The sequence below is a fragment of the Eublepharis macularius genome, chromosome 6, assembly GCF_028583425.1.
Source record: "Eublepharis macularius isolate TG4126 chromosome 6, MPM_Emac_v1.0, whole genome shotgun sequence".
NCBI lineage: Eukaryota > Metazoa > Chordata > Lepidosauria > Squamata > Eublepharidae > Eublepharis > Eublepharis macularius.
This window is the reverse complement of record NC_072795.1, coordinates 127,785,440-127,846,387: the sequence shown is the minus strand read 5'-3', so window position 1 is coordinate 127,846,387 and position 60,948 is coordinate 127,785,440. Positions and strand designations below refer to the sequence as shown.

Here is a 60,948-nt window from a genome sequence, read left to right as displayed (position 1 = left end):
CGTGGTCTGGGGGAGCCCAGTGACGCCTGGTGTGGGCTTTCGGGGACCACAGTTCTCTTTGTCAGATGCAGCTGGCAGGGAGAGCTGTGGTCATCGAAGGCTTATACTACATAGGAATTGGATACTTTCACTGCTACAAACTAATACGGCAAACTGACTGCACACCAAAAGGAGATGTTTACATTTCCAAGCAAAGGAATGTTTTGACTGCCTCCACGCTAATTGCATTCTGTCTCCTTGTGATATATGTCCCCTTCTTTCTCCCCTCTCTCCCCTCTTCTTCTGTATTTGACCAGTTCGGATCATGCATCTGACGAAGAGAACTTGATTCTCGAAAGCTTATGCTACAATAAAATAAAATTGGTTAGTCTTAAAGGTGCTACTGGACTCTTTGATTTTGCTACTACAGACTAACACGGCTAACTCCTCTGGATCTATTTTTTAACATTATCCATTCCTTCATCCAAACCAAACAGTTGGCCGCAAAACATAATCTCAAATCTGGTAGACTCAAACTTCCTCTTTCCTTTGTATCCTGTAGAACCTTAAGTTTAACCCTTGTTTTTTTGCCTTGCCATATAAATCTCGATATATCCTTCTGCCATTGCTTAAATGGTGCCTCAGTTACTGGAATTGTCTGAAATAGGAATAACATTCTAGGTAAGACATTCATTTTAATTGTAGCTATTCTTCCCAACAACGATAATTGAATCTGAGTTTTGGATAATTGCTACAGCATCTCTGGCAACGTGAGGATATCACTTCTGGTTATGTCAGAAGTTACACCAGCGCATTGGCATGCTGACATACCCCCCCCATTTCCCCCCTATTTCCCACCTCCACCCACTGAGCAGTGGCAAGAAGTGCCCTCTGGGGGCAGGAGTTCTCCCACTCCCAGCCGACATATGGCAACTTTCAGAGCAGCAGCTCATGGAGTCAAATGAGAAACCTGTAGGGTTGCCACCCTGGCTTAGGAAATTCCTAAAGTTTTGGGGGTGGTGCCTGAGGAGGATAGAGTTTAGGGTGGGACTTGGCCATAGCTCAATGATAGAGCATCTTCACATACAGAAGATCCTAGGTTCAATCCCTGCCCTCTCCAGTTGATAGATCAAGACGGGTATCTGAAGAAGTGAGCTGTGACTCATGAAAGCTCACATCCTACCAAAACTTTGTAAGTCTTATAGGTGCTACTGGACTCTTGCTCTTTTCTACATCTCTAGTTGAAAGGATCAAGTGGTAAGTGATGTGAGCCTTAGCGCCTGGAGAGCTGCTGCCAGTCAGAGTAGACAATACTGACCTTGATGAACCAAGGGCCTTCTTCAGTGGAGGGCAGATTCATTTGCCCATATCATGTGATATCATATCTTGTCATACCCTTTGATCCTGAATATTGGTGATGGTGTAATAGGATGAAAAAGCTCTCCAAACCCTCTTCAGGTTTTTCTCAATGGAAAGGACAAAAATACACTCAGAAAGCCTACTGGAGGATGCCCAGCCAGCAGCAGTCCTATTCCTCTCTCAACCCCCAGCCAGCCTCTGGCCTTTAGGGTCTTTACAAGTGACAAACAGTTTCTCCTAGTAGAGTTGTAGACATCTGGGGTTGAAGTGAGGATGCTGGATTGTGGGAGTCTTGAAGTTCAGTAACTCGCAGAGATGTGTTTATGACAGCATTTTGTTTGCATGGGCAAAGAGTGAAGACATTATGCACTGTCTAGATAGCCTGGCTGGTAGTACTTGTCAGTACCAACCATGTTGGGGCATGTTATTGTCCTATCCTGGAGGGGAAATTTAGGTTGCTAGATAAAGGATAAAGTCCAGGATGTCCAAGACAGCATCCTGTTCCATCTACAGGCAAAGTAGACACCCAGAGATGAAAAATTTTAGCGTGTGGATAAAACTGTGGTGCTAGGAGGAAAGGAATGGATGTGTTATACACTGGGAAGCATTTGGGGAAAAGCCGACTCTACCAAAGAAACTTTCCCTGAATCAAATTTGAACCAGATTACTGAGACTTAAATATGAAAAAGGTCAAAAAGCAGCTTTTAAAGTAATGTCTGGGTAAAAGGCAACAGGAACTGGAGAGGATCTAGTTCAGGATGACTCGCATCCCTAAAGGGCGGTGTGTTAGGTGATGTGGGTAGTGGAGATAGGAATGTGCGAGATAAACTTTGCCAAGTAACTATCTGTCTGTGACAAAGGATTGACAGAAAAATTTCCCACCTGCAAGTCGCCATCCTGCTGCTCAGCAGAGAATGGTATCTAGATGATGGGTCTATGTGCGGGCGCAGTGTTGCTTATCAATCTTAACGGTCATATAATTCTGGGCCGCCCTTGATAAGGGGATATCAGCGTGGATGACAAAGGTCCCCCAGGACCAAAACACAGGGGTCTCCAAATTCAAAGCTATGGCTCCTTCCGTCATCTAAGGCTAGACAAATATCCTAATCTAACAGCACCTGGAGCCTGGGTAGCCCATCGGCATCACGGTAAGGGTACCTTTGACTGGAACAGACCCCAGAATAGGAGAAAGTGTTGATGTCTAGCCATGCTTTCCCGGATCTGGCCCAGCCTTCTCTAGCACTACTTCTGTATCCGCCCATTCCTATCTGTATGGGTGTGTCATGTCCCTGTCTCCACAAACAACACACATATGCATGCATGCGGGGACACACACACACACACACACACACCTGTATGCTGCTTTGTTTTTATTGCAAATAACCAGGGATTTTTTTCTGGGAAAAGAGGTGGTGGAACTCAGTGGGTTGCCACCACAGGGGGCAACTCTTGGTAGGTGGTGGTGCCCCTGGTACCACATGTGTGCGCACAAAATGCATGCATGCTCCCAGGACCAATGACATCACTTTGGGTCAGCTGGAACAAGGGGGGAGTTTTTAAAAGTTTAAATCGCCCTCGGCGAAAATGGTCACATGGCTGGTGGCCCCGCCCCCTGATCTCCAGACAGAGGGGAGTTTAGATTGCCCTCTGTGCCGCTGGAGGGCAATCTATACTCCCCTCTGTCTGGAGATCAGGGGGCGGGGCCACCAGCCATGTGACCATTTTCAAGAGGTGCCGGAACTCTGTTCCACCGCGTTCCAGCTGAAAAAAAGCCCTGCAAATAACTTACCTGAAGGAATGCGTGGTGACTCACAAAACCCCCTATCAAAATATTGTTAGTCTTTAAGGTGCCACTGGACTTTTGTTTTTAGTACAGGAATGCAGACATAGCATTTGAAAAAGGAGACCTCATAGGAATTCATAGGAATTATCCACATAGGCTCATTTGCTTGTAACAAAGCAGCATGAATGCGCTGACTCGTATTGATAACATATAACAACATATTAACTGTAACCGCTCTCCCACACTGTTAATGTGTTACAGAGAAGGAAGTGGTTCTGCTCCATTTAATTATAATACAGTGGCATAAAGGCTTTGAATCACAAACCACCATAAACGTGGTGTGTAAAGTGTCTCTGAAGCCTATTTTCTTGTTGCTGTAACCAAAGTGTGACTCACACCTGCCGTAGGTCTATTTTCCGTGATATAGACAGATACCATCCCGGAATAAGAACAAAGAAAGAGCTTTCTCTCGTAAAGCAGCATATTCCAGCTGCAAATATGGAAACAAAGCATAAGCATATGCACGCCACACTCTCACAATGCTGAGGAATGAAGGTATATCACTGTCTTCAATAAATGAATATGTTTATAAGTAACGCCATTAGACCAAATGGGTTTAGTGATAAATAATCTGGAATGGTTTTTGATCTGCAGAGGTTTATAATAGAGATCGTTACAGAGACATTCCCCATTACAGCTGATGTGAATAACAGAGGAAAAATGAGAGGCACCACCCCAGAGCTGATGTAATGAAGTAAAATGTAGAATTCATTAATGCTAATATTGATCTTATCGAAGATAATACATCATTTGTGTTAAAAATAACATCAGAAAAGAAGCATGCTGTTTCAACTGTTTATATTCCCCCAGCCCTACCAAGACAAGACAATTAGATTTGGATATTAACTTTAACAATATTGATACCAGTCCAAAAAAAGGCCATTTGCATAATGAGCTGAAATGCAAAATTGATCTTATTTGGAATTGATCCTTCTCTCTATAAAACTCTGCCCCACATATATAAGATTATCTCCATAATAAATTCTCATTAATTTCCCCAAGAACATGCCACCTGGAGCGAATGAGCATATCAGGGGCAGTTTTATGTACAAGTTTTAAAGTCAATATTATTGTAACAACGGCTAATTAAATCATATATATTTTAGCATGGGGATTGGGAGGGAGGGAAGGAAAAATTGCACAAGCTGCTTTTTTTCTAGCTGCAGGAAGAATAAGTGCCTAAAACACGCCCTTGTATTTATGGTAGGACTTCAGCAGTTCTCTAAGAGATGTGAGGCCATTTTTTAAAAACTTACAAAATTCAGTATCTGAAATTTCATGAACAAAATTTAAGGGGAAACATTAGGAAAGGTTGGTCTTCTCCCATAAGTGTGGAATTGACTAGATCAGCCCTGCGGCTTCAGTAGGTTTTATTTATTTATTAGAACATTTTAATCTCACCTTTCTCGCTGCGGAGAGTGACCCAAGATGACTTACCAAGCCAGGGACGTTTATTATTTTATTGATTTGATTTGATTTGGTTTATACCCCACCCTCCCCACAGATGGGCTCAGGGCGGCTAACAACATTAAAAAAAAATATTAAAACAAAAACATAAATCAATAATTTTTAAAAAGTCATTAAAATAGTCCAGGAGCAGGCTATTTAAACAAATATTGGGAGTCTGTATACGGGCATAGCAGATGGCCGAGGGCAGCCCCAGAAGAAGTGGTGGGCTTAGATGGAAGGAGGAGGACACCTGCTGGCACTCGGCTGAAGGCCCGGTGGAACATCTCCGTTTTACAGGCCCTGCGAAACTGTAACAGGTCCTGCAGGGCCCAGATCTCCAGTGGGAGAGCGTTCCACCAGACCGGGGTCCAGGGCAGAAAAAGCCCTGGCCCTGGTTGAGGCCAGACGGATGTCGCTCGGACCGGGGACCACCAGGAGTTGCTTGTCTGCAGAGCGCAACACCCTGCAGGGGACGTAATGGATGTGGCCATATGGAGTTTAAAATGTGCTGTGATGCACCAGTTGGTATTGGGAGAGGCAGGCGTTCAAGCGAGCAGGCTCCAGGCCATAGAAGTCTTTAGTGGTCAATACCGGAGACTTCATTTGGACTCGTAAGCAAATGAGCACCCAATGATGCTGTTTCAGGAAGCACCTACTACTGGATTCTCCCCACCAGACAGGCCACCACCTTCTGTACCTATGGAAGTTTTTGCATTTTTCTTTTCAGGGAAGCCCCCAAAGCACAGACCGAGTCACAGAAGCACAGTGCAGCCTGTCTAGAGGAGCAGAACCGAATTAAGAGCACGTTTCTGCACTACGTGGAAAGAAATGTGGCCTTGGCTGCTCCTGCTGTTATCCCAACAATAGCAGAGGATCCACGAAAACCACTGAGCTGGTCCCTGAGACTGCCAGCTTCAGTCCAATATGGGCTTGCCAACTTTCAGGTGATTGCCCAGAATTGCAAATGATCTCCAGAACGTACAGTTCCCCTGGAGAAAATGGCTGTTTAGAGGGTGGACTTTACGGCATTATACACTGCGGAGGTCCTTCCACTCCCCAAACCCTGCGCTCCCCAGTCTTAGGGTTGCCAGCCTCCAGGTAGTGGCTGGAGATCTCCTGGAATTACAGCTGGTCTCTAGGCCACAGAGATCAGTTCCCCTGGAGAAAATGGCTACTTTGGGGGGTGGACTCTATGGAATCATGCCATGCCAAGGTCCTTTCTCTCCCCAAACCCCACTTTCTCCAGGTTTCACCCCCCAGATCAGGAATTTCCCAACTTGGAGCTAGCAACCCTACCCAGCTTCCACCGCCAAAATCTCCAGGAATTTCCCAAGCATGAGTTGGCAACCCAAACTAGAACAGATAAAGCAACCCTTTCCGTGATTTTTGCCCTGACCAACATGACAGAGGTCATATATTTAAAACTTTTTCAAAATGGGTAGCCGTGTTAAGTCTGTTTTTAGCAGTATAAAAGAGTAAATGTCCAGTGGCCCCTATGAGGCTAACCAAGTGGGCTTTCCAGACTCTAGGGTTGCCAGCCTCCAGGTAGTGGCTGGAGATCTCCCGGAATTACAACTGGTCTCCAGGCCACAGAGATCAGTTCACCTGGAGAAAATGGCTACTTGGGGGGGGGGGTGGACTCTATGGAATTACGCCATGCCGAGTCCCTTTCGCTCCCCAAACTCCACTTTCTCCAGGTTTCACCTCCCAGATGTCCAGGAATTTCCCAACTTGGAGCTGGCAACCCTACCTGACTCAGCTCACTATAAGCCTAACAAAATTAGTGAGCTGTGACTCACGAAAACTCATACTCTACCACAAATTTTGTTAGTCCCATAGCTGCTATACACCTCCTGCTCCTTAGATTTTGTGCGCGTGTATTAAATATACGATTTAATATGTACTGTCACAGGGAGGCGGTTCGTGGCGCATGCGCGTCCCGCCTCCCCTGCCCGAAAGAGGCCGGCCAAAGCTCTGGTAAAAGAAACCAAAAGCTTCGCCGGGCCGCCGAGCCGGCCTCCCGCCCTCCACCGCCAGGGGGCGCGCTCCTCCTCCACGGCCCGCTTGCCAGCCGCGGCCGCTCTGCCGGATGTGTCCCTCACGCCTCTTCCGGTCGCGGGCAGAGACGCCTGTGGCCCCGGGCTGTCCGGAGGCGATGGCGGAGGCCTCCTCGTCTTGCTCCGCGGCGGTGGGTGACAGCGGAGGCGCTTCCTCCTCGCCGTCCCCCGGGACCCCGGAGGGCGCGGAGCGCGCCTGGAGCGAGGCCCAGTTCCGGCCCTACAGCTTCGAGACGCGGCCCATCCCCCGGCTGCGCCATGGAGACCCGCGCGCCGAGGAGCTCATCGAGAACGAGGTGGGAGGCCGGGCCGGGACTCTGGCTGAGGCGCAGCCGCGGGAGGAGGAGGAGGCCGGCGGGGGGCCCGGGCGGAGGGAGCGGCCCGGGCGGGGTCTGCGGCGAAACAGTTTGGGACCCCCGCCTCAAATCAATGCCTTTGTGGCTGCTCCTACTGGGTCGTTCCTGCGTCCTATAATCTATCCTGTCACATTACTTACGTTTTCTGTTCCGCATTATTTCGGTTCTGGGTTCGGATTTCTCCTGTTTTCAGATTTCTGTAGTCCATACTCTACTTCTTTTTTAAAATTGAATTTCCAAGCTGTTCGTCCTACTCTTAGATCCAGAGGAGTCAGCCGTGTTAGTCTGTAGTAGCAAAATCGAAAAGAGTCCAGTAGCACCTTTAAGACTACCCAATTTTACTGTAGCATAAGCTTTCGAGAATCACAGTTCACACACATCAGACGAAGAGAACTGAGATTCTCGAAAGCTTATGCCACAGTAAAGTTGGGTAGTCTTAAAGGTGCTACTGGACTCTTTACTATATTGCATCTGACGAAGAGAACTGTGATTCTCGAAAGCTTATGCCACAGTAAAGTTGGGTAGTCTTAAAGGTGCTACTAGACTCTTCGATTTCGTCCTACTCTTGTAATCTGCCTTGAGTCGCAGTGAGAAAGGCAGTCACTAGATAATGTAGATAAAAATAAAATTATAGCTGATCTCCAGATGATAGAGATCGGTTCCCCTGGAGACAATGGCTGATTTAGAGAATGGACCCTATGGCATTGCATCCCTGCTGAAAGCCCATCAAATATCCAGGAATTTCCCAACCTGGAGCTGTCCACCCTAATCTTTCCCTTCCTCAGAATGGTGTATGGGTTTCTCCCTCCTCTCCATTTAGGCTGTGAAGCAACATCTGCCCAGAGGTTACTTAGTGAGATTCATGTGTGTGTGTGGATATAATGTGGGGTCTTCCTGGCCCCGCACTCTAACCACTGCACCACACAGCTGCTTTCATGTGCCCTCTCCTTCAAAGTCCTGAAATTATGGACTGGCCTGACAGTGTTTGCAGCCTAGATGTGGTAGAAGAATATTGTCCCTCTTGGATAAATGTTGAGGAGCACAGTTTGGAGTGTTACTCAGTGTGGAAAAACTCCCCACAAATTTTATTCGTTTATATATTTATTTACTTATGTCATTTATAGTCCACCTTTCTCACCGAGACTCAAGGTGGATTACTTAGTGTGAGATTAGAACAGTCAGTATCAAGGACATTTCCATAAACAATCCCATAGGGTAAATAAAAAGTTTACAAATACGTAACATTAGCAAGAATCCAATACAGAGCTGAAGAAATGCTGAAACAGAACACAAGCAATTCTAGGGCTGACATTAGACAACGTAGGACTACCCAGTAGAGTCATACTTGAAGCACAGGTAGCATGTAGGAGCACATACTTAAAGCAACAGATAGGACATAAGGCAACATAGTGGTGAAGTCAATGGTCCCTCACCCTTTTGTGAAGCATATAAGACCCCTTCCCTATAATACAGCCCTTCTATTTGAGTAAAAAGTCTTTTTGAATAATTCAGTTTTGCATAGTTTGCGGAAAGTCCGGAGAGTGGGGGCTCTCCTGACTTCCTCAGGCAGGCTTTTCCACCGGGTAGGAACCACTATAGAGAATGCCCATATACGAGCGGCTGTTGATTTTACCCATGTTCAGGGTGACATCTGCAGGAGACCCTGTTCAGATGAGCGAAACTGCCGTGAAGGGACATAAGGAGGGAGGCGGTCCCGTAGGTACGCTGGACCAAGGCAGTGAAGAGCTTTATATGTGATAACCAATATCCTTGAACTGGGCACAATAGCCAATGGAGTGACTGCAGGATAGGAGTGATGTTCATGCTCCTGGTCACTCCTGATAACAGCCCAGCCGCAACATTTTGCACCAATTGGGAGTCTCCTAGTTAACTTAGATGGGAGACCTATGTATAGTGCATTACAAGAGTCAAGTTTCGATGTTACCATAGCATGGATCCAGATGCTGGCACTTAGAAAGAATCTAGCCTTAGTCCACTCCCATCTACTGTTGTTGTTTTTTTCCCTTCAGGGATGTTTATATAGAGAATTGTTCTCGCTGTCATCCTGTACTGGCATCGCCCAGCCTACCACCACAGAACTCTGCCCCACCTCATTCATCTGCTTGTATAGACGAGATCTTAGGGGAAGGTTAAAATCCTGGAGCACCATGGTGAACGCTGCCATTCTCAACAGCACAATCCTAAGCATTATTCTCGTAAACCCCATTAAAGCTCAATGGGATTTACTCCCTAATAAGTAGGATTGCGACCTTAATCTCAGAACCGCCATTGGCTCTTTCCCAGGACTTCTTCCAGTTTTTTCCCACAAAATGGTTGATTTGTTCCTTCCTTATAACGCTCCCGCGAGGCTACAAAATACAGTAACCCACCTGCCTGCCCACACTTAACATCTGTGAACTGATCATTTGCAGTTTCTCTTTTTGAAGGTGATAGTTACTCATTAACTAGGAGGTTGCTATTTAAAAGCATAAACAGCTGGTTAATGTTTTTTCTCTTTTTTATCATTATGAAGTTACCGCACACTTACAGTTAAAGAAGTCGTGTGCTTGTTGCCCGGCAAACCGTGCGTGAGATTGAAGGCTAGCTTTTGTGGGTAGAAATAGACCTACACCAAGGGAGACAAGAGTAGTTGACAGGCAGGAAAGCAAACCAGAGGGTGAACAGCAGTATCCCAAAGAATTAATTGCAAGGCTTAGCGGTGGGATCTCAAACATCCTGAGGAGAAGAAAATATTTTAAGTGGGATATAGTAGCCTGGGAGGAAGGAACATTCTGAGAGAAAGGCATTCTGAGGGGACAGATAGCCAAAGAGACAGAGTGTTCAGTTAAATGCTATGAGGAATATAGAGCTGTTATAAAGGAAAGACACAGAAGAACTAGTAGGATTTATAAGAGAGAACATGATCTGCTGAATTTTAGTAAAATTGTAGCAGGAAATACAAGTAAAAGAGAGAAAAATGGCAGAGTTTATGGGGATGAAAACGTATCTGAAGGCTGTTTTTATTCCTCAGCTGCTTTGCATGTAATTCTTTAAAGATGTTTTGTTGACAAACCCCATAACACGACAAGGTGTTATTTTGGTTGGCCTTGATAAAAAGTATCGTGTTACTCTTGTTTTTGGATTTTACTATGGACCAGTGTGGTTATTTAAAGAAGAACGTAGAGGCAGAAGTCTGATTAATCCTCATGTTTTATGAGCATCTTCGAGGATCGCATGTCAGAATGAACACAGCTTGGCTATTAAGAGGCACAGCATTTTATTTTTGCTTTTCTAGCATCCCATGTTCTTCAGCTCTTCCTGACTTTGGTGCTTGGAGGATAGAATCATAGAATCATAGAGTTGGAAGGGGCCATACAGACCATCTAGTCCAACCCCCTGCCCAGTGCAGGATCAGCCTTAAAGCATCTCTGACAAGTATCCATCCAGCCTCTTCTTGAAAACTGCCAGTGAAGGGGAGCTCACCACCTCTCTAGGCAGCTGATTCCACTTTTGAACTACTCTGACCGTGAAAAAGTTTTTCCTAATATCCAGCCGGTACCTTTGTGCATGTAATTTAAGCCCGTTGCTTCGGATCCTACCCTCTGCTGCCAACTGGAACAGCTCTTTGCCCTCCTCCAAATGACAGCCTTTCAAATATTTAAGGAGAGCAATCATGTCCCCCCTCAACCCCCTCTTCTCCAAACTAAACATTCCCAAGGCCCTCAGCCTTTCCTCGTAGGGCTCAGTCTCCAGACCCCTGATCATCCTCGTCGCTCTCCTCTGCACCCTCTCGATTTTGGCCACATCCTTTTTGAAGTGAGGCCTCCAGAATGAGGATGAGGACTCCGAAGAATTCTGAGTAGTTTCTGTACCGTGGATGTCTATCGAATTATTTTTTCTTGATCATCCACTTGTTTTCCTTCAATTATTTTGAACGTAAGAATTAACAAATCGGGGTATTTGTACTTGTGACTCCCGTTTTGTGTTTTTCTGCAGGAGCCAGTGGTGCTTACCGATACCAATCTGGTGTATCCTGCCCTGAAATGGGATCTGGACTACCTCCAGGAGAACATTGGCGGTGGAGACTTCTCCGTATACAGAGCCAGTACTCACAAGTTCTTGTATTATGACGAGAAAAAGATGGCCAATTTTAAGAATTTCAAGCCCAGGTCCAGCAGGGAAGAGATGAAATTCAGCGAGTTTGTTGAGCAACTCCAGGAAATCCAACTGCGAGGGAGTGGAGAACGGTATTACTTGGGCAGGGTGGGTGAGGGTGGAATATGTGAGGACATTTCTGCACAGATTTGTAGAACGCAAATACGGGCCTGAAAGTTCTGTTACGGATCTCTGGCTTTCTAGCTCAAGTGGAAATTGCTTTAAGAGCGAAGTTGTTTCCAAGGATGTAGCTGATTGCACAAGAGGTGATGTTTATGGAAAGCATTTGTACTCTGCCTCATTCGATGCAGCTTCCAACAAAATACGTTAACAATAATACAAAAAGAAACAACAAGAAAACACCACTAAAAGGCAGCAGCTTTGCAGCTGGCCTCCAGAACAGTGTAATAAAGCGACAGAACTGCACCACCCACCATTTGAAAGAAGTAGTTTATGCGTTCTCTGTGAATGGGCTGTGAGAACAGAGTGTCTTTCACATTTCATTAGGGAGATTGCCCCTGGATTTTGACGCAATCATGAGAGCAGTTTTGCTCCTTACCACATGTGGGGCGGACACATGAAACAGAGTCTGTTCTGTGGCACGTAGGCAACTAACTCCCAGGCTGATTTGGGAAAGTAGGCCGTGGAAATGCTCAGTCCTCTTCGCATAGGTGTAAGGGTCACAGGTGTTTGTGTGTGTCAGCGTATTGCCTGCCTTAACGTCAAGTGCCAGTTGTGCGTTTGGCTTTTTGGCGAAGACGCATTTTCCCATTTAAACTGACAGTATTGCGTTGAGAATAATGGTTTTCTTAACTCTGCAACACAGATCTGCGAACACATTTTATGCTGCTCTAGCACATACAGAAACGCATGCAGAGACAGTTGTGGCAAATGTGATCGTTCTGCACAAGGATGTTTTATGTATCCCTTTTTTCCGCTTGCTCCCTGGGCGATACAGGCTGTATCTGCAGCAGACCCTCAATGACACAGTCGGAAGGAAAATTGTGGTGGATTTCCTGGGATTCAATTGGAATTGGATTAACAGGCAGCAGGCAAAGCGAGGCTGGGGTCAGCTGACCTCCAACTTGCTTCTGATTGGCATGGAAGGTAAAAAAAAAAGTCCTTTGCTTAAATATGAGCAAAAAACGTTGGCCAACTTACTGTGTTTTTATTTTGATGTCCTTTTAGAACTAGCAGTAGAGATGAGGTCTTGAGCATTCTTGTTTCGTGAGGAATGTCAGTCAGTATTTGTGGGAGGAAGGTCTCTTAATCTCCTCTCCATACACACACACACACCATGAACTGGAAAGGAACTGAAAAATTTTCCGCTCAGAAGTAGGGTCCACGAGGAAGCGCATGATGCTGGCAGGACACTAGCACACAAGGACTACTCTAATAGCCAGGATGACAAGCCCACTGTCCAAGAGTGGCAAAAGCCCCCTGCCGTTGCTAGTGTGACTACAGGACAGACCCACGTCCCTTGAGGGCCTCTTGCTAGCAGCACAAAAGACGAGTACTGTCCCAAACCAAATCAGATGAGAGATTTTTTAAAAAAGCATTTTTAAAATTTTGTGCATGGTAATTAATTCAAAAGAAGGAGCCACTTACCTTACCAAATATAATTCAAAATAGACCAATATATACAACAAAGCTTCTTTTTTACCCATAAATAATCCTTTTGACATAACATAATAGTGGAATCCAATATGCTTCCCAACCTTTACTTTCTTGCTTATTAACCAAAGCAGTAAGCCTGACTGACTATACTATCTCCCAAATTTTCCGTAACCAATCCAATTTACTTGGAAGATACTTTGCCTTCCAAAAACTGGCCCGAACCAGCCTTGCAGCTAGCTGTTAACAAGTATTTAATCATTTCTGAAAAGATGAATCTAGCGCCTTTAACTTAATTCAGTTTAAAAAGACTTAAAGGGGCATGAGTAGTATGCCAGAGACCTTTACAATATTATCAGCCGCCATATTCCAGTATTTCTGTGCACATTCACACGACTACTATAAGTGGAGAAACAAAAACCCCAGCTGTATCCTTAGAACGAAACCAGCGTGCACCTGAGAAGATGAGTGGTTATTTCACATATGTTTGGCCAGTGAATTCATTTGTTTAAAAGGGCAGCAATCGCACAGTTTTTCATTGCCCTTCTGTGGGTTTTTACCTCCCCAGCTCCAAGGACCCTGATATTGGAGAAAATTAATAACTGAGCACCTTATTCAGGTTTCCTCTGGGCAGAACTTGGCTTCCTTTAGTGCAGGACTTTGTCAGGAAGAGCTTCCCTTTTGTACAGGGGAGATCTCATCCTTTATAGAGATACGTGCAAGTACCATGATGACTTATAGCACATCTGCGCTGCAGCCTTAATAACGGCTTGAATTGTTTTAAAAAATTTGCAGAATATTTGGGGGCTGTTGCCTTGTGAGAGTGCTGGAAATTCCAGTGGTTCGCTGACACTCTTTTGGTACTTTAATTGGCCGTCCCTTCTGACTTGTTTGGAACCAGCTTGCTTCTTATCAGGGTGGATTTGATGTAAGACTTGATTTAAATCATGGTTTTCTACATAAAGACTCCTCACACTTAGCTTCTTGCGCAGATCTATTCTACTCCCAACAATCTTCTATTCATTAAATTTTTTTGAAACTTAGCACTTAAGAGGGAAGGGTTTGGTTCTGTATACAAAGATTTGCAAAGGAACAATGGGATTGAGGTCTTTTTCTCAACTCTGTATGTTTCTTTTATAACCTTTTTGCTGTGAAGAAGAGACGTGATCTCTGCAGACACAAATTCACAGTTTTGAGAACTGTAAAACCAAGCATCTGTGATAACATCTTCTAGATAGAAAAAAATGCCCAGTAATCTTACAGAAACCTCTGGACATTGTGAATGGATTCATGGAATTCGTTTACCCAAAAATTTAAACATTGCATGAAAATACAGCCTCATGCTACATAATTGAAAACGAATTCTTATTTCATGATCATAACCTTTGGACTATAATGTATCTTAAATAGAAAACTATCTTTAGATAGCTTTGTCCTCAAAAAACATTTTATTTGAAAAATCCAATTTAAATTTAAAAAATCCAATTAATTTTTTTTTAAAAAATCATTGATTTTTATCCACCCTGCTTCTTATATAGGTTTGCCTTGCTTATTAATGCAGAGGATGGCCTCTTCAACACATAGGATGATTGTTGTGTCGTGACTATCTTGTCTTTTCTGCCTGTACAGGGAATGTGACTCCAGCTCACTACGATGAACAGCAGAACTTCTTTGCTCAGATCAAGGGTTACAAGCGGTGCATTCTCTTTCCACCTGACCAGTTTGAGTGCCTGTATCCTTATCCCGTGCATCACCCATGTGACAGGCAGAGCCAGGTGAGAAACCTTTGTGCCAGATGGCCTCCATTGCATAAAACCGTCGGAAGAGAAAATCTTTCTGCTGGTCAAATGGAAGGATCCTCTCATGCCTTATTGTTCTCTTACGATAGACTGTAATATGCTCAGAAGAGGGTCATAAACTAAGCAGGGCCTGATATGCCCTTATCCTGTGTTCTGTTATCCATTTATCTTAGAGGAATCCTGTCTCTAAATGAGGTTGTATATTGACTCTCAGCCGTCATATGTAATCCATTTTTAGAGTTGTTTTTTGTCCTGATCAGTGGTAGTTTGCCTATGAGATGAAATAGGCTTTCTCCCAAGGTACAGCAATATCCACCAGGTCTCTGGGAGTTTCCCCCTTTCACTTACAGAAGCAAGCTTGTAGCTCTCATGATTGGATATAGAAACTTAAAAATATGGTGTGTCTGCTAATGTGGGTGTTAGAGGGCCGGGAAAGGATTCTCAGCTGCTTGTCCCAGCTCGGATACATCTCCCCTTTTTGTCTGCTGCCTGTTTTTGATACCTTAATTGAAGCCCTTTCCATTATTGCGCCAATTTGCAGTTGAGGCAAACCCAATTGAGCACTGTCTTGAATAATAATAACTGCACTTATATACCGCTCTTCTAAACAGATTAGTTCCCCACCCAGAGTGGTGAACAAGTTAGTGTTATTATTGTCCCCACTATACAGCTGGGGAGCTGAAACTGAGAGGAGTGGCTTATCCAAGGCCACCTGCTGAGCTCATGGCAGTAGTGGGATTCGAACCAGTAGAGTGCTGATTTGCAGCTGAACCACATAACCACTGTGCTACAGGAGCTTTTTATCACCATCACCACTACTACTAATCAATTGAACTTGTATCTCAGCACACCAAGTAGGATTATTTGATCTAACCACCAAATCAAGTAATATTTGCATATTTTATTCTATGCGTAGTCAGTCTACAAAATTTGGTTTTCCTGGTTGACTGATTTGCGTCTTGCAGGCAGCAGACCCTACTGGTCAGAGCTGGGGCAGGTGTTTCAATTTCTTCATAGAATCTGGGGGTGAGAAGGAGAATATTAGGGAGAATCCCAAGGACTTTTGGTCTCTCCAGTGATGTGATCTTCTGTCTGCTCTACTAGGTTGACTTCGATCACCCCGACTATGAGAAGTTCCCTAATTTCCAGAACGTAGTGGGCTGCGAGACGGTGGTGGGCCCAGGCGATGTGCTGTACATCCCCATGTACTGGTAATCATTGTAATCTGAGAAGGGGTGCGGGTAGCTTAGGAAAGCCTGATAGTTGCAGCAGAATCCTAGGCCAGGTTCAGAAATTAAGCTCTGGGACTGCTGTGGAATAACTCTTGACCTGTGCTGGACATCTTGGAAATCTGGCTGCTATGATATTGCGGCCGTTTGGGGCTTTGAGTTTATGGCATGTCCTTTTGTAGCTCGTGGATATTCAACCGGACTATTTGCCACAGGATCTCATGAACAACTTGCCCTGACCGTTGCAGAGTTCGTACCCTTTCGTACTTTTTTCAAGCTACTCCAGAAGTATGGGCAGCCAGCCATCATTTATTTATTTATTTTATTTATTTACGTCATTTATAGTCTGCCTTTCTCACTGAGACTCAAGGCGGATTACACAGTAAGAAGTTAATACAATCAGAATCAAGTACGTTTCAATACAATGCCATAAGGTAAACAGATACAAGTTTAAAGACATAGCATTAGTAAGGATCCGAGACAGAGTAGAAAATACTGAAGCAAAACACAATCAATTCTAGGACTAACGTTAGACAACATGGAGCGCTGGTTGTACAAAGGAGTACATATTTAAAGCAGCAGATAATATATAAGGCAAAAATTGTGATGAAGTCTATGATCCCCTACTTGTCAGTGAAGCACCTGAGACCCCCTCCCTACAATGCAGCCCTCCCATTTGAGTAAAAAGCCTTTTTGGATAGTTCGGTTTTGCATCGTTTACGGAAAGCCAGGAGAGAGCCAGGAAAGCCATGGAGCACTGGGTGGTCTCTACCAGCTTCCTCCCTCTGCCTCACCTGATTCCTATCCTTGCTGCGGCTGCTGCATTCCACATATCTTTCCTGCACGTAGATCCCACAATCCCTGTGGTCCTTTGTGGTCCCTCTTCCTGCTTTTGCCAGTGAAAGGAACAATGTACACTTGTGTGTGTTAGTGTAAAAAAAAAAAAGGAAGCGATTCCAAGGGAATATTTCTGTCTGCCTGGAGGGAAGCAAATGGATAGGCCATCTGAGCCATTTCATCTTTTCCAAGGGCCCCGTGTCTTAAATTTCGGTTTCCCTTTGATGTCTAAGTAAAAAAACGGGTTTCTCGTCACCTTTGCACTGGCCTGCTGTCGAGCTGGCCCTGAATCCTTTGAATGGGAGATAGCGGAGCTGAAATCTTACAGGAGGTGGAAGCATGCTAGGAAATAAAAAGGAATGCTGTTTCATCTTAGTTCCCTTTTGAACCAAGCTGGTGGAAGGAAGAAGGCTCTCTTTGTGTCCTATAGTGGAGGAAAAGTGTGTGTGGTTGGAACGTGACTCGCTGGACAACTTAAAGTTGATGAAAGAAACAAAACACAAGAGAGCAATACTCATCAGAGCCTCTCTGCCCAGCAGAGAGCGTGTATCAGCCACAAACCTGGGGCATTACATGAATAGTTAAATCCCAGCAGATTGGTGCGTTGCTGATCATAACACCTAAATTGTTAACATTGAAATTACCATGGGAGTAGAATTGTTAATTTAAAAAAAATAGAAATGTAAACGGTTGTTTCTCTTTTTTATGTCTGTGAAGGTGGCATCACATAGAATCTTTGCTGAATGGGGGAACAACCATCACTGTGAATTTTTGGTACAAGGTAAGTATATCCCTTGCTTCTGCCAAAGTAAAGTTTCATGCATGAATTAAATGGGAACGGAGTGCTGGCTTCTTACACGGTGCTATCTGGCCTCAACACCACTGCATCAAAAAATACTTTATGTAATACTTCTGAAAGCTGTTGCAGGCACTTTAGCTCTGCCAAACCTCGTTTGGATTCTTACTTCACTTTTTAAAAATTACTTCATTTATATCAGAGAAAATAAGACTCAAATGTACATCACCTGTGAATTTCATATTCTAACATTCAATGAATAATATCCCATTCTTTACAAATCTATTGGTTGGATTGCTTTTTCCTTCTTATAATGTCGTTTTTGTTAATAATTCCAGGTTTGTCTGTACAATTCCGTCACTGATGGTGACGTTATAGACTTCCATTTTGCAACAGTATACATTCACTTTTGTTCTTCTGTGCAGTCTCACATTGGAAGTACTGTGCATTTGTCAGGTCAGCTGCTTGGGAAAGGTTCCCTCATGTCTTTAAAGCTTCTTCTCTCTCAGAAGCAACTGCGTCTGACAAAGAGAGCTGTGGTTCTCAAAAGCTGACGATGCATCTGACAAAGAGAGCTGTGGTTCTCGAAAGCTGACAATGCATCTGACAAAGAGAGCTGTGGTTCTCGAAAGCTGACAATGCATCTGACAAAGAGAGCTGTGGTTCTCGAATGCTTATACTACAATAAAGTTGGTTAGTCTTAAAGGTGCTACAGGACCTTTTACTATTTTGCAACTACAGATTACACTCCCTTAGGTATGCTGGTCCCAGTCCGTTTAGGGCTTTATAGGTTGAAACCAACACCTTGAATCGGATCTGGAATTCTACTGGGAGCCAGTGAAGCTGCTGCAAGATAGGCGTGGTGTGTGTCCTACATGAAGCTCCAGTTAGGACACACGCAGCAGCATTCTGGACCTGTTGAAGTCTCCGGATCAAGCCCAAGGGCAGCCCTGCGTAGAGCGAGTTACAGTAGTCTAACCTGGAGGTGACAGTTGCATGGATCACTGTCGTTAGACCCTGGGCCAAGAGGTAGGGCGCCAATTGCTGGGCCTGCTGAAGGTCGAAACAGGCCACCTGAGCCACAGTCATGATCTGGCCCTCCATAGACAAGGAGGAATCCAGAATCACGCCCAAACTCCTAACTGATGGTACGGGCACAAGTGGTGCCCCCCCTAAAAGGTTGGGAGAAGGATCCCTGCCTCCGACAGTCCATGGCCCAAGTACAGGACCGCCATCTTCGTGGGATTCAACTTCAGCCTGCTCTGTTCTACCCACCCAGACATGGCCTCCAGGGCTCTCAACAGGGTGTCAGGGGCAGAATCAGGTCGGCCTCCCATCAACAGATACAGCTGGGTGTCATCTGCAGTTGTAGATGACATGCCTTTCTGCTGCCCATGAGCAGATTCTACCAGGTGACTCTTGCCTTTTTGTTTAGTTAACTTACAGACCAATCCTAAGCAGGTCTCCTCAGTACTAACTCCCATTTTATTCCCTTGGGCTTACTCCCAGGAAAGAGTTTTCAGATTTCAGCCTTCTTTCCCTTTAGTTTAGAAGCTTCCTAAATATCGAGAACACCTTTTTTGAGAGTCGAGGCAGATGTGCTTCTGAGACTTCTCATGCCTGTGTTTTGGTTTCCAGGGTGCTCCAACCCCCAAAAGGATTGAGTATCCCCTCAAGGCTCACCAGAAAGTGGCGATAATGAGGAACATCGAGAAAATGTTGGGCGAGGCCCTTGGAAGCCCGCAAGAGGTGCGGAACAATCTCGGGGAGAGCAGAGAGCTGCGTGTGGAACTCGTTTTCGGGTTCCTTGGGGATGTGGGAAAGCTGATTGCTTTGGGCTGAGGAATAGCTTGGAAATTACGCCATCACAAATTACACACAATATCACTTTTAACTTCGCATAATAAGACTCTAAGGGCATCTTCAGCATTCTGCCCCAGCCAAGTGAGACCCTTTTGGCAGGCTGAACGCTGATCTCTCTCAAACTTTAAAATAGAAATCACAGAGCTTGGGTATGCACATTTCTGCATTGAGAATCTGAAAGCTAGGGCAACGCTTTAGCTTTGAGGGAAGTGGGAAAAATGAAAAACCCATGCATTGTAAACGGGCAAACCGTTCTCCTTTGAGGAAAGGGGGGGAAAGGAACAGGAGAGGAGAAGTAACAAAGCTGCCCATCTGGAAAGGCAGATAAAAACAATCCGATTGACCTGTGAGACACTAAAATGGAATTCGTTCGGCAAGCCCGTTGCAGCAGGACATTTGCAGGGATACAACCTCGAGTGCCATTCATTCATGTGCCTTCGACTGCTTGTCTTCAGCGGCTTCTTTTGGGCATTCCTGGATTCAGCTCACATGTTTGAGATAGCTTCTTTTCACTTCCTTCATACGTCCCGAGCAGATTTAACATATACCAGAGTACAAATGAGTAGGCGCATTCTGGACATAACTTTCTATTTCTGGTTTCTATGTTTTCTGAATCGAGCAGAAAGTTTGGGAGTAGGCAAGAGACATATAAAATACATTCTTTGTCATTTAGAGACTCAGGGTGGCTTACATCATCTTCTCCCTTTCTTCCTCACAGCAACCCTGTGAGCGAGACAGGTTAGGTAGATAGAGTGTGACTGGCCCAAGGTCACCCAGCGAGCTTCCGTGGCAGAGCGGGGAATCAAACTTTGGTCTCCCAGATCTTAGTCCCAACCCCGTAGCTACTATACCACACTAGCTACAAGCCGGGATTTGCGAGAATCAAGCTGTGCGTGGGATTCCATCCTCTCCCTGCAGCACGGCTGCCCCCGGCTTCGTCAATGCCACTGCCGCCCAGCCTGCCACTTCCAGCTTTGCTGCCGCAGCAGCCCCCTAGCCTAGTTGCCGCTCAGCTTCGCTATAACAGCGGCAATAAAGAAAGTTGCAGACAAGCTGGAAATTATTGTTATTTTAAAATACGCTATTCGGAAAAGAGCCTCCTTGAGTTGATTGATAGATGAAGCTAACGTATGGTCAGTGAGAAAAATGTGAAAGAGTTCTGCCCATCCGCAGGGCGTAGGCAGATTTGCTGTGGGAGGTGATTCGATTTGTGCGTTGGGGTAAGTTGGTGGGGATCTCAAGCAGTGCTCATTATATTTTAGGCTAGAAGTCTTGGCAAGAATGCTGAATTTTGAATCCCGTCCTTGTTTTCCTTGATCTGGTAACTCTGGAGATGTTCACCTCTAAGCGTACAGTTTTGTAGCTTGGCAGGTTTTGTCAAATAGTCATTTTTGAAGTTACTAATGGGTTTTTGTGTGTTTTCAATTTTGTACAGGTGGGTCCGTTGCTGAACATGATGATTAAGGGACGATATGACTAGTCCTCGGCCACTTCCTTGGTGGATGTTGGAGCTGCTTCACAGACATGTTGTGGAAAATCTGAGCGCTAGTATTGCACGCAGCACTTAAAAGACTACTAGTCTCCTGGCCCGGCTCTGCCCCACGCTGCACCAATATAGGGAACGACCAGCCCTGTAAAACCATGCCTCTGAACCTCAGCTTCAACATACCTCCCAGAAGAAATCCGGAGCAAGAACCCAGCTGTCCGTAACTCTCTAATTTCCCTGCCTGCCCGATACCAGCTTGGCTCCTGGTACCCGACTGAAATCGAAAGCAGTATGAAGTACGCTGGGAAGGGAGGGTCTAGGCTGCTCTGCTCAGCCTCCAAGAGCATCTAGGAAGCGTTTCCTTGGGACAGACACGCCACTTCCCCATCTGGAACTGAAAATCTGTCAAAGGGGGAGGCAGCTTTTGGCCGTGTTGTACTCTGGTGTCGATTGTTTTCTTGTCTCGGGGCAGTGGAAACGAGAGCATGACAGCACCTGTGTGAATGGACTGACCGGACATGGCATTTGGCTCTTCCTTCCACACCCTGGCGTTAGAAATCCACCTGACAAAAAACGCCACCTCCGAATGCGTCCCTCCAGTTTTGCCTTTTCTGTTTTTGACAGAGGTGACCTTCTCATGGGTGACACAGCCGCCTCCTTTCAAGCAAGCAGAGGGACGGCAAGAGACGCCAGGGCCTTCCGAGTGCTCCTGTCGAGTTAACCTCAGAAACAATTGCGGGGCCTCGGTCCTCGCTCTCAGAAGGCCAGGCCAAGATACGTGTGTGTTTGTGTGCGCGTGTGCGCGCAGCTTTCCCTTTTCTGTACCGACGATGTCTTTCCTTTGGACACGCCACAGTGTGTTATTACAACTCCGTGTTGCTGTGATGTTACCTCCTCCCTTTATTGTCACGACGGAAATCAATTTGGTTGAACCACCAGTTTTCTGCATGCCCGATGAAGCGAGGGAAAGGTTAGGGTGGAGAAAGGAGAGCAGCAAAGCTCTGGTTGACCTCCTTTGCAAAGACCTTTCCGTCAAAGGCTGCTAGTTTTTGTGGAGTCTTGCCTCTGCCCCCCACCCCAGCTGGGTATTGAATGGAAGTTTGGTTGTTTCTACAGGTTTCTTCTCCAGAGGAGGGTTTGGGTTTATCTCCCAGTTGGCCAACTTGAAGTGCTTGTCTCTTTGCCTCCTGTGAAACGGAGAGTTTTGAGAAGCCATCACTGGAGAACCTTTGTTCACCGCTGGCCATGATCTCTCTCCAGCTGGGGCAGACCATTCTGTGTATTGCGTCTGCAGTAGCTGAAGAAGTACTGAGGAAGCTGGAGTTTGGGCCAAGTGGTGTTTTGGAGTGGGGAAACCTCCCGAGCCATGGAGTTTTGTTACAAGCCAAGTCTGCAGCTTGAGTTAGACCTACAGGCCACAGGGAAGCATGGAAAAAAATCTGCGTTCTTATCCTTGGCATGGAAAATGGGTGGTTCCTGAAGAATGAAGATTGCCCATGGTGCATAGGGAGTACCAGGAGAAACCACCTGCTGTTGGCCGATAGCAGAAGTGTGCCACCTGGGACTGGAGCTCTTGGTGGAATATTGGGTGTGTTGCATGGAGGCCCTCACGGAAAGGGCCAGGTGCCTCGCTGGAAGGAAAAGACTTACATGCAGCCTTCAGGTCCCTTTTTTTTCTTTTTTGCCAAAGGTGTAACTTGAACGTTTCTAAGCAGATTTTTTTTTTATTATTGTGTCGTTGCACTTGACTGGCTGGTGTGAGAGCTCAGTTTCCAATGCACTGACGGACTGATTTAATTACTGTCTCTTTTTTGTTTGTGTGTGTGTTTGGTTCCCCTGGTGAGTTCAGTGCCTCGCTGTGGCACTGAGGAAAACGGTGTGTGCATGTGTGCGCGCGCGCGAATGTGCAGGAAAGGCATCGTACCTTTTAAAGTGTAGTTCTTGAAATGCAGCCAACGTTGAACAACAGAAGCGTGGGCTTTCTTTTTTTCCTCATTAACATTAGAGAATCTGCATGCAGCCTGCATAAAAGGGGCCCCAGTGGACGCTTGCCTTGCAGTTCCCAGTGCTGCTGCCACAGGGTTGCCTCCCACGTGTTCGGATCCAGCTCTTTGCCGCCCACCCGAAGGGAGTCCGTTGTGTGAACGCTGCCAAACGGGCTCCGAGACCGTTAGCCATCTTGGCAGAGGTGCCTAGACAGTGCGAGTTCAGTGGGCTTCTGTGTCAGCGGAACAGGCCTCTAAGCTAGAGCTCCAACTCAAGAGCCTATGGGTTCTAGTGAAAGGCCTTCTAGTGCTGGCTTGCAGGATCCTGCCCCAGCACCGTGAGAGTTGGGGCGGGGGGACCGTGGCCAGGGGTCATTTTGTAGAAAAAGAGCTGGAGGAACTCATTAGCATAACTCATTCACATATGCCACGCCCATTGACAGCACCAGAGGTGTGTCATTAGCATAACTGACTTGCATATGCCACACCCCCTGACATCACCTATCCTGTCTGTTTTGGATCCAGTCCTGGCCATTCAGGGCCGAATTTGGGTGCAAAATGGCAAAAAGGGGCTGAAAATGGTCGAAAAGGGGCCCAAAATGGTCAAGATTGGGCTGCTGCTGAGTGGGAGAGTGATCCACCACCTGTCAGAGGCCCGATCCGGGCCGTTTCAGCCCCAATCCAGGCTGAAATGGGCCCCAAATGACCGAGAGTCAGGTGGGCGGGGCCACCTGACATGTGACCTCTTTGGGGAACTGCGTTCCTGCGCATTCCCCCTCAAAATGAGCCCTGGCTGTGGTTTAGTAGTAGAGCATCTGCTTGGCTTGCAAAAGGTTCCAGGTTCAATCCTCGGCATCTCCAGTTAATGATCAGGTCATAGGTGACGTGTAAAACTGCCGCCGGAGACCCTGGAGAGCCACTGCCAGTCAGAGTAGACTGGACTGACGTTGACAGCCCAGTGGCCTGATTCAGTATAAGGTCTTGGAGTGGATTTTGGATGGAGGGGTGGGGGAAGCAGGTCAAGGCAGCGACGAAGCTCTTTCTCCCTTGGCCCAAGCAAGGACTGGTGAGAATAAGCTGTTAACTCGACGGAGAGCTTTTTACGCTGAAGAGTAGTGGGAAACAATGGCGGCCTTCCCTCTTGCAGCATAAAGCAATTTGTCTGTCTGGAACTCCCCTCCATTGGCCACTTGGTTGCCCACAAAATGTCAAATGGCTGTGGGTTGTTGTTGCAACATGTGCACAACTCCAGCGTTGTCAGAAGTTAGGGCCACAGTGGGGACATCTCCTGCTCGGCTCCTCCCCGTGCCTCTCTCTTCTGGGTGGTAGAAAACAGCAAGAGCCCAGTAGCACCTATAAGGCTCACAAAATTGGTAGGGTAGGAGCTTTCATGAGCCACAGCTCACTTCATATCTGAAGAGGAGAGCTGTGACTCACAAAAGCTGCTACCCTACCACAAATTTTGTGAGCCTTGTAGGTGCTACTGGGCTCTTGCTCTTTTCTACTGCTACAGACAGACTAACAGGGCTGGCCATCTTGATCTCTCTTCTGGGTGGGGGGATGCTGGTGAGGGAAGCAGCTGCCCCCACATAACCCAGATCTTCTGATGTTGCTAAAACACTGCCAGGGGAGCGCAGGTTGCACAGTCTCTGGGATGGCATCAGACAGATTTCTGTAAAACGGCCGCGGTGTCCTGGCATGGAGCTGGGGGAATCTGCAGTAGCTGTCTCTTTTAAGCAATGGCCCCGCAGCCACGAAACCAGAGCACATCCCGAGAAGACTGAAGAGTCCCACACTTTAAGGTTCTCCTTTTCCACGTAGGAATTAGACTGCTCTCTAGTGCCTCATGCTGGAAATTTGGGTTCACTTTGGAGTTGACTGCGGTAGGACTTGAGGGCCACGCTATGGAAAATTGCTCCTTTTCGGTGGGATGCTCCCTGCATGAGAGGGCGTAGGAGGAAGAGTCGAGGCTGTTGGATCGCCAAATCAGGCCCTGAAACTTAAGCTCCAATTACTGCCTCGCAAAGTCAAATATTGGTTGCAAGCAGAGGATTAATTGGTGGGGGAGGGAGAGCCATAGCAGGTCTGGGAGAATAACAGGAACAGATGCCCGTACGCCTTGGGGAGAAACAGCTTTCTTCTACAAATCAGAGCTTTAAATTACGAGGCTTTTACCGATGCCGACAGTTGTAGGAAGTCATCTGCTCTCATTTGCGTAATGGCTTCTGTCACTGCTGATTAGACAGAGGATGAAAGAAAAGAAATTTGACAATTGGGAATGAATGATCATTAATCAGAAACTTGGTTAGGAGAAGGGGAAAATACGTCCCACAGACAACAGAATAGCCACCCTTGCTCTCCACTCAACCCAATCAGCTTCTTGGTTCTTTTTTACCACCTCTTTAGTATTGCTTGGCCAAGAGAACCATGCAAACAGATGGGTTGTTGGGAGTTTCCTTGCTAGCCTCTGAAAAACCAAGAAAAGATGGATTTTTGTCTCTTCTCTGCAAGCCAACAACTGGGATCCAAAGAGGAAGCAAGGCCCACACAAGGGGCTCGCGTTGGCCATAAGGACTATTTGACTTTAAAAAAAAACTGCTTTACACTTACATTCCCCACTTCCTCCAAAATATCACATCATAAATTGCTTTTGAAATCTGCCCCAATCTCAGTTCACTGTAAGGCAAAATAGTTGGGGAGGCTATTTGAGAGGAACAATCCACTTTGGACGCACTAATAAAAAAGATTGATGTTGTAGTATCTGGATTCGTTCATTCATCCTCTAAGCATATACTTCCAACGCTTTACAGTGCAACATTTCAAGCGTAAAATGCTTGTTTCCTTGCTGTTTGTGGATGTCAATAGGTGAGAATTGTAAGAAATCAAACTGGGTGGGAATTTGCGCTTGTCAACAGGCCTCTGCCTAAAACGACTGAACTAGCGGCCACAGTGACCCACCTCAATTGCAGAACAAAGGTAGTTTCCAAAAATCACGCTACATAATCTGCCTTGAGTCTACGTGAGAAAGGAAGACTAAAACAAGGGAAGTGGGAGGAAGTGCAGTCTCTTACGGTGTCACTGGGCTCAGACCAATACCATTACCTACCTGAAACTACCTGAGTGAAAATAGTGATCTTATCGTTTCATAGAGTTGGGTGCAGGATGGGCTTTTAATACTGGGTCTGGCTCAAAAGAAGAAGAAAAAATTTAGATGGACCAACAAATGGTCTGATGCGGTATAAGGCAGCTTCGTGTGTTCCTTACATACCTCCATGAAATGCACTAAAATCATACAAGTACCAGAGTTCCCTTTTCCTTCACAAGCATAACTCGGGCCTTGTTTCCTACCCCATTTTTAAAAAATCTCCCAGTGTTTTTAATTAACAATTCTTTTATCTGTTCCTAATCTAATAAACCGGATGGGATTTATGTCCCTGTTCCCAAAGCTGACCCTAATAAACCTACATGTTAACATAAGAGCCCCACTGGATCAGACCAGTGGTCCATCTAGTCCAGCTTCCTGCTTCACACAGTGGTCAACCAGTTACTTTGGAGGGCCAGCAGCAGGTTATACAGGCCAAGGCCTTGCCCAGATGTTGCCTCCTGGCCCGGGTATTCAGAAGTTTACTGCCTCTGAGCATGGCGGTTCCTTGCTTCCGCACTTGAACCTTAGACTGTCCACAACACTCTTCAATATACCAATGCTCTGCCCACAGCAGTTGCCTTTGCGTCCCACCTCTTGCGTGTATGTTCCCAGAGAGTAACGTCTTGCCTTCTTGTTTCATTGCTATCGTCCATGCAATCTGCGTACATGTTGGACGTGACAGCTGTAGGTGAAGAGCGCTCCGCGTACTCTTCCTTGGGCAATCTCCCAAGTGTCCAGAAGATCGATCCACAGTCCTTTCCCCAGGGTGATTGTGGTTTGCTCTCTGACCACTTGGAAGATTCCATCATTCTTTTCTGCAAAGTTGGACAATTTCTTTAGGCAGGCATGTCAAGGAGTCGTGGTCTGTTTCTTTCATGCCAGCAACAGTGTGTTGTAAACATTCTGGCATTGCATATTGGTAGAGTTGCTCCATCTCTACACCCTCTAACGCTGGTAGGGCAATCCTCTCCTTGACCAGCACCACCTCCCTTTTGGGCTGATTTAGTTTTAACTTACTTTTCTTCAGTCCCTTGACCAGCACATCTAGAGACAATGCTGTGGAACAGAGACGGTTGCTCCTGGAGGCTTGGGCAAAAGGGACAGTTTCTTTTTCTTGCTCCTGGGTCAAGAACATTACAACTAAAGTTGATTGAACTGGAAGCATTGACAGTTGCTCTGGCTGTCATGTTCTTTACTGTGATTGCTTTTATCTATTTCAGCTATAGGTCACTTTCCACCAGGCAGTACTTATTGCCTCTAGCAGAGCTTGGCTGCTAAGTTTTCCATACTGGTTTGTTTCATTGGTTCTGGCCGCATATTGCTTCAGTTTATTCCCCAATTTCTGCACACATTTTTTGCTTTTAGTTTTAGCTTTGGTTTTTCTTGTTTCCATCTCTCCCCCCGCCCCCCTGCACCCGCATTTCTGTTGATAACACTTTTACCCCAATCTTTTTCTGGAAACCAATTTTGACTCATTTTTCCCCTTGTACATAAAGTTTCTTTCAGTTTTGTTTGTCCTGCCTACACCCAGCCATCTTCAACTCACTTTTTGATGATTGGACATTTATCAATAATTTTTATCAATGATCTGGATGAAGGAGTGCTCATTAAATTTGCAGATGATACCAAATTGGGAGGAGTAGCAAACACCCAAGAAGATAGAATTAAAATTCAACAAGACCTGAATACTCTGGAGAAGTGGGCAGCTGTGAATAGCATGCAATTTAACAAAGACAAGTGCACAGTATTACATCTGGGCCACAAAAATGAGAAGCACAAATACTGGATGGGGGATACACTTCTGGGCAGTAGTACATGTGAAAGGGATCTTGGGGTAAGAGTGGACTGTAAACTAAATATGAACAGTCGGTGTGATGCAGTGGCAAAAATGGCTAATTCAATCTTGGGTTGTATCAAAGGGGCCATAGCGTCGAAATTGCAGGAGGTCATAGCCCCTCTCTATACTGCCTTGGTCAGGCCCCACCTGGAGTATTGTGTGCAGTTCTGGAGGCCTCACTTCAAAAAGGATGTGGACAAAATCGAGAGGGTGCAGAGGAGAGCGACGAGGATGATCAGGGGTCTGGAGACCGAGCCCTATGAGGAAAGGCTGAGGGCCTTGGGAATGTTTCGTTTGGAGAAGAGGAGATTGAAGGGGGGCATATTGCTCTCTTTAAATATTTGAAAGGCTGTCATTTGGAGGAGGGCAAGGAGCTGTTCCAGATGGCAGCAGAGGGTAGGACCCGAAGCGATGGGCTTAAATTACATGCACAAAGGTACCGGCTGGACATTAGGAAAAACTTTTTCATGGTCAGAGTAGTTCAAAAGTGGAATCAGCTGCCTAGGGAGGTGGTGAGCTCCCCTTCACTGACATTTTTCAAGAAGAGGCTGGATGAGTATTTGTCAGAGATGCTTTAGGCTGATCCTGCACTGGGCAGGGGGTTGGACTAGATGGTCTGTGTGGCCCCTTCCAACTCTAGGATTCTATGATTCTATTCTATGACCATCATTGAACCACTCCCCTCCCCTTCCTTCCCTTCTTCCTCCTGGTTTTCTTTCTGATCTTTTTGGGGGGTCAATTTCGTATTGATATATCAACCTACCATTGTAATAATAGGTGCAACAACTTCTCTGAATCCCCAGCTTTTGTTAAAAACTCTATCCTTTTTCCTTGTGGAGATATACCTTTTCCTTTAGATCTCTGCAAGGGAAGGGGCTAGAGACTTGTTTTTTTTTTTTTTAAATGAAAACTGGGAATTCAGAGAAGCTGTGGCATGTATTGTTACAACAGTAGGTCCATATATTGACATGAAATTGATGATTTTTTAAAAAATGAAAAAGCCCTAGTGGCCCAAGGGGAGAGGGGGTGGCCATTTCTGGTGCCAGAAAGAACAGTGTGGTTTGAGAAGCACATAGCCCCTGTTGTTCCAGGCGCCATCCCAGCAGAGGTCGGTTTGCTCTGCTGGTGCCCGCCTCTGCTTCCCAGCTCTGGGTCAGCTCAGGGGGCGCTCTCCCGTTTGGACGGCAGGAGGGAGGGATTTATGTACGAGTGCGGGAGCTGCTCCCCTTTTAAGCTGGGGGAGACTGGCAGTGTGCTTATTTTCTCTCTTTTTTGAAAAAATCCAGCCCTTAGACCGATAATATCAATATAAGTATTAGATATTGAACCTTGTGCTCAAGTGATTTCAGCCAGGCAGTGGTTTCAGTTCATGAGAGTAACTTTATTGCAAGAGAACTCTCTGTTGTGGCTCCCGGAGGAGCCAGATATGTACACCTCAAACGACACCCCCTTTCGGTAACCCCCCAATAAGAACACAGGCACTAGGATCCTTCATTTGCATGCACTGAACAAAAGGTAACATGTTTACAAGGCAGCAGTTGACTCATAACCCAGAGCCAAGCCACAAGTGACACCTTACACAGGTTGGACACTTGTCAGCTTCCCTCCAGTTTTGATGGGAAATGTAGGCATCCTGGTCTTACAGCCTGGCTCTCCATTACAGCCGCAAGACCAGGATGCCTACATTTCCCATCAAAACTGGAGGGAAGCTGACAAGTGTCCAACCTGTGTCAGGCGTCACTTGTAGCTTGGCTCCCAGAGGAACGATTGGCTGCTGCTAACCCTAATTCTCAATAGGATTGGATACCTGAGGAAACCCTGTTTTACTCGAAGCTAGCCCACTGCATAACAATAAGCATGCACAAAAAAATATAAAGGGGTGTTTGTGTGCTGTGACATCACCGATGATGAGAAAACCCTTGTTCAAAAATCCTGATTAATTAAAGCACATGAGGAAAAAAATAAACTGTCCCCACAACTATAGAAATGCAAAGAGAGAGCAGACGTGCAGAACTGTACCCAAACCAATTTCACTGCTTATAGATCGACTGCGAAGAAAATCGGGAGTAAGTGGAGCCTGTGTAGAAGTCCTCCGAGTCTTTCCCGCTCAAATCCTCCTGCTAACTGAGGAGCCTCCCTCTGGCGCCTTTCTCTGGCGGAATATGGTTTTTGCTTTGGTGGAAAGCTGATGATGTTGGATTGAATCCGGTTTCTTTTACAATTCACACATTCCAGAGTACGCAGGTTGGATCTGAGGGCTCCATGTAGTATAACAGTCAAATGAGACTTAGGGATTCTCAATTTAGAACAGGACTACGGTTCATATTTTCCTGACTTGAAACAGTCTGGGGGGGGCACTATTTAACCCACTGGAGAAAGCCACGTGGCTCCTTCTAATTCTTAGTGGAGTCTTTCTCCTGAAGCTGTTCCAGCTCAACGGTTGTAACACTTTAAAGACTTGGCGTATGGCTGTTTACACAGGTCCAGGGCTGACCGTCCCTTGCTGTCATTTCCCCCTCTGCAACAGCTGATCTTTCCCCTTAAAATGCCAGGGGCTTCCATGACCACAGCCTTGCTGAACAAATGTTCCTTCTGAATAGTTACCACCTTCCTGCCACCCCCACCAAATATCCTAACAAACTCCTGCTGTATCTGTAGGAATTTCTGTTCCCTGGGGTCCATCGGGGACACCTTGGTATCGTCTCATAGCATCACAGCAACTCCAGAGAAGCCTTCTGAACAATATCTTTCCTTCCCCCCCGCCTTCAAAATAGCCCTGTTCTATTTTATTCATCTACAGCTCCAAGCTGTTTAATTTCAGGCCCTAAATCTTCCCATCTCTTTGGAAAATTCTCTTGTCTTCAGGGCAGCAGGTTGAAAGGTACAATTTGTTATTGGTCCCATCACACAGTTGATAATAAACTCAACCCCCCTTCCAATGGCTGTATCCACGCAGTGCTTCTCATAACACACTTCTCTAGCTTTCCTTTTGCCTGCCCCAGCTGAACACAGACTTTTTGTAATGCACCAAACAGTCTTCGAGCCAGTGTAGCCTTCTTGCGTTTGGACATCTTGCATTTGGAAATGCTACTTTCCCCTTGAGATAACCCATTGCTCCCCTAAATGTGTCTAAGGTGGGGGATTGGTAGATGAGAAGGATGCATGTTGGATTGTTCATAGATATTGTTATAGTGGGTTGGACACCCCCCCCCCAGTTCTGTTCTGCTAGCTTGGCTGGATGAACAGGAACACGTACGTTTACTAGATGAAAATCTGGACTTATGATTTGTACTGGACACGGCTCACCAGCTCTGTTTTTGAGTCTGGGTTGGTTCCAACAAGGATGTTATGGGATATAGCGTGTCTGTTTGAATTGACTACCTCCCCATGTTATGGCTTTCCCTTTGGCACTGGAGCCATTTCCTCATGACATGGCGACCCTGCCAATTGTCTCACAGGACCCAGATAACTCGCAATCAGCTTCAGCCCTTGAGAGTTGCCAACATTTTAAATTGACCTTGCTCCATTGTTTTTAAGAGCATCCCAAAATGTAGAAATTAAACTTTATCCTCATGCCAGGAGATCGCATTTCCCCTTCCAAATGGCTGTATGGCAGGGTATTATGAAAAGCACAGAAGGAAATCGATTAAAAAGATAAGCGACTCTGTTCCACACGCCATGCAGCATCCGCCCAGAAATAGGCAAGTTAAATCCCGTTTAAAATGGGGATCAACAAATCCCAGGTGCCAGGTTGCCATGACATCTAGAAATGTCATTGTGGTCCCCAGTATTTCCAGCAATGTTTTTTAGTGTAGCGTCTCTCAGAGATCCTCAGGAGAAGTACAAACGTACAATTTCACATCAGTATATGTTTTGCGGCATTGCATGGAAATACGTGTGCATGAAGTTCTTGTCATTGCTTGTTTATATGTTAACTTTGCACCATTCAGTCATGGCAGAGGAATTCATTCCTTAATAGAGTTGTCAACTTCCAGGTGAGGCCTGGAGATCTCTAGACAACAGAGATCAGTTCCTCTGGAGAAAATGGCTTCTTTGGAGAGTGGATTCTATGGCATTACCCCCAATGAGGTCCCTCCCTTTCTCAAACTCTGCCCTCGTCCAGATCCACCCACAAATCTCCAGGAATTCTCCAACCTGGAGTTGGCAACCCTTTTTCTTAACCAGTTGCTTTCTAGACTGGCTCCAATGTTCAACTAATCAGAGCTTTTTAAAGTAATAAGTTATTAGAAATTGAGTGGATGGGTAGTATAAAGATAAATGTTATCTTATTATTGTGGTGATGACAACCACAACCCATATTTATTTATACACCACAACACTTTTGTTATAGATTTAATAAAATTATGAGAAACTGAAAAGTTTAGGATTAGGTTTTGTGGACATCAAGCCATAAAGGATTAGGTTTTCATCAAAGTGACCATCAAGCTAAAAAATATTGCAGAATATATTTTCTAATTTGCTTACGGTTGCCAGGCCTCCTGCTATGGTGGAAGGCCTGCTGGCGCCTCACCGCTGGCATCACATGCATTGTGACGTCACTTCCAGGAAAACCCAGAAGTGATGCCAGGTCACTCTAGGAATTGCTGAACTCTGGAAATTCCTAGAGCAACATGATGTCACTTCCAGATTTCCCTAGAAGTGATGTCATAGCACATGTGACATGATCCTGCCATGTCCCTGCCCCCCAAGTTCCCACCAGCATGGATTGGCAACCCTAAAGGTGTATTGCAATGAGCAGTCATGGTAGTTTTTTATAGCAAAATAAAAAGTCCAGCATAGGATTGTCTACCTCCTAGTTGGGCCTGAAGATTTCCCTATTGGGCCTGGAACATTTCAACTCATCTCCAGACTACAGAGGTCAGTTCCTCTGGAGAAAAATGGCTGCTTTAGAGGGTGGAGTGCCCTGTCTCTAGTCCCCACCTGCCAAAATTAAAGCAAAATAAGTGGTGAGCTGGGCATATGATTGAGGAGCTGGGGAATTTTGAGAGCAGCTAACACTTAGTCAAAATAAAATGGCTGTGTATTGATGCAGAAAGATTACGTCCATGAATGCGCTTCCGATTAAAGCCACTGGAAATGATTAATAGATGATTTCATAATTACAACCTACATATTTTAAAAGTGACACCACAACACTCTGAATCTGAGACTCTCTTTACACATGAAGGACACACGTTGGAAGATTAGCCAGGAAGAGTAGTTTAAAAAGTCCAAGCCAGCGGCAGAGCAAAGGCTTTGCTATACACTGGAGCTGGAAGAAGGAGCTATGAAATGCCAGAAAAGAAACTTCAGCCCATAACCTCTCCAGGTCCAAGACCAGCTCTGCAAGGCAGCTCCAGCCTATTCCCATTCCTCACTACCCTCTGGTTGCGATTCTACAGTTTTAGACTAGAGAGGTAAAACTGACAGTCTTTGGGGAGGCGAAGATAAAATTGACAAACCCTCTGAGAAGTGATCTCTGCTGGCTCTGTCTTTTTAAACTACACTTCCCAGCTAACATTGTGTCTCCCTAGACTTAACCAACATACACAGAGGCGTTTCGTGTAAAAAGACTCTGACTTTGCCTAATGAATGACTAGATTTTATTTATTTAAAATATTTCTATGACCACATTTCTCCCAAACATCACAGGATCTCAGGTTAGGGTGGCTACGTTGCCTCCCGCCATCAGCCTCTTTCCTGCACTGCCCTGTTTGATAAGGTGGCAGAAAAAGAAATGGGGAGGGGGGCCTAATTCTACATCCCATGATGGTTTGAGGGAGGAATACTAGAGCATTCCATGACATGGTGAAGTAGCTTCTGGGTCAAGTGGCTGGAAGCAGGGCTTTTTTCCAGCTGGAACGCGGTGGAATGGAGTTCCAGAACCTCTTGAAAATGATCACATGGCTGGTGGCCCCGCCCCCTGATCTCCAGACAGAGGGGAGTTTAGATTGCTCTTAGCAGCATAGAGGGCAACCTAAACTCCCCTCTGTCTGGAGATCAGGGGGTGGGGCCACCAGCCATGAGACCATTTTCTCGGAGGGCAACCCGCTGAGTTCCACCACCTCTTTTCCCAGAAAAAAAAGCCCTGGCTGGAAGTGACATCAGAACACTGAGCCAAAACACACGAGAAGAAATACCTAGGTTCAGCACGTGTTCTGTTACCTCAAGGTTTGCCGGGATCTGTAGGCGTCCTGGAAGCTTAAAGTTTAGCATTTACAGAGCAGCAGGAAGGGAAATACAGGCGCCTGTATTTCCCTTCCCCTTCCTGCTGCTCTGTAAATGCTAAACTTGTTCTCTTACCTCAAGGTTTGTTGGGAAGTGTAGGTGTCTTGGCAGCTTAAAGTTTAGCATTTACAGAGCAGCAGGAAGGGGAAGGGAAATACAGGCGCCTGTATTTCCCTTCCTGCTGCTCTGTAAATGCTAAACTTTAAGCTTCCAGGACGCCTACAGATCCCGGCAAACCTTGAGGTAACAGAACATGTGCTGAACCTAGGTATTTCTTCTCGTGTGTTTTGGCTCACTGTGGGACGCCGTTCCTTCGCTACTGTAGTCTCCAGGGGTTGCCAACCAAGGGCAGGTGGAATCTTCTGGTTAATGAAGAACTCAACAGTCAAAATGGCTTCTGTATAGAGGAATACAGTCTGTAGATAACATCGATTTTTAAAAATATATATATAGATAATATTTCAAACATTCTTCGGCAGAGGCCTCATGGAAATTATTTCTTTACTGAATATATATTCAGCCACACGCAGGAACGTGTGCCTGGCAGAATACCTGGATGTGGACCGGATCCTCCAGGCTGACAGAGATCTGAATTTCAGCCTTGAAGCAAACACAAGTGGAAAGGCATTCTCTCAAGTATGTAATTATGTAGTTTGTACACATGAGCACAGCCGTGGAAAGAAGCAACAGCCCTGATGACGTTTTCTGTCGGCTTCAAACATCCGTACGAACCAAGTGAGATTCAAAGTAGCCAACGGCTACTCTAACGGATGGAGGCTCTCCAGGGTCTCTTGCAGAGAAAGATCTTTTGTGACTACTTGAGACCCTTTAGCGGAGGAACGCAGGGTGAGTCTAGGGATATCAACCTCCAGGAGGGGGCTGGAGTTCTCCCAGGATTACAACGGCTCTCCAGGCTATGGAGATCAGTTTCCCTGGAGGAAATGGCAGCTTTGGAGGCTGCACTATATGACATCACTTCCCTGCTTCCTCCTCAAACTCTGCTCCTCAGGCTCCGCCCCCAAATCAAGAATTTCCCAACCCCGAACTGGCGATCCTTGTCTGAACCTTCGGCATGCAAATGGCTTTTGCTATCAGCTGACGGGAATGTACCGTAACCGCCTTGCTTCAGGGAGTCCTGTACCGGAGATGCTCTGTAGTCACCATGTTATAGCCAAGCAATTTAACTTAGTACTGAAACTAACTGTGGCAGTTTGAAAATTATTGAAGAAAAACAAAAGAAGAGAGAAGTGACTATACCGGGGGGAGGAGAGTTAAAGAAGAATTACTAAGCAATTATTCTATTTGATTATTCTATACAGTATTAAGTAATAGTTATTATGTGATATATAAGAATAGAAATTAATTAATTAATTATGTTGCTGGCAGATAGGGGTGTAATTGAGAATTAACAGAATTAAAATTCATGAATACAAGAAGGGGGGGAATGAGAAGTAGCATATAGAATATAGGTTAAATTGATTGACTTATGCTGAAGGTATTTTTGGTTATAGCGATATTTAGAAATGTGCAGAACATGGGTCAAATTGATTGACTTATGTCGAACGTATATTGTGTTTATAGGTATATTTAGAAATGTGTAGAATATGAGTCAAATTGATTGACTTTATGTTATAAAGATAAGAGATATAAGAGATATAAGAGGAAGTAAAGAGTAACATATAGAGTATAAGTTAAATTGGTTGACTTATAAATGTATAAATGTATTCATCACTTACGAGTACTCAAGTTATGTATAGGGAGGGATAAATTGTTTGTCCCGTATTGATGACATTAGAATGAATAAGTTAGAGTACAGGATATTGAGAATATTACCAGTATTATTACTATTGAATAACATGCCAGGAATGTATTAGTTAGTTGATAAGTGAAGGGAAATTGACTTAGTACTGTGTTATAATAGACTAGCTTAGAAGAGTGTGAAAGTATATGTTTAATTGACAAAATAAGTTGAAATGAGTAGGGGAAGAATAGACAAAGGGTTGGAAAACTGTTGGAAGTCAACAAACGGGGGGGGAAGGGAGGGGGTTAGAACTGGAATATTAAAGTAATTTGATTGTTATAAATGACAAAATATTTCTAATTCCAATAAAAATTTAATAATAATAAAAAAAAGTACTGAAACTAATTTGGGAAATTGGCTTCGAACACAAATTCACACTCCCCACCCCCAATTGCAATTGATATCTCTAATGCAAATTGTAGTTGCTGTTGAAGGTTGCTGTTGGGGGGAAAAAAGTAAGAACGGCTCGGATCAGGCCACAGATATGGTTTGTCAGACAGGGGTTAACCTGTCTGGCATTGAAGGCAGAAGTTACATGGTTGCAGTTTAATGTCTGACAGGAGTTAGCCTGTCAGTTATAGAAGGAAGTTACATAGTTACAGTTTGGTTTTCTAGCATTGAAAGGCTGTCAAAGCCAAGAGTTCCGTTCCATAGGAAAAGGGGAGGGGCAAGGAGTATATAGTCAGCATTGTGACAGTTAAACAGTCGTTCTCGGCAATTGCCTTATGTTAGTTGGTTGTACTGGGATTCCTGAATTTTAAAAAATCCGTTTACTGGATCTGTCTCTGCCTGATCGGATCGGTGCGGATATTTTTGGGAAGATCCATGGAACAGAATCTGACATCCCTGTGCTGACCTCATGCAGTTTGGAACGCTGCAGAGGCCTGTATGTAGGACTACATTTAAAGGCTGTTTAGAAACCACAATCAGCTCAGACAGAACACGATAGATAAGACTGCTGGCAGGCATGAATTACTGAACACCTCTCTCTCCGTTTGTATTATGCTCCTCAAGTTGCCTTTGACCTTTGGCAACCCCATGAATGAAAGACCTCCAAAATGTCCTATAGTTAACAGGTTTGCTCAGATTTTGAAAACTGGAGTTTGTAGCTTCCTTTATTGGTTCCAGCCATCTCATTTTGGGTCTTCCACTTTTCCTAGCATTATTGACTTTTCCAGAGTATCTTGTCTTCTCATGATGTGACCAAAGTACGATAGCCTCGGTTTTGTTGTTTTAGCTTCTAGGGAGAATTCAGGCTTGATTTGATCTAGTACCCACATATTTGTCTTTTTGGCTATCCGCAAAACACTCCTCTAGCATCACATTTCAAATTAATCAATTTACTTCCTGTCAGCTTTCTTCATTGTCCAGCTTTTGCCTCCACACATAGTAAAGGGGAATACCATAGTTTGGATTATCTTGATCTTGGTCCCCAGAGAGACATCTTGATCTTTAAGGATCTTTTCTAGTTCCCCCGCAGCTGCTCTTCCAAGTCTCAATCTTCTTCTTCTCTCTCTAGTATAGGAAAAGCTGTGCTCACTGCCCGTTTACTTTATGGGGCACTCAATAGTACCATTGAGATTGTGTTGATTAGGGGCAGGGTACTTGTTGCCATATATACCTATCCTCTGACTTCAGCCAACCCCCTTTGGTAGCAAGGGAGGAAGGGAGGGCCTTTTCTGTAGTGGTTCCTCGCTTATGAAATGCATCCCTTTTGGCTGTCTGCTGGATACCAGATCTTTTCTCAGACATTTAATGGACTGTGATGGTTTGCTATGTCTCTTTACACATCTCCCTCTCCCATAGCTAATGGCTCTTGAAGCGCTGGTTCCGTTCTTACTGCTTTTATTCCTGGTTTAATCTTGCTGCCATGTCACACTCCCTAGCGCCCCCTAGAGGTGACGGCGGGTCAGAGTCCGAGAGAGACGCCCGGAGCGGATCCGTCCGGGGGTGCCTAGGCGGGCCACCTGGTCGGCCTGGGCCAGGGTGGGTCCCGGGTCTGCGAGGGCTCCCCCTTTAGGCCTCAGAAAGGGTGTGCCAGTGTCTGAGCTGGCTTGGCTCCTCTGCACTGGTCTCCACCCAGCAAGCTGCCCCTTTAGCGTCAGGGGCAGACTTGTCTTCTCCTCCCCAGCCTGGGTCTGGAGCCCTCCTTAAATAGCCACCCCCTTAGAGCCAGCTCCACCCCTTCTCCCATGAACCCACCCCAAAGGCTATCCCTACCACCTGGGCCAGGTGCGGCCACACCCCTTTGCCCCACCTGCCCCCAGCCAATTGGCCGTCCCTTCTGCGTTCCTCCCCCTTCTTCCCCCTACAGCCCTCCCCCCGCCTGATGGGCAGATGGGCCCACCTCTCTCCAGTGAGGCTAGGCTGGGGCATCTCTGGTTGTCGAGGGGGGCGGGCTGTCCTGCTCCCACCTCCCCAGCTGGCTCCTTGGCGTGCAGGGCCTGCCGGGCTGCTGAGCACCTGCACCAGCCTCCTGCCGTGTCCCAGCGCCTCCTGTGGTTCCTGACAGCCTCCTCCCCAGCGCCCGCCCTTCAGCCCGGCGCCGCACTGTTGATGGGGCTGGGTGCTGTGTGGCCGGGGCGTCATTAGCACAGCCGCGCCACCGCTCCTCTCTGCTTCAGTGGTTTGCCACGAGCCCTTGGCGGCAGCAGCGGGCTCCGGGCTGTGCCGGCAGGCCTGCGGCTGGGCCACCGAGTGCTGCGGAGGCCCCCACTCGTCCCACGCCATCCAGAGCTCCAGCGGAGTAAGTGTCGCCCGGCTGGGGCTTTGGATCAGTGGGGGGAGGGGGCCAGCCAGTCCGAGGGTCGGCGGGGCCGCCCCTCGGACATGCCATCTATCTGTAATTGGTAATATTTTATTGCTGGTATGTTGTTTGCTACCTTGAGAGCCTGATGGCCAAAGGGGTGCAGTATATTGATCTTCAGAATGAATGAATGAATGCTAGTAGGTGATCCTGATTTTTCCATTAATGCTTTCCTCTTGTTTTCTTGTTAAAGCTGGTTGGTTTTCCTTTGACTTGGCTCCCTGATTGGCTTGTTGCTTACAGAACACTCCGCCTCAGGCCCAAGGCTGACTGGCATCCCTCCAGCTTCCCTAACTACAACAATACCATCTTTGATAAAGACAGACAACAATTTTAAGACTTAATGAGCTATTGTTCTTAGCGGTGGGGGGACACTCAGGGGTTTTTTTGTCCCACCATTGTCTCTGGTCATTCTGGTGTTTGACCTAAAACGAATACGCTCTCTGTGGGCAACAGTGGCTCTATCATGCAACCTTCAACTCTTGGGGGAAATAACTGGCCATCTGTCTCTTGTCCTAATGTGCCATTCTTCTTAAACATGTCTCCCCTTGCCTGGCACCTTGGGTAAAACGAACTTGGGAGTTCATTTGGCTGTTGATCTTCCTTCCTTTCATCTCACCACTGAGATAATATTGCATTTATTTAACTCTCTGTTTATTTATAGATCTCCCATCTGTCTTCTCCCTCCCTCGCATGCTCTCTTCCTTGCCTTCTCCCCCCACACCCCTCCCTCCCACACTCCATAAGCGATTAATCATTTTGACAGTCTCAGCGATGGCCTTTTATTTCCTTCAGGGAGTCAAGAAACGTCTACTGGCACCTTCCTGACACTCCCATTCTTCCACCAATCAGCCAAGATGGCTGAGCTGGAGCGACGCTACTGCGCATTGGGGGAGCTTTTTTCACAGCAAGCTAGGAAATGGGCAAAAAGAAGGGGTTGCTTTGTGGACGGACCAGTGATAGCTGGGACATAAATACTTTCAACTTCCAACATGATTTTGCTACACTGCTTTGCTCAGGAGGGTGCCTGCCCAAGGTGTGGCAGTTTGAACAGCATCCCGTGGAAATCCAGGGGAGCTGGGAGATTTGTTTGTCACCCACAAAAGGGGATTGTGCTGAGACGTCTCGAGAAAGAGCAGAAAACGTAACTCCTCCTCTAATCTGTGGAAGCTCTCATTCTCTTCCCAGCTCTGCTTGCCCAATTGCTAGTAGACAGGTGTACTTGGATGGTCATATTTTCCCCACCGAAGGAGAGCCTGAAGAGATAAATCTGGTCGTTTTGTATTGGCCCAATCCCAGTGGTTTAAAAAAAGGCTCTGCAATATTTGAGCCACACAATGTTCTTGGGGAAAGGGGAGTGTTGCATCAAATTAATTGTCTCCTTCATCCAGAACACCTTGCTAGAAGAGTCTCTTGGCTTGCAGTATCACTGCGCTCTCTTAGGGGCTAAGTTCTTAGATGAATGAGTTGAAAGAAAGATTTATGGGAAGAAATGGTTCAAGTTATTGCAGGTTCTGAGGGGCTAAAGGTGACTGTAATCTGCAAGAGTTACAAAAGCACCAGGCATAATAATACAAGGATGAACCACTACTTTATTGGTGGGTAATTTTGGCTGGTGTACCTCGATCCCCACTCCCCCATTCAAAACAGGATCTCTCCTCCTAGCCTCATTTGTATGGAATAGAGATGGGCACGAATCGACATACGAACTACAGTTTGTCACGAACCGGGCCATTTTTCAGTTTGCAAACCAGTGGTTTGTTGGAGGGTGGTTTGTTGACGACCCGCAACAAACTGCTATGATTTTTAGCTCATTTTTTTTTGCTATGATTTTTAGCTTGCATCTGACGAAGAGAACGTGATTCTCGAAAGCTTAGGCTACAATAAAATTGGTTAGTCTTAAAGGTGCTACTGGACTCTTTTTGATTTTGCTACTACAGACTAACACGGCTAACTCTGGATCTTAGCTCGGTTTGTTTGGTTCATCACTGCAGACAGCCTGGTGCTGATCAATCAGTTTCCTAGGCAATGGGGGGTGGGGATAAGCTTTCTGCAGACCTTCTGCTGCTCCCGAAGTGACGTTTTCACAAACCAAATGAACCGGTTCGTGAACCGGGCAATTTCATGCCGGTTCGTGGTTCGTGAAATGTGACTAACCGCGAACCGCAATGAACTGCCATTTTTCTGGTTGGTGCCCATCACTAGTTTGAAATATTAGAGAGAATCAAAGCTAAAGAGGAGTTGTTTGGAGAGAAGCACTAAATATTCTCTGCCAGAAGAGTTATACTGTGTCCTGTAGGTTCAAATTATTACCAGAAAGAGGGCCAGGAAGGACTATTCTAGGGTTCACATCAGCTCCCTGGCTACGATCTGAGAAGCATCTTTTTGTGCACAAATGACAGATGGCCATAAGATATTGGACTTCCATTTCAGGGAATAACAGGTGAGCATAGCAAACCTAGTGATGTAATCACAACATGCTTGTTTTGAAGAGTTGCCAACCTCCAGGTAGGGCTTGGAGTTCTGGAATTACAACTGATCTCCAGACTACAGAGGCCAGTTCCCTGGAGAAAATGGCAGCATTGGAGGGCAAAGATGATATACCATAGATTCTAGATGAAATCCCTCCCCAACCCCCCCTTCCACTGGCACTGCCCCCCCAATCTCCAGAAATTTCCCAGGCCAGAGCTGACAACTCTATTTTTGCTCATTTGAGTCTACCACAAGCCCTTGTGAACTGAACCAACAAAGATCCAGAGGAGTTAGCCGTGTTAGTCTGTAGTAGCAAAATAGAAAAGAGTCCAGTAGCACCTTTAAGACGAACCAACTTTACTGTAGCATAAACTTTCGAGAATCACAGTTCTCTTCATCTCTCTCTGACAAAGAGAACTGTGATTCTCGAAAGCTTATGCTACAGTAAAGTTGGTTAGTCTTAAAGGACTCTTTTCTATTTTGAACCAGCAAACTAACTCTCACCCTGGCAGTCCCACCTTAATTTAAGCTAGGACTTGGAACTCTAGAGCCTGTTTCAATGCAAGCACTCCCTTGTCATACCTGAAAAGAAGAGTCTCTCTACATGAGACACCTCAGTGCGTGTTCGTCAAGTGTAGGGAGTCACAATGTTAGCCGGGAAGCATAGTTTAAAAGGACTGAGCCAGAAGAGATCACTCCTCAGAGGGTTTGTTAATTTCATCTTTGCCTCCCTGAAGGCTCTGTCAATTTCACCTCTCCAGTCAAAATCTGTGTGGGATTGCAACCAGAAAGCAGCTAGGAATGGAAATGGGCTGGAGCTGCCTTCCAGAGCTGGGCATGGACCTGGAGAGATTATAATGGGCTGAAGTTTCCCTTCTGGCATTCCACAGCCCCTTCACACAGCTCCAGTGTATAGCAAAGCCTTTGCTGGCTCTGTCTTTTTAAACTACTCTTCCTGGCTAACTTTGTATCTCCTGACACATGTTCTTCACATTTCAGATGTCTCATGTAGAGAGACTCTGAGATTTCTATTTCCAGCAGTGGTGGCGGCGGTGGCAGCAGCAGCAGAATGCCTCTGAGCAAGTGCCGAGTTCACGGTAGATGCCATTCCCTACATCTAAAGCTTCAGTCCCCCCCCCCAGCTTTCTGTCAATCTTTCACCTCTTCCCTTTCTGACAGCGAAGACCAGGCAGTTGACCGCTCCCCCAGTGGGGTCAGTGTGTGTGTGGGAGTGCCTGACACAGAGGGCACGGTCATTTTTCCCACATTGCCGGGGATATTGATTTTGTGCCTAAGACTCTAAACAGTGGTGTTTAAAGAGTAGGTTGTAGGTTTTCAGCACAGCTGAGGCCATATTTTGCTGCTCAGCAGAATCCTTCAGATTGGAGGGAAAGGGGGGAACTATCACAAGCGGTGGTGGATTGGGTCCTCACTAGAAGAACTGAGGATGGAATGTCCCATTTCTATCACACTGGATCCTCCAGCCACAAAAATCAGAGGCCTGAAGGAAACTGATCGCAGGGGAGTTTCCCAAGAGCATGGTATTAATCTGCCCTGTCAGTATCCTGCCGCTGGTGCAATTTCTGGTGTCCTGCGTGGTTTTCAAAAAAGGCTAGGTTCCAGTGCGTACTTCAAGAGGAAATTTCAAGTGGCTGAAATTATGTGATAACAGTGAAGAGACTGGAAAACAGTTCTTCACTCATAGATTTTGAGGAGAGACAAAGGAGCCTTTTATCTAGAGTGGCCTAGCCCTAGGTCTTTGTCTCTCTCAGTTTTGTACTATTTTGGGATGAGAGGAGAAAGGAATGGTGTAGTCAGGGCTTTTTTTCAGCTGGAACGCAGTGGAACGGAGTTCCAGCACCTCTTGAAAATAGTCACATGGCCGGTGGCCCCGGCCCCTCTGCGCCACTGGCAATCTAAACTCCCCTCTGTCTGGAGATCAGGGGCAGGGCCACTGGCCATGTGACTATTTTCTCCGAGGGCAACCCACTGAGTTCCACCACCTCTTTTCCCAGAAAAAAGCCCTGAGTGTAGTGGTTACAGCACTGGAATGGGGAGCTACGGGTTCAAGTTCCTACCCAGCCACTTAACGAGGGTTGCTGTGAAAATAAAATGGAAGAAGTCATGCTGCCGTGAGGTCTTTGGCAGAACAGTAGGACAGAGATGTGATTGGGAGACTCTAGGAACATGCATGTCTGTGATCACAGCCTAGAGCATGGAAGGAGGTCTTCCTCTAATGCATAGTGCTGACAATCTCTCAATTTCCATTGACAGGATAAATCCCTAGCCAGGGCCATATTAACTCATGGCTGGGCCCCTAGACTTTCTGGTATTTCAGCCCCCCTCCGGCACTTCAATCTTTCACTCCACTACAGCTTACAGCCTGACCCAGCTACAGTAGGTACTAGATTGCAGTACATAGCCCTATATCCAACTGTTTTGGCTGGTCCCAACGGCCCGTGGGAACGTTCAAGCACATGCACCCACATTTTATTACTCTTGCTGGAATATTGGAATAGAGATATGGACAAAAAAGGAACCAGTAAGCAATATGGCATTAAACACAGAATGCAAAGTGCCTTGAACTATTGGAGGCCTTGGGAGCAGGTAACAGTGCCTCAGCAAAAAAATTGATGGGCCTCTAGCCCCTGCGGGACCCCGAGGCTTCATCTTAGTCAGCCTTATGAATAATACAGCCCTGTCCTCTGGTTCGGCAGAATCTGACCTTGTGTTACCCATAGTATTCCCAGGTGCCTGCCGGTGGCGGGCAAACTCCCAGGAATTTGCCCCCCTGTCTGCTGATCACTGAGAGCCAAGCTACAAGTGATGCCTGACACAGGTTGGACACTTGTCAGCTTCCCTCAAGTTGTGATGGAAAATGTAGGCATCCTGCTCTTGCAGCTGTAATGGAGAGCCAAGCTGCAAGACCAGGATGCCTACATTACCCATCAAAACTTGAGGTAAGCTGACAAGTGTCCAACCTGTGTAAGGCATCACTTGTAGCTCGGCTTTCAGTGATCGGCAGGAGGGAGCAAACTCCTGGAGGTTGCCCACCACCAGCAGGCACCTCAGGAGCACGTACTGCGTGCTCGCTCCCAACTGGCATGGCAATGTCACTTCTGGATGTGACGTTGTCGTGCCGCCCACAGGAACATTCCTGCGCTTCATTTGGGGCTGACGTGATTTCATTTCTGGAAGGGATGACATCATGCCGGCTCTGCAGCACATGCAAAACAAGACCTCATGCAGCTCACAAGCTAAGTGCCAGGGATTCCACCCTCCCGATGGGAGGGGTACCCGGCAACCCTAGTTATGCAGGGATAACTGAAGCATATCTATAACTTTTTCCCCCCTCTTGATTTAGGAATGCTTGTTGGGCAGACACTGGGGACTTGTTTTCTGACATTTGAATGTTTGAGTGTGTTTGGCTCCCATTTGGTTTAATCAGGGCTTTTTTTCAGCAGGAACATGGTGGAACGGAGTTCCAGCACCTCTTGAAAATGGTCACATGGCTGGTGGCCCCGCCCCCTGATCTCCAGACAGAGAGGAGTTTAGATTGCCCTCTGCACCACCGAGCGGCGCGGAGGGCAATCTAAACTCCTCTCTGTCTGGACATCAAGGGGCAGGGCCACCGGCCATGTGACCATTTTCGCCGAGCGCGATTTAAATGTAAAAAAAACTCCTCTCTGACCCAAAGTGACATCATTGTGCAGTCTTGAGTTCCACCACTGAGTTCCGCCACCTCTTTCCCCAGAAAAAAAGCCCTGGGTTTAATTATAACAATCCCCATGAATAAACTTCCCCCCTCTCGTCTTTCATTGCTACAGCACTTCGAACACAAGCATTTCCCCATGCTCGTCCTCACCATCATGACCTAAAGGAGATTCAAAGTGTCTGCCTCCTGTGGAATATGGGAGAGCAGAAGGCAAGAGAGTGTCATTTGCCCAAGGCCATGGTGCAACTTTTATAGAGTTTCCTGGAAATTCAAGGCCAACTTTGATTGCTCTGGCTGCACTGGGCATGTATTCACTTCTCTGCCAGTTGGGGAGGACGGACTTTTTGCCAAAGACAGAGCTTGGAGGAGACAGCTTGTTATCTGAGAGGTATAATAGTAGCCTCTCAATTTTAAATGCATGACCTTGCATTGGGCTTTGTATTAAATTATGTCTCAGAATTGGCCGAGCTCCCCAAATGCTTAATTTCCTTTATAAAAATGTATGAGGAGAGGTGTGCAAGGTCATCAACGGAAATGCTTGCCTCTAGGAACAATATATGGCCTTGAAGAGAGATCTCAACCCACAAAACTTTATCACGGCTGTCTCTGGGTCAGCCGGGCAGCCTCAGCCGCTGCAACAAATCCATACACTTTGCTACTGAGATCCTCGTTCTTGCTGAGCTGCTCACAGTTACCCTTTCTACACCTACCTCTGAATCTTCCTCCTCCTCTGCTGAATGTCCCTGTCATTTGACAATAACTGAATGCAGCCAACAGTTCACCACACGGTGGATTACCATATGGCACGATGACATCAGAAATCGCGCCGGGAAGATGCTGTCTTCCCAGCAGTTTAGCGCTATGCCGGGACGTGTGGGTTCAGCCATTGATACCTGGTCAGAAGCCCAGGGAGAGGGCAAGATTCTTCTCACCACCTGGAAGAATGGGTATTATGCACTGGTCCTGATGAGTAACTTACCCCTTTGCAAACTGGGAACCTGCATTCATGCAATTTCTTCCCGTGCTGTACAGCAAGAATGTTCTTTTTCTAGCCAGTAGAGGGCAGTGCACTTCCTTGGTATATGACAGGCAGAACAAATTAGCCCCGAAATAGCATGAGATGATTAATAACAACAACAACAACAACAACAACAACAACAACAACAACAACAACAATAAATCTCATGCTATTTCAGGGCTAATAATAATAATAATGTCATTTAATAATAATAATGTCATTTAATAATAATAATAATGATGATGATGATAAATGTCATTTATAGTCTGCCTTTCTTTCAGTATAAGATTAGTACAATCATTAGTATATTTCCATACTGTATCAAGGACATTTATATATATATATATGAAAAAATCCCTAAAGGACAGCAATGATCTATACACTATAAGCCACATCTTTAGGTTTTTCCTGTGGGTGAATGCTTTTAAAACTCCCACCCTACAGAGAAAACTTTATAGGAAGAATTAGATTTTCAAGCTGCTCTAATTCTGAGAGCTTTTCGATCACTGTTGCTTAGAGATATTTTCATCGGACTGGTAGGCCAAGGTTTCCTTGTCCAGGTGGCAGCCGTGATTCAGCAAGAAGCATTCTTTATGCTGCGTCTTTACTACAGTAGTTTCCTTTATGGCAGCTTTGCAGCATGGTGGATGGCCAAGAGGGACGCTGCTTTTCTTTTCAGTCAGTGATCAATGTTTCGTCTCAAGGACTTAGGAACAAACGTGGAAACAGATAAGATATTTGCACATCCCAAACGGCAGAAAATTTCTAGTCATGCACAGATGTGTCTGTGCATTAGTGTTGTTCTGAGTATAAGATATTGCATTGTCAGATTTTTCATATAGAACCTCTAAGAAAGTAGTTATTAGTTATTAGTCCTATTTCTATTAGTCCTAGTTCTATTTGGCCACCCTAGTGGTGAAGCTATACTGGTTGGACTTCAGGCTGAAATGCATATTCATATTTTTGTATGGTATTTATTGTATATTTATATGTAGTATTTCTTGTGAATTATATTTTGGCACCTTGCACTTTGCACTGAAAAATCATAAAAATTAATTAACAATTTATTAATATTTGTATGCATCAATTATACCTCCGGTGGTTTTTTTTGTCATAGGATAGTGTTTTAATTTCTAAGACAATGCAGAATCCACAGGGGAATGTGCCTTTTGTTCTTAGGAAGGTAGCACGCTCTGCCTTACCAGTTACCTAGTGCCCAGTCATTAGGGTGAGGTTATTATTGGGGCAAGAAAGAACAGTGACTCCACTGGAGAAACTGGACCTATGAAAACCTTCCTCTCCTCTCTCACATGCTCTCAAAGCCAATTCACATTTTAGAAAAGTGTTGGCAGTTGCATAGAAATTAGATATAGGTTTGCACAGTTGCAGAGTTTGATAATGGTCCAAGCCAATCTGCAGTCCGAACATATTCTGATCTGGAAGCCCTTTCCTTCACCCTGATGTGTGAGAAGAGGAGGATGTTCTCTGTTTCTTCCATGGTATGGAAAACCACTTCTGCACCTGCTCATGGGCATTTCCATTTGTTGTTCATACTCCATCGAGGTGCGTAACTGAATGCTCGGTTTAGGGATCCTATTCCCCTGGGGGGGATCTCCCCCTTTCACCCTCCGCCCCCTGCCACCGTTCACCTCGCTGGCAGGGGGGAAAGGTGTGGGAACGGGCCTCAAGGGCATGTGCCCCAGACAGCACAATGATGTCACTCCCGGAAGTGATGTCATCGCACTGCCCCAAGAGTGCTCCTGTGCTTTGCCGTGGGCTGATTTGGGCCCCAAATGGACTTGTTTGGGGTCAAAATTGACCTGCCATGAAGTGCATGTGTGCCCCAGCTGGGAATGAAAAGCAGGTAAGCCCCGGGTCTTCCCTTCCCACCAGGAGGGTAAGGGCACCTGGCAACCCTAGCTGGGTGGGATGGGGCATTTAAGTCCTAGATTGAGTTGGAGGCCTAAAATTATGACCGGTTATATCAGCAACTGGTAAATTGAATCTTTCCTAAAGGTATAGCCTAGGGCTATCAGTAGTGGGTTGAGAAATTCCTGAAGATTTGGGGGTGGAGCTTAGAGGAGGCGGAGTTTGATGAGGGGGCGGAGCTCAGTATTAGTAGTCTACTCTCTAAAGCTGTCATTTTTTCCAGGTCTGCAGTCTGGAGATCAATTGTAATTCCAGGTGCCATCTGGAGGATGGCAACCCTAGCACAGCCTGTTGCTCAGGATTCTTCTGCTGTCCTTCTTTGGGCCTTGGCACAGTTCTGAGGGTAGATCCACACCATTATTTGGCCACTATTGTTTTCAATGGAGGAAGACGCAAAATCCTGCCCAGATTTTTTGGGTTACGACCAAACAGGGCAATTACGGGTTAACAGCAACCAACAAAGAACCTAATCCCCGTAATTGACACAATCCACAAGTAAATTTCATACAATGATGATCTGTTTGCACTAAAGTGCAAATGCAAACAGATAACGAGTAAGTTCACAAATACTTTTCAACATATCATATTAACCGGAGTGCGTTTAAAGAGATAGTACTAAACAATCACGTCGGCTACAGCTCAATAATAAATATGTTATTGTTCTACTGATGCATATTTATTATTGAGCTGTAGCCGACGTGATTGTTTAGTACTATCTCTTTAAACGAGCTCCGGTTAATATGCGATGTTGAAAAGTATTTGTGAATTTACACGTCTCTGTTTGCACTTGCACTTTAGTAGAGTTATTAGTAATCATTGTATGAAATTTACTTGTGGGTTGTCAATTACGGGGATTAGGTTCTTTGTTGGTTGCAGACTTTTCAGGTGTCTGTGTGTTGGGGGGGAGATTTCTTCTGATTCTCTTCTACATCAAGCTGGATGCAAACAGTTGGGAGCCCCTTGAAAACTCCCATGAGAAGGCAAATGCGTCCATTCCCTGTGTCGGAGCCGGGAGGCTGAGGCCAGCGAGGTGCCTGGAGGCTGCAGGCGGCTGCATTTCAGTGGCTCCAGCCAGGTTCCCATTCCCCCCTCCTCCCAGAGCTCAGGCGGCTGTGAGGTGTGTCGATCAGGCATGACATCTGGGCTGCGCCTGCCCGTGGGCTGCTGTGGGTGGGTGTTATCGATGCTTTGCCTCCTTTGCAGAATGGCAAGCGGTTGTGGTAAAATGTAATCAAGTGGAAAATTGCAGTGCATATAAACACATATGGCAGTCAATGGCTGGGCATTAGGCACAGTGACTGCAGGCAGGAAAAAAAAATTACAAACATTTCCCAGCAAGTTGCAGAATCTTAAAAAAAAAACAATAAGATATTAGCAACGTAATGGGGCGATTTGGGGAGGCAGCGGGCCTCGCTTTGGAATGAGGATTCATGCCACTGCGCTGACAGAATCACTCCACAGCTCTCAACGAGGTTTGTCTCAGTGTGCCTGGCAGCTGCCAGAAGAGACCCAGGGCAGAGGCAGCAAGAGGGCCAGGCCGGGTGTGGAACCAATTTCCTTGAGCGGACTTGGAACGGTTGCACCTGCATTTACAGCTCACCCTAATTAAGGCCTCAGTGAGCTGTTGCGAATAGGTCGCGGGGCTGGCTGTTAGGGGATTGAGAGCTAGGCAAGGAAGGACTGGGGCATGCCTGGCTTTACTCCGGTCCTTGGTGCTCCTTACCTACCACCGTGCAGGAGCTTGATCAAGATGGGTAGCCGTGTTAGTCTGTCTATAGCAGTAGAAAAGAGCAAGAGTCCAGGAGCACTTATAAGACTAACAAAATTTGTGGTAGGGTATGAGCTTTCGTGAGTCACAGCTCACTTCTTCAGATACCGCTAGAATGTGATCAATCAATACTTTATTGCTTCAGCACAGCCGTAGCAAATAACAAAAAAGTACAATATTATTAATACAAATGACTACATCATAAAATTTAAACCGAAATTGACAAAACTCCATCAAGATCTTTAAATCCATAAAATCCATAATGGCATGTAATATAATATAATACTACTAAAGGGAACTTTTTAATACCTTCAAGTAAAATAAAACTTACTTCCATTGTCTTAACTGTATTTTGTTGCTAGAATGTGAATTATTTATTTCTCACCATTCTAAAAGTATCTGAAGAAGCGAGCTGTGGCTCACGAAAGCTCACATACCCTACCACAAATTTTTGTTAATCTTGTAGGTGCTACTGGACTCTTGCTCTTTTCTACTGTGTAGGAGTTTGAATGCTAACCTAAGGACTGAGTACAGATTATTCCTGATCTGGGAAAAGTTGTTTCTTCAGCTAGTGGAATGATTGTAGGGTTGCCAACCTCCAGGTGGGGCCTGCAGTTCTCCTGGCATTTCAACGGATCTCCAGACTACAGAGATCCGTTTCCTGGGAGGAAATGGCAGCTTCAGAGATGAGCCTTTATGAAATCACATCCCCGTTGAGGTCCCTCCCTAATCCACAGTCTACGCTCCCCTCCCAAATCTCCAGGAATGTCCAGAGCAGGAGTTGGCAACTTTAGGATTATATGTAGAAGCTACCACGGCATTGAGGCTGATTCTTCAGCTAAATCACCCTAGTGATAGTGTCGTGGGCTGGTCCAGTAGCGTGGTCAGAGTCCATTCCAGAGTGCAAATAGCAAGGTCAGGCAGTCCAAAGATCGGTTATCAGCAAGGTCCAAGGGCTAAGCAAAGGCAGAGTCAAGGCACTGTCCAAAGGTCACAAGAGCAAGACATGGTTCAATGGAGTGGCCACAGAACTAGCAAGATTCTGACATGTTGCTTCCACACCTTCTGGTCCTCTGTGGCTGAGTTTTATAGTGAGCCTGGGCTTGCAGCCAGCTGCTTGGGTGCTATCCTGTGGTCACTCCTCATCACTCTCCACAAGCAGCTGGCGTCTGGCCAGGAGGCATGCGCTTTGCCGCCTCTCCTGCAGCTCCACACGTTGCCTTTGTCTGCGGCGCTCTCTGGGTGAGGCTGGGGGTTTGGACATCGTTGACTGTGCTTCACCAGAGGTGTTGGGGCTAGAGGGTGTGGGTGCTGATCAGCCAGCAGCTGTTCCACCTGATCGCTGGCTTCTGCTGAGTCAGGGCTGGGTACACGAGGCTCCTCTCCTTCTGAGGAGTCCTCACAATCACTGAGCCCCATGACAGATAGCTTGTGATGGCACAATAAAGAGGGCACCCATGCATTGCCCAAGGCCTGGCATCACTTTCTGGGCCTGTGCTGCTACTGCCCCACTCCAAGCCAATTATGATGGCATTTGTGGGTGGGGAAGTGACAAAATTTCTCGAACCATCCCCCCAGGCACATGGATCCAGGGCTCATTTCGAGGGGGAATGCACAGAAATGCAGTTCCGGCAGTTCCCCAAAGAGGTCACATGTCAGGTGGCCCCGCCCACCTGACTCTCGGCCATTTTGGGCCCGTTTTGGCCTGGATTGGGGCCGAAATGGCCTGGATTGGGCCTCTGATGGGTGGTGGATCACTCTCCCGCTCATCAGCGGCCCGGTCCTGACCATTTTGTGCCCCCTTTCAGCCATTTTCAGCCCCTTTTGCCATCTGGGGCCCAATTTTGGCCCTGAATGGCCAGGATTGGGTCCAAAGCAGCCAGGATAGGTGATGTCAGGGGGTGTGGCATATGCAAATCAGGTACACTAATGTCACACTTCTGGTGATGTCAAGAGGCGTGGTATATGCTAATGAGTTATGCTAATGAGTTCCTCCAGCTCTTTTTCTACGAAATGACCCCTGCATGGATCCAATTGCATGCTCCTGAATGTCTGTGGGATGTAGGGTCCTGCTAGCATCTTGGGGTCCAAGGAGGAATGTCTTCGTGCCAGAAAGGAAATCCGAGCACCCCAAATCCTGAGCATGTGTTCCCACAGAATATACGACAGACCAGTTCAGAACCAGCACAATTAAGCTGCATTTCACATGTCCTCTCTCATTTTTGAGGGAAATTAGAAACGGAGAACTGAAAGATCAACATTGCTACCAAGGCTCAAAAATACAGTATTGGATTTGTACAGATTCTCACGCATTTTGAATCTCTTTTTGGATATAAGACCACGGTGCCCATAGGAAGCAGAAGGGGACCTGACAAGAGAAGGCTGGCAGTGCCAGAGATGGAAACTCTACTGAGAGAACCCTTGTAGTTCTTCTGAAGACACTACTTGTTTCCATTCAGATGCATCTCCAACCATGAGGGCTATTTTTACAATGTGTGATACGTTACTGCAAACACAGTTGGCACTCTGCAAGCACCGGTAAAATGTGGTAAAATGGGTTCTACAAGCACCGGTTTGTACCAAAAGGGGAATTAACTCAGCCGGCTCATGTCTCAAGCTGCTACATCAAGAATGATGTAAGCCGATTTGGGTACCCATTGGGAGAAAGGGCAGGGTACAAATAAATATAATAAATAGATAAAAATACAATCCAAGAAGGAGTTCCTCTCTCCAGATGTATTCTACCACCCTCTTTATAGCTAGGACCACCCTTTGCCGCTGCTACCATTAGCTTAGAGGTGCATTTGTCTAGCAATTTGGATCTCAGACTTGTTATTGCACACCTTTAGGAGCCTTCTCTCCTAAAACCCCTCTTTTTATTCATTTTTATTTATGTCATTTATAGACCGCCTTTCTCACTGAGACTCAAGGCGGATTACACAGTGTAAGATTAGTACAGTCAAATTCAAGGACGTTTCCATAAACAATGCCATAGGGGAAATAAACACAGTTTTACAAAGAAACAGCGTGAGCAGGAATCCAATACAGAGTTGAAGAGATGCTGAAACAGAACAGAAACAATTCAAGGGCTGACATTAAACCACATGACGCACAGGTAGCTCATAGGAGCCCATATTTAAGACAACAGGTAGTACATAAGGCAACATAGTGGTGGAGTCCATGGTCCTTAACTCATTAGCGAAGCATCTGAGAGCCCCTCCTCCCTACAATACAAAAAGTGTTTTTGAATAATTCGGTTTTGCGTCGTTTGCGGAAAGCCAGAAGAGTGGGGGCTCTCCTGACCTCCTCAGCAGGCCTTCCACAGGGAAGGGGCCACCACAGAGAAAGCCCGTGTATGGGCGGCTGTTGATTTCGCCCCTGTGCAAGCTGGCACCTGCAAGTGAGCCTGTTCAGATGAGCGACGCTGCCGTGGGGGAATATAGGGAGGGAGGCGGTCCTGTAGGTATGCTGGGTCAAGGCTGCGGAGAGCTTTGTATGTGATAACCAATACCTTGAACTGAGCCCAGTAACTGATAGGCAGCCAGTGGAGGGACTGCAGAATCGGGGTGATGATCATCCAACTTGGAAGTAGAGGAAACTTGGAAATCTCACTATTGAGAGATTACCAGAACTAGCAGGTGGCTCCCTGACTCCCCCCTTTATCTTGGTATGCAGGAGCCAAATTTAAGCTTTACGTGGGGGCAGAGACAAACATAAGCCCCCACAAATCCCACCATATTTTCAGAATTTTTTTTTCTTTAGATAGATAAGCAGCCGCTGGTTACAAAAAGAAATAGCACATCGTTGAACAACGATGGACTAGCAACATCTGAATAAATAAATAAGTGAATGCATCCTCTGTGTTTACTAGGGTTACCAACTCCAGGTTGGGAAATTACTGGAGCTTTGCGGAGTACCCAGATTCCTGGGGGTAAAGTGTAGACGACTGGGGAAGGCCATGGCAAACCACCCCGTAAAAAGTCTGCCAAGAAAACGTTGTGATGCAACGCCCCCCCCCCCGGGCCAGTAATAACTCAGTGCTTGCACAGGGGAACTTGTGGATTCAACTTGGGGAGGGAGGGGCTTGGGGAAAGAAGGGACCTCCCCAAGGAGTCCATTCACCAAAGCACCTATTTGCCACCAGGGGGGACTGGTCTCTGTGGCCTGGAGAGCAGCAGTAATTCCACAAGGTCTCCAGGCCTCACCTGGAGGTTGGCAACCCTATTATTTATATTTAAGCTTACTCTCAGTCTTCTTTGTTGGGTCTACTTCCTTCTGACCAAGAGTCTGCAACTCATCTTGCATCATTCAAAAATCCCCCACCCTGACCCCCAAAATCTGAATGCCTTTTCCCAAAGGCAGGAGCTCCCATTCTCAAAGCCCACGGGCCACTCTCCTTCTCCAACCTAAGTTTTTCAGGCAGGAACTAGAAAATTCCCTTGAAGGTGTGCAGCTTCTCCAGGCTATTGTGTTTCTGGGCCACCACCATTAATGTATGAATCTCTCTGCTGCTTTGGTAGATTATAGTAAAGAGTCCAGTAGCACCTTTAAGACTAACCAACATTATTGTAGCATAAGCTTTTGAGAACCACAGCTCTCTTCGTCAGATGCATCGTCAGCTTTCGAGAACCACAGCTCTCTTTGTCAGATGCAAGATGCATCTGACGAAGAGAGCTGTAGTTCTCGAAAGCTTATGCTACAATAAAATTGGTTAGTCTTAAAGGTGCTACGGGACTCTTTACTACTTTTGCAACTACAGACTAACATGGCTGACTACTCTGGATCTTTGGAAGATTAGACTTGAAAAGGTATTAAGGTAAAATAAAACCATGGCTCTTAAACTTTTTGATAAGACTACCCGTCAAGGCAGTTTCACGACATCCTCTGAGCATTTCCAGAGTGCAGTTTCCAACATTCATCTTGCCAAGTGTTATATTTTTACACTAGTGTAGTGGTTAGTGTCAAACTAGGATGTGGGATACTCAGGTTCAAATCCCCACTCTGCCACAGAACCTCACTGGGTGACTTTGGGCCAGTCGCACATACTCATCCTAACCTACCCCACAGGGTTGTTGTGAGGATAATCCGGAGGAGAGGAGAAAGATACTAACTGCTTTGGGTCCCCATTGTGGCGAAAGGCGGGGTATAAATGAAGGAGGACACAGATACTTGGGGTGAAGTGCCATTTTACCACGGTCAGGTCCTGACTTCTGCTGGATATCTCCCAACGCAAGGATCATTAAAGGGTCTGAAAAGGAAACATCCACCTCTACACACTCACTCTCAACTTGGGCCCCAGCATCGCTAGGATCTTCCTACTACACGCAAAAAACTGAAAATTATACACATAGGGTAGGAGCCCACAGATTCATTCTGCTAGCAGCAGCGCACAACAGCCCTGTGAGGTAAGTTAGGCTGAGAGAGAGGGGGGGAGACTGGCCTAGGGTCACGGAGGGAGCTTCATGGCTGAGGAGGGATTGGATCCCTTCCTAGCCTGATACTTTTAACCACTACACCACACTGGTGGGTAACAGCAGTCCCGGCTAGAGAACATGCTCCACATAGGGTTGCCAGCCTCCAGGTGGTGGCTGGAGATCTCTCGGAATTACAACTGATCTCCAGGCCACAGAGATCAGTTCCCCTGGAGAAAATAGATCCAGAGGAGTTAGCCGTGTTAGTCTGTAGTAGCAAAATCAAAAAGAGTCCAGTAGCACCTTTAAGACTAACCAACTTTACTGTAGCATAAGCTTTCGAGAATCACAGTTCTTTTCGTCAGATGCATGGAGGGCAAGAAGAAACTGGTCAGATATATAGGTGGAGAGGGGAGGGCGGAGTAGATGCAAACAGCTCCTTCTGATATGGAGATCAGTTTGCTTCTGTAAAGGAAATCAGTTACCTGTGATAATGAGATAACTATTCATAGTCCCTATTCAGTCCCAGCTTGACAGAGTCAAATTTGCATATTAATTCTAATTCAGCAGCTTCCCGTTGGATTTTGTTTTTGAAAGGTTTCTGTTGAACTACAGTGACTTTCAAGTCTTTGATGGAATGTCCTGGTAGATTGAAGTGTTCTCCCACTGGTTTCTGGACGTTGTCATTTCTAATGTCAGATTTGTGTCCATTTATTCTTTTGCGCAGAGGTTGGCTGGTTTGTCCAATGTACAACAATGTCCATCTGCTCTGTAAAAAATTGGTTAGTCTTAAAGGTGCTACTGGACTCCTGGAGAAAATGGCTGCTTTGGAGGGTGGACTCTCTGGCATTATACCATTCTGAGGCCCCTCCCCTCCCCAAACCCCGCCCTCTCTAGGCTCCGCCCCCAAAATCTCCAGTAATTCCCCAACCTGGACCTGGCAACTCTATGTAATGCGATTCACACAGGTGACAAGAATTCCTCTTTGCATCAAGGGGAGCCAGGAAACATTTTTTAAAAAGGGCAGAATTCTCCCTTGACACACTTTAATAATCCTTACTTTAGAGGCGGTGGGGTTTCCTGGCCTAACCGGGAAGGCCTTTGAGGCTGCCACCATAGGGATGAAACTTCAGCCTAGCACTTCTAACTGCCAGAACTCCGTTGGGGGGCTGCGGACAGAAAATGTCCAACCCTCTGAATATTCTAGCTGGCTTCTTCCTGGGCCTCACCCTTCCACAGAAGCGGCCTCAGCCGTTCCTTATCTGCAACTCTGAGGGAAACTTACTTTAAAAAAAATGCAAATTGAGCTTTTTGGATTTCTGGGCAATTAACTGTGGTTTGCTGCAGGCCTGGAAGGTTTCCATGTTTGTACATACTGGGCTTGAGTGTCATAGAAGGCAATGTGGGCTTTGGCTAGCCCCTGGGCAAACGGCCAACGCAGACTTAACGTTTCCCATCACCGCTGCTCACCTGGAGGACAAATGACTGTAATTGCACTCCACCTGAGGCTGCTTCTGAAAAATGTACGGGATGCAGAAGTTGACCAGAGTTCTGGCTGCTACCATGGCATGGTTCTCATGGTTGCCAACCTCCAGATGTGGTATGGAACTCTCCTGGAATTGCAACTGATCTCCGGAGGACAGAGATTGGTTCCTCTGAAGAAAAGGACTCCTTTGGAGGGTAGATCCTATGTCATTATAACTGGCTGAGGTCCCCTCTCCAAACCCTGTCCTTGTTGGAATAGGCGACTCAGCCTGCCTTTGGACACTGGGGGGGCGCTGCATGTCTCTTTGAATGTAATGTATAAGTCTAGCAATCTGCCACTCTCTTGTCTAAGGTGGGAACTAGGGTTGCCAGGTCCAAGTTGGGAAATTCCTGGAGATCTGGGGAGTGAAACCTGGAGAAACCTGGAGAAAGCGGGTTTGGGGGAGGGAAAGGACCTTGGCATGGCATAATGCCACAGAGTCCACCCCCCAAAGTAGCCATTTTCTCCAGGTGAACTGATCTCTGTGTCCTGGAGAACAGTTGTAATTCTGGGAGATCTCCAGCCACTACCTGGAGGCTGGCAACCCTAGTGGGAACGCCTCCTGACTCCTCCTCTCTTTCCTCTGTGCCTCTTGGGAAATCTCTCTCTCCCTCGTGGCTTTCCAAGGTGCAAGATGTAAATCCTCAAAGCTCCATGGACCCTTTTGTCCACAGACCCACACCTACCACCTCGCTGCCTACTTTTTCAGGCCGTGGTATTAGAATAGGGAATGTAACTCTTTAGATTAGAATCGTTTCCTTTTTTTTAATAGAAGATATTGCTATGGAAGAAATCTGCTAGAATAAACTAAGTTCTATCTTTCTATGATTTTGTCTGAAGATTAATTAATGCACATTTTTAAGGGTTTAAACGCTTCTGACTAAATAACTCTGCTATGTTTCTCTGCTAAGTTACTAAACTAACCCAAACTAAATACATATTCCCAATAGTCCTCCTCCGGCTTCACCCCCAAATCTCCAGGAATTTCCCAACCTGGAGCTGGCAACCCTAACGGAATTCATTGCATTAGCCTCTCTTATGGCACTTTTCCTCCAGCAGAGGAGCCTCTTGGGCCAGCAGAGGGCACCTTTGATCCGAGGAAAATGCCACCATTCATGGAAAAGCTCCTTCGGATCCAGCCGGCTGTCTCCCGGAAACAATTCAAAGCAGTATCTGGCTAAGACTGTCGCTGACATTCAAAGAATTGACCCCCGCCCCCTCCCCCTCTCCCTCCCACTCCACGCTCAGCAAGTATAAAAAACATGGCATCAATGGAAGTTACTACAGGAAGGAAGGAATGGAAATGCCCCTTTCTTAACCTGTTTGTATGAAGGTGGTGGCAGCAGGGAGTGGGCAGCTGGGCTGGGCCTTTCTGTGGGCATGTGGTTTCCACCCTAACCAACCCAAGTTTGAGCTTCTCTGTTGTTCTGGTGCTGCACCCTATGTATCTTTGGCTTATACATGTGGGTTTTCTGATGAGGAACTTCACGCATGCCCAGAAGCACACTCGTCTTTATCCCTCCCCTTTGTTCCAGGTCTGCAATGGAAAGCAGGCTGTTGGATTAAGCTTTAGCAGGACCAGACTGAGACCGTCAAAGGGCTTTGGAGCAAGATTCCTGAGAGTCAGAGCAGTCCCTCAGTGGAACAGGCTTCCTCGGGAGGTGGTGGGCTCTCCTTCTTTGGAGCTTTTTAAGCAGAGGCTAGATGGCCACCTGACAGCAATGCTGATTCTGTGAACCTTGTCAGATCATGAGAGGGAGGGCAGGAAAGGTTACACCAGTGCTTAGATCTTTTGGCCCCTTCTTACTTGCCCAGGGTAAGGCCGATCGCCGCCTTGGGGTCAGGTAGCAATTTTCCCCAGGCCAGTTTGGCTAGGGATCTTGGAGGTGTTTTGCCATCTTCTGGGCAGGAACTAAGGGTCACTGTGTGTGTGTGTGGGGGGGGAGGGGAGGTATTTGTGAATTTCTTGCATTGTGCAGCGGGCTGGACTAGATGACCTTAGAGGTACCTACCGACCCTATGATTCTATGAAGATGAGCCAAGCGGCTCCTTGCTCAGCAAGAGGATCTGAGCCGCCCAATGATGGTTGTAAAAAGAGTAATAGAGAGGAAAGATGACTTAGAAGGGAACCTAAAAGTGATTAGAGCACCTTTTGCAGGCTTTTAGTTTAGAAGAAAGGCAATTAAGCACCAGGGGGCTTCTAGGCTTGCCAAATCTGGCTTGGGAAATTCCTGGAGATTTGGGGTGGAGTCTTGGGAGGGTGGAGTTTGGGGAGGGGAGGGACTTCAGTGGAGTATAATGCTATAGAGTGCCATTTTTTCCAGGGAAATCTCTTTAGTGGGGAGATCAGTTGAAAATCTGGCCCTGCCTGAAGGTTGGCAACCCTAGTGGATCCAGATCTTCCTCCCCTCCCCATCTCCCATTTTGGGATGTTTTGAAGATTGGGGAAATGGGGCTGGGTAAGGGGTTAACCCTTTCTTTTGTCTTTTTCCCCCAGTCTACTTTTCAAATCAGAAGTCGCTGTCTTCTCCCCTCTGCTACGGCATTGGCAGTTTTGGGGAACAAAAGGTTGGTATGGGAAGGGGGTGGGTCAGAAGTCTTTCTTCTTGATTATACCTCTTTTCCAGTCTTCAAAAGAGCTACACAGGGCTCCTAAGGAATTTATACGAGAAACTGCTGGAATTCACCATTTTGAATCTCCTGTTCCACATCTAGCCAGGTGGTGTGTGTGTGTGTGTGGGGGGGCGTCTTGAGAAAAAGTATGAACGGTGCAGAAGAAGTAGATTGGCGTTTTCTTCTCTGTTGGGTAACTGAGGCAGGAAATGGACAAAAAAGCAAATCCTGTTTCACACAATTACAACCCCATATGAGGAATCCATTGCTGTGTGAGAGGGCAGCGACCATCATATTAGATAGGTTGGAACTGGGGTGACACAAATCCTGGGGGACGGGTCTTTCAGTTAGGGTTGACAACTGGTGGCAGCTGGAGATCTCCTGGAATTACAACTGATCTCCAGGCTACAGAGGTCACTTCCCCGGGAGAAAATAGCTGCTTTGGAGGGTGGACACTGTGGCATCATACCCCGCTGAGGTCCCTCCCCAAACCCTGCCCTCCCCAGGCTCCACCCCCAGAATCTTCAGGAATTTCCAAACCTGGTGCTGGCAATGCCTGCATTCAATACCCGTTAGCCATCTCAGCAAAGCAGAGCCTCTGCATTCCAAGGCAGTCTACCTCTAAGTACCAAGTTCTGGAGACCAAGAAAAGGCCTTCAGCTGCCTTGAGGTCCAGCTCTGTGGCTTCCACATGGGTGGGCCTCTGATTCAAGCCACTGCCACAGATCTTCTTGTGTTCTCCTTCTTTGCACTCAGCAAGCAAGTGCTGTGTGGGGAATGGCTGATGGTGTATGCAGCTCCTCCTGGGCTGGTGTTGCTTCCGCACCTGGCTGAGTGCCTGTTTTCTTTCCCAGCCGCGTGGCGCCTGGGGTAGGGTGGGGGGGGGGGAATTGCCTTTTCCCTTCCGATGGGAGCAGCTGTACACCTGTCAGAATCCTTGCCTGTCAGCTGCAGAGCGGCTTTGCCATTATTGCCTGACACCTCCGGAGTGGTGTGTGTTTGTACGGTGATTATTACCTGTCCCTTCTGCAGCGGCTGCACAGCTTTACGGTTATTGCCTGTCACCTCTGGAGGAGCCGCACGGCTGTCAGGTCATTGGCTGCTCACGCCTGCAGCAGGCTGCCTGCTCCCAAGCACGGTGGCACGGCTGTGTCGTTCTCGCCTCCTGGCAACGGCACAGCCCTGCCGTCTTTCATCCTCACGCAGGTGTTGTGATCTGTCTCCATCCTTGTCAGGTTTGTCCCACCCTTACTGAAGCAAGCAGAGAGGATTGGCTTGCCCTGCTTTTCTTCTCTCTGGAGCAGGAACAGGCCGGATTCTTTGTGTCCAGTTGACAGTTGCCTCTCTTCAACAGTTTCGTCTGTTGCTGACCTCAGTCATGTCAGATGAATTCAGTGGGGATTTTCCCAGGGAGAAAGAAGGCAGGATTCAAGCTTTGGCCATCGGATTTCATGTTTCTGGAGCACTGTTGTTTTTTAAAAAACTAAATTTTTATGAATGAATTTCCACCTATAATCAATTATTACAAAACCCATTTCATAGTCTATATCAACAGAACAAAAGATAAGGTAACTCCTTGCAGTATTTTAAATACCCTTAATTGTACTTTGTCCGGCATAAGAACTGTAATGCCAGTTTAAGATCAGCCCTAGTACAATAATTGTCTTTTTTTGTGGTTTAAAATTTGCAAGCAAGCAAGGAAACAAAGTTTACAAAAGCAACTTGGGGGCAACAAAAGGCCTAGAACAAACTCTGCTGTAATCCCTAATTTTTGCCAGCTTCATCAGGACTGAAAACAGTTAAGCACTTTGTTTCTGCTGGACTCTTTTTATTTTATATCATCCTTCTGACAAACTCAGGGCAGCACACGTAG

General features: G+C 46.4%; 1 protein-coding gene across 1 annotated transcript; it reads left to right on the top strand.

Annotated features, from left to right (window-relative positions):
• Window positions 1-6,754: 6,754 nt before the first annotated feature.
• HIF1AN (hypoxia inducible factor 1 subunit alpha inhibitor) lies at window positions 6,755-22,793 on the top strand. Its single transcript, XM_054983974.1, has 8 exons — window positions 6,755-6,983; window positions 11,040-11,290; window positions 12,157-12,305; window positions 14,442-14,587; window positions 15,716-15,822; window positions 17,395-17,458; window positions 19,112-19,222; window positions 20,772-22,793. Exons 1-8 carry the CDS (start codon window positions 6,786-6,788, stop codon window positions 20,814-20,816), a joined length of 1,071 nt encoding a protein of 356 aa, XP_054839949.1. The 5' UTR covers window positions 6,755-6,785; the 3' UTR covers window positions 20,817-22,793.
• Window positions 22,794-60,948: the final 38,155 nt, after the last annotated feature.

Bases quoted from the DNA above. Each gene is read 5' to 3' on its own strand.
- HIF1AN (XM_054983974.1), top strand. From the start codon at position 6,786: ATGGCGGAGGCCTCCTCGTCTTGCTCCGCGGCGGTGGGTGACAGCGGA. The intron at 11,291-12,156 runs GTATTACTTGGG...TGGGCGATACAG, and splicing joins CTGCGAGGGAGTGGAGAACG to GCTGTATCTGCAGCAGACCC. The intron at 17,459-19,111 runs GTAAGTATATCC...TTTGGTTTCCAG, and splicing joins CTGTGAATTTTTGGTACAAG to GGTGCTCCAACCCCCAAAAG.